The sequence below is a fragment of the Mytilus californianus genome, unplaced genomic scaffold (assembly GCF_021869535.1).
Source record: "Mytilus californianus isolate M0D057914Y unplaced genomic scaffold, xbMytCali1.0.p SCAF_72, whole genome shotgun sequence".
Classification (NCBI taxonomy): domain Eukaryota; kingdom Metazoa; phylum Mollusca; class Bivalvia; order Mytilida; family Mytilidae; genus Mytilus; species Mytilus californianus.
Window position 1 is genome coordinate 653,094 of NW_026262726.1, and position 72,089 is coordinate 725,182.

General features: G+C 32.9%; 2 protein-coding genes across 2 annotated transcripts; both read left to right on the forward strand.

The window, feature by feature from the left end:
- Positions 1 to 8,489: 8,489 nt before the first annotated feature.
- On the forward strand, positions 8,490 to 21,731 carry LOC127710342 (uncharacterized). Its single transcript, XM_052216139.1, has 4 exons — positions 8,490 to 8,568; positions 9,026 to 9,238; positions 20,587 to 20,670; positions 21,610 to 21,731. Exons 1-4 carry the CDS (start codon positions 8,490 to 8,492, stop codon positions 21,729 to 21,731), a joined length of 498 nt encoding a protein of 165 aa, XP_052072099.1.
- Positions 21,732 to 26,299: 4,568 nt separating this feature from the next.
- Positions 26,300 to 28,855, forward strand: LOC127710345 (ankyrin repeat domain-containing protein 17-like). The gene has a single exon (XM_052216144.1). The coding sequence runs from the start codon at positions 26,665 to 26,667 to the stop codon at positions 28,054 to 28,056; it is 1,392 nt and encodes a 463-aa protein (XP_052072104.1). The 5' UTR covers positions 26,300 to 26,664; the 3' UTR covers positions 28,057 to 28,855.
- The last annotated feature ends 43,234 nt before the right edge of the window (positions 28,856 to 72,089 follow it).

The window sequence follows — 72,089 nt, forward strand, 5'->3', positions numbered from 1 at the left end:
GAAATTCATCGATTATAATTCGATAGCTGTTATATAAGATTTCATCAACAACTTTTTTGCTCGATGCATATCAAATGAAAACAGTATTTCTATGTATGAATAAAATAAGATTCTTACTATACGTATATTTGATAATAGTCAAATGACTCGAAACAAATGAAAAAACATCTAGATTCCAACAAAGGCTCTTCCTAAATTGATGGGCCTTTTTATCGAAGCTGTCCAAGGATCTGTCCTAAGACTTCTCTTGAGAATAAAAGAGAGTCGAAAGATTCCAGAGGGACATTCAAATTCAAAAGTCGAAAATGAACTGACAACGACATGGCTAAAAAAGAACCATACAGACAAACAATAGTACACAAAACACAACATAGAAAACTAAGGACTAAGCAGCACGAACACCTGTCCTAATTGTTAGACTAATCGGATTTAAAAAAAATTAAATGTTTAAGAATGCATCGAATTTCACCAGTAGTAAATAATAATAGTATTACAAATTAGAAATATGATATTATTAGTGTTATTATAAAGATTATAAATAGTATGTTTCTATAATAATTGTACATTAAAACTTTATGAAAGAAGTGTTAGTTACAGAACAAAGGTAACAAAAAAAAACGGGATGGTAACAACCGTTGCCTTACAGTCTTTGTGCACGAGCAGTCAGGTCAATGGCTAATACGATAGCCGAAGAGCTTGACCTGAATATATAGTTTTTTTTTGCCCAGCCCATACTTTTGATTGTTGGGGAGTGGGAGGTTTCTCCCTTCCCTTACTCCCAGGCCTCTACATGTATATACCCTTCCACTTCAAGAAAAAAACCAAACGAACATATGCACAAACACGCAAAAACAAAACAAAGAAGCAAATAAACAATAAATATATAAATAACACATTTAAGATTTATAAAAAATCAACGACGTATGAAAATAAAATAAAATCAATAAAATGAAATCAGACAATCGTACATATACATTTGTAAATATGAAATAAAAAGAGCAAATAAATGAATAAATGAATAATGTTTTTTTAATGGAGAATAAAATGAAATGCAAAATAATAGATGTTGTCTCGTTTTGAAGTTTTGGATCCACATACTTTGGAAATCAAATTATTCTGTTTATTTCTTGTGCTCATTGGAGTAAAGGGATATTCCAGCTGACACAAGGATTGATCGCGTGGCACATTATGTTTACATTTAACATTCCAATTTCTAAAATGGTTGATATGTATATGAAATTGAAATTGTTTTTGCGCTATCACAATTTATGGAAGATGAAGAGAAAATAGGCAATCTTTCGTATAATTAAATTGATACAACTCTGATTTCAGTTTAACTACTATGCAAACCGAAGAGCTGTTTGTGAATGGAATTTTTATGGAACAGTTATTCTTACAGTCACAAGCGCTTGAGAATAATTTATTTTCACTTATTGAATGTGTCCTGCTCTTTTACACAAATACAGAGTTCATATATTATTTTATTACCATGATTACGGATCAGAGGCCCTTTTTCTGAATTTTAGTTTTTGTGTTTTAATTTTTTTTCAAAGTACATGTTCTTTAATAATTCAACCTATGTTCATTTATTGAATGTGATTTGTTTATATATGAATAGAAAAGCATTATATATAAACTACTGTTTTTTATCTTTTTGATAAGAGCAAGAACACATAAAATAAGTGAAAATAAGTTAAGATATTAAAATAAATATTTAAGAAATATATATAAGTAAAAATTAAAATACACCAAAACAATATTCAGAAAAAGGGGAATCATTCCATAAGCGCATGTGTTAGGGCCGTGATAATCTATACTTGGATACAATATCAATGCCACCCAAATAGTGGATTATTACAATTCGTAAGCAGTCTGTATTGCTACAAAAAAGTAAAATCACGAAAATACTGAACTCCGAGGAAAATTCAAAAAGGAAAGTCCCTAATCAAATGGCAAAATCAAAAGCTCAAACACATCAACCGAATGGATAACAATTAAGTTATAATGCGTCTTAAATAAACGTATATATATCATAAAGTTATGACCATCCTAGAACCATCTAACGACACCTGAATATGTGTCCCAAAGTTAGGACGATTCCTATGACTTTTTCTAAATTACAGTGTGTTTGATAAACCCACTTAGAACAACGATACGTCCTACGGTGATCTAAGATCATGTTCCAGTTTAAAAAGCGCACCGAAAATCAGGCCTTCAGATGTTTATAACAATATGTATATAAAATAAACAAAGACTCTTCTATCAATTCATAAAAAAATATTTTCCTAAAAAATGTATGCCAGATAACATTAACAATTTCTCCCATAAAGAAATTTTGATACTTGCACTTACCTTGATCGCTTTTCTCCGATTCAAAACCGCCACCCCGTGTCAAACATAGCCGACACCCCGCATGTGGCGTCCTATACGGTGGATAGGATCAACGATAAGGACTTAATTCTAGCTTCTCGTAGACTTTAATTTTGAAATTCTTAAAACTAATTTTTGTATATATTGGGGTAAACATGTCGCTTTTGAATCTAAATACCGACACATCGTATCGGTCATCAAATTCGCGATTGTGACGTAAAACTGATATAGTTTCGATTTCAGTCGTTCTTCCTCATAATTCTGTCGGAACAGTTTTAATTAATAAGGACACCTTTTAATGCAATATTAATTTGTATTGTTTAAACATGGACAATTGTAACGATTAACTGAGATATGTAAACGCAATACGATGAAGCAGAGGATATCACTCTGATATCTTTCGCTTCTCTTTTTCTTCAGAGAAATGGGAAGTTGCCAATTGGAAAACTGCAATCACTACGTTTGTCACAGATTATAGTTTGCACTCGTCTTTTCCAATGTCGAGTAAAATATATTTTTTGTATCGTTCATGATAATAAGATACAATCACACAATGATTGATAAAATCGTTGTCTTCCATCTACGGAATAAAGATGACAGAATACTCCATTTTACTTAGACAGTTACTACACCAATTTTACTGTACACAATTCGCATTTTGACAATTAATGTCTCTTAAGTTTTAACAAAGATAAAAATGTTTTAAAAAACAAAACAAAAAACAAACTATTCATACCTGATCAAACCAAAACGTACCTGACGTAATGACAAATTCGAAATCGAAAAGGAAATGAACGCTTTGTACGATGGAGATTTGTTTCTTCATCTAAATCTATTGCCAAAATTGTATAGCATCAACTTTCAATTAAACAATATATGAAATGCATGCCAATATAAAAGTATTGGCTGCTAGGCTACTTGTACCCGTAGGGACTATCAGTTCACTAGCAGATGTAACGATACAGTGGTATTTATCATGTTTTAGTACTAGCTGTACCACTTTTCTGCAAGGAATGTGTCTTCAGTGCAGCAAGAGGCGAAAATATAAAAAACCCAAATCCTATTACAAACGTTGTAGGCACTAATCAAGACAACGAATTAGTGCTTCGCCCGAGGGAAATATATTCTTACATGTTTATGAATCAAAAATTTTATAACAACTATGTTCAATCAAACAATATCCGCATTTTCATGCCAGTACAGAAGTACTGGCTATTTGGCTGGTGATACCCTAGGGGACTTATAGTCAACCAGCAGAGGGATCGACCTAGAGGAAGCATTTAAAAAAAAAACAACGATTCCAAATTTGCTGCACCTGATGCGAATTTCGGCTATTAATGTCTCCTCGTAAAGTTCAAGGTCAAAATAAGTTAAGAGACATAACGTTATTTCAAATGTTCTTAAGTCTTACTGATTTCATATGTAAAGAACTATATTTGAATTTGGTTCCAACATTTGACATACACTCTCAACCATGACAGATTCGTTGTCGAAAGCCAAAAATAAAGCAACAAACAATCAACAAAACAAAAAACAACAATAGAACAAAAAGGTCTCTCTGCACCATACAAATCTCGTCTAATCTCCCTAAGAAGATTAACCTCATGAATCTTCAAAACCTCATTTTTACTGAACAATTGGTTTTTTTTTGGAATACGTACCATTTAATTCTAAAAACAAATGAAGTCTCACTGAAGTATACCGTACATCTGCCTTTGGCTTTGATGATAAATTAAAAAGAAATTTATAAGTGTCATAGATACACTAACACTAAACAATTACAAATAGGAAATAAAATCTAATAATTGTTCAGAGAAGAATTGAAGGTCTTTCCACATTATATTTCTAGATAATTGATAAGAAGCTACTTTTGGTTTACTCAAAGTTACCATTGGTGTTCAATCATAGGTTTCTTCATACTGATTCAAAAAATATATGGTTTCTTTATACTTTTGACTTCAATACGGGAGATAAGTTGCTACATCCGAAAGTGTAATTTCTGGTCTCATATGATAGCTTTTTTTGCACTGATTAAAAATATATGGCATATATATACATTTGCCTCAAAAATTGGAGATAATTTGCTACTTCCGGTTAAGAAAATGTCATTTCCATCATCATAAGATAACTAACTTTCCACTGATTCCGAAAATGCAAGTTTTGTTAAGACTTTTCTCTAAAATAAAGGAGATAATTAGCTACTTCCGGTTTACAGAGAATGAATTTCTGTCATTAAAAGGTTTCCGTATGCTTACTCTAAAAATTTATAGTTTCTAAGTATTTGTTCCTAGAATTAGTGCAAACATAGGTACTTCCGGTTTGCACAAGGTCACTATCGAAGGTCACGTGTCATCCAACCCTTTGCAAATGACACTATAGGTTGCACTTTGTAAATACAGCTGTTTCTCAAACCACGCCTCTTTTGGGGAGATATATAAAATTCATAGATATGTTAATTTGTTAATGTACTGGTTCCCATTTATGATCTCTGTGTTTCATCTCATAGAGACATCACTTGGGAATGTAACCAGTATGGAAAAACATGGTAGCGCCTAAATTTTAATTCTTAGGAAGTCCAAATATGAAGGTAAGGGTAGAATAGAATTTTAGTATAAGTTTAAACTCTTAGAAGTTCAGGGCATATAAATGTTCAAAATATGCCGTACAGCCCTATATTTTGACCTTTGAATAAAATAGTAGTGCATATAAACTTTCCGTTCTGGGATATTATTTTTCACGAAACTTCATAGTAAAAGTGTCACAGTTTTAGCCGCAAAGGGAGTTCCTATGGGAAATTGCATTGTCTATATTTACAGAATTGCAACCTATATAGGGTTTAAAATAGAACATACAGAATTCCACAAAATCTGGTTTATCTCAGAGATTTTAAAGAATTTAACTCAAATATGAAGTTTTATAAATATTTCATGAAGATTGAGAAAATCCTGAGCCTTAACTATGATGACTCAGCATAAATTCACAGTTTACAGTATGCATGGTTTACTTAAAGCCCTGAATTCAAAATAAATTCATAATATATGCCTGTTTGTGATTTAAATTGTTTAGAAGTGCTTATATTTACTCTTCGCAGTCATTGCAACTCATTGATCCTTCCTAATAATTTTGTTGGGTTATTTTTGTCCTGTCGATAACCACAAAGTTAGCCGTAACACCTAAATGTGTTTTTTTGTGACCGCGGCATTCAAAAGTACAAGCTAGAATTACAAAAAGACCTCAATAAAACTTACAATAGTGTGTTCTATCCTAAATATATACTAAATACTCCACATTGCTAGAAACAGGGAAAATATTTAGGAAATGTGAGGCCCCAGGGGGCAAAAAACAGAAAAAAAAATGCATACCCTGGGTCATAAAACAGATAATTTAACTTGTAAATGCTATGATTTTATTATTTTCAAGGTCTTTTCTAAACAAAACAATAACTGTGCTGGAAAGTTATGCAAAAATAAGATGTAAGCAGTCATTTCTATCAAACTTTTAGTGAATTTATGCACCAGACTGATATCTTCTTAAATACAATTTTGCAAATATGGCTTTGTTTAGACACTTCTAGTTCATACATTAACTAACTTATGTTAGTTATATGGTTAGAGATGATACTGTTGTGACAAGAATTCTTAACTGACCATTTGAGACAGAAATTGTGAACTTTCATTGACAAATAGGCATACAGTAAGATGTGGACTGGAGACACAGGCAGGATTGGATACTTTGTATAATCTTGAATGTTGGAATGATTAACTACTTAACAATACATTTATAGTATTCTAAAATGCTTTCAATTTGTTATCAGAATAGCTTCAAACATGTTTTAGACATTTCATGTCAGAAAACATGCACATAGGGTAAGCTGGCAATGATTAAAGTCTTGTTTTCAAATTCTTTAAAAAACTGAAACAGGGGTAGGGGTATAAAATGTACTGTAAAAGGAAACTTAGAGTATATGCAGTGATTTCCTTAAGGCTATAATTCTGATAAATAAGTATTGCTGTGAGAAAAAGTGTTTTTAGAAGGTTTTCTATTTGAATAAATGTTTGTATAGGTTGCACTTTGTAAATACAGCTGTTTCTCAAACCACGCCTCTTTTGGGGAGATATATAATATTCATAGATATGTTAATTTGTTAATGTACTGGTTCCCATTTATGATCTCTGTGTTTCATCTCATAGAGACATCACTTGGGAATGTAACCAGTATAGAAAAACATGGTAGCGCCTAAATTTTAATTCTCAGGAAGTCCAAATATGAAGGTAAGGGTAGTATAGAATTGTAGTATAAGTTTAAACTCTTAGAAGTTCAGGGCATATAAATGTTGAAAATATGCCGCACAGCCCTATATTTTGACCTTTGAATAAAATAGTAGTGCATATAAACTTTCCGTTCTGGGATATTATTTTTCACGAAACTTCATAGTAAAAGTGTCACAGTTTTAGCCGCAAAGGGAGTTCCTATGGGAAATTGCATTGTCTATATTTACAGAATTGCAACCTATAGCTTTATCATGTACCAAAATGAAGTCATATTCGATTTACCTTAAATTTTCACATTTTTGGGGTAATAACTACTTTAAGATATCATCAGATCGCTTCGGACTGAATTTACAATTTCTTTGTCACAACAACACAAACAATTAACACCATTTCTTTTATATCTAACTTAAATTAGATAAGATGTACACACATGCAAGGGTAAAATTTAGAAAATGACCTTGATCTTTGACTTTGACACCATTTTCTTTTTGGTGGATCAAGGATTTCAAATCAAGATACCCTAGGTTTCTTACAGTTACGATTCATGAGTTACATTTATATATCACTTATGTCAAATACAAAAGGGCATATAACTCTCATATGGAGTCTCAGTATCGCTTCGGTTAAAACTAATCGAATCAAACTGAGGATTTAACGAGAAATTTGTAAAAATGAATTATCGTTTATTTTACGGTTGTGAAGGAGATGCGTACACAAGAAAAATAGTCTTTGGGGAGATAACTCTTACAATAAAACGTGTTCGGTTAAACAGTGCGAGTTTCAAACGCTCAATGACTGTTCGATATCATATGCACAAAATATAAGCAGAAAAGTGGAAAGACCCAATAGTATGTAAGAAAATCGATTGCAAACCAAATTAGGAAACATGTTTCTACAGGAAAATCAAAGACAATCTTCATAAAACAAAGGTAATCCTACAAGGGAAAAGAAGCTGCTAATCCGACAAAGTATAAATTCTAATTCGATTCGTTTGTAACGATGATTTTCATTGGACCTTTACACATATTTTTAAGGTTAAGATTTCACGTTCTACCAGTTCGTAACTAATGACCGGCTACCATTTTGAATTCCAAAGCCAAAATATTTACTAAATTTATTTTAATATGTGGCATTAGAATGGAGATAAATGTATTGTATACTAAGGATGGTCTTCGTAAAACTTGATTTTACTTCCTAATATCCGTTTACCGAGCTCCGGTACACGTCGCTAGATAAACTAAATTTGAGACAGTAAAATCTACGTTTTACAAAAGCCAAGATTAAAATTAATACAACACAGTTATCTCCGAAGTAAATCACATGCGTGCTACAGTACTGCATTGTTACATGTTATATAAAATATGGAGCTATATGGTAGATTGCCAATGAAACAACTATACAACATCAACCACAAGAGGCAAATTTAAACAACTATAGGTTACTATACGGCCTTTGTCAATAAACAAAACCAACGCAGAACGGGCATATTTTAAAGGCCCCGAGATGACAGAATGTGAATAAATTCAACTAAAATATAACAGCCTGATTTATGACAAAACAATAAACGAAACATAGATAGAGCAGACACGTATTATAGAAATACACATTGGATTTTTTTCTTTCTTTCTTAAAGGAAACACAAAAATTCGGATTCTAATTGTGGTTGGGAATGAGGCTGAGATGAATACGGCAGCACAACTCTTAAACAAAATGAAACACGAAATAAACCAAGGCTTGGTTGGTATAGAACTGAAGGAGGCATATACTGGAAGCGTTGTGCTAGATGTTCATATTGAAGTCAAATATTTGGAAACAGATACAAAGTTACAGTCCGTATTAAGTCGATTTATGGAAAGACTACTTCATTTGGGAATTCTAAAGCCGTATCAATCTACGTCTGTTGAAGCTGTGTTGATTCCTACTGAAGGTTTGTTAAAAATATGTACAAATCACATTAAATGTATCAATCTAATTAAATGTATAAATTACATAATATATATATTTTACAGCATCATATGCTCGTGTCGCTGATTTTTGTCTCGTCGTTGATATGCAAGGGCAAAACAGTTGAAATCATAAACCTAATAAAGCTGTTGAATATCTGATATACTAATCGAAAAGGAAATTAAAAGTATAGCAAAAACCGGACAATAAATGAGAGCCTCCTCATACCATTGTATTAATTCTGAATACATGTCATTCAAATAAGAAAGGAGCAGACTATACTAATTAATATAATCTCTAAGCAAAAAAAGGGATCCTTGACAAAATGTAAAAAGAATTGATCAAAACTATTTTTTTACAAAGAAAGGAGATTTGAGTTTTAATTATAGAACCCCAAAAAAATTATTAGTTCATTTGTGTATTATTTTCTTTAATTGAAGAATGCATCACAGACCTACTATCAAAAAAGAATGAAAGCCTATCAACAGAGTTAGATATTTCATTACTTAATCTTCGCTTTGAAGTAGACGCAAAACTGTTTGAAACAGATGAAAGTTTGCAATCAAATCTACTGGAAAGTGTAACAAATGTTTTAACAAAATCTAATTTGGAAGAAAAGCAAAAAGATGTCACTGCCACATTGTTATCTATAAGTAAGTTATTATTACCTTTTATCATATTTAAGCGTTAGCACAATCTCTATGAGAAAGGTACATTAATTACTTCTTTTGGTAACTTTATATAAATGAAAGTTCACCAAAGATCAAAGGCTTTTACTTTAAAACACCAGACGCGCGTTTCATACGAATAAGACAATTGAGTGATGCTTCAAATAAAAAAAGATTGAAGGCCAAATCAAGCACAGAGTTGAAGAGTATTTGAAAAATAAAACCAAAAAAGTAACATGAGTAATGAAATATACAACAGAGGTCAATTTCGCCTCCAGCTGGAAGATTATTAGTGTTTCGAATAATTCAACATTTTTCCAGCAGTTAATTAATAAAAATGACTGTATCAAAGATATTTCATGCCAACAATGAAGTGCTGACGACTTAGTTGGTGATACCTTCGGGGATGAAATGTCCACCAGCAGTGGCACCACTCTAAAAAAAACTTACTTAGTGTCTTTACTTATTTTAAATAAAATATTACTGATGAATTTCCTTACAGTTACCTACTACAACAGATTATTACTAACTACTCTTTTGAAATCATTTTAAATCATTAAACGGATATTTTTACAAACTTTCTTGAAAACTAAATGTCTAAGTTAAAAACAAATGTTTTAGATTTAATACAAAAACTTCGGTTTACTGAAATGAAGCAGCAAAGTTAGATACTACCATATGTAATTGAAACGGCATGGGAAAGACTAAAATGGATCTTTAACTTTCCTCATTTGAAATTCTTTTCATTTTTCCCCATGAGTTCGTATCTTCTTTCACTATTTAAGACATTTCATTGGAAACGAATGACCTGTAGATGTTCTATTGTTTGGTTACTTTCTCTCATTGACATTTGCCATACGTCTGCTTCTTTTTAATCGAATGTGCTCAGTCCTTAGGTTTGCTTGTATTGTTATGTTATTGTTGTTTGTACTTTCGTCGGTTTTATTTGAACCATTACTATGCCTTGGTGTCCCTAAACTTTTTACAATTATTTTCCTCTGAAACTACTCAAAAAAAAGTAAAATCACAAAAATACTGAACTTCGAGGAAAATTCAATCGGAAAGTCCCTAATCACATGGCAAAATCAAATGACAAAACACATCAAACGAATGGACAACAACTGTCATATTCCTGACTTGGTACAGGCATTTTCAAATGTAGAAAATGGTGGATTGAACCTGGTTTTATAGCGCTAAACCTCTCACTTGTACGACAGTCTTATCAAATTCCGTTATATTTACAAACCAATTTCAACCAAAACAAGTTTAAATGATCTTTACTATGTACATTTTCTGTTTGATACGAAATTGGAGTTATTGCTCTTAAATGGCTCTGTTTTGGCGTTTTGCTCATTATCTTGAAAACTATTATAGAATTGAGAATGAAAACGGGGAATGTGTCAGACACAACAACCCGACCAAAGAGCAGAAAACAGTCCAAGACCACCAATGGGCCTTCATCACAGCGAGAAAATTCCACAACGAAGGCGATCTTCAGCTGGCCTTTAATTAAAACTTGTGTATTAGTTCAGCGGAAATGAACCTCACACTAAACTTTGAAACATAAATGAACCAAAATTAATAAAAGCTACACAAGCCTAACAAAGACCTGCCTTGGGACAGAAAGAAAATATTTTAACTGTTTATTGAGAACTTTAAAGGAAACAAATATCAGTTAGAGAAGATTAACAAATAATTAAATTATGGATGTAACACGTCTTCTGATTGGCTAAAAGTGTTTTATCTATCAGCACATACATAATTTTGTCATATGACCGTGACGTCATCAACGTTTTTCATAATTATATGGTCATTTATATAATTAGTTATCAAAGGTACCAGGCCTGATATAAATTTCATGTTTACAAAAGTATGAATTTTTCGAAATACTAAGGATTTTCTTATCCTAGGCATATATTACCTTAGCCGTATTTGGCACAACCTTTTGGAATTTTGGGTCCTCAATGCTCTGCAACTTTGTACTTGTTTGGCTTTATAACTGTTTTGATCTGAGCGTCACTGATGAGTCTTATGGAGACGAAACGCGCGTCTGGCGTATTAAATTATAAGCCTGGTACCTTTGATAACTATTTTCATAATTTACTCTTTATAAATTAAATTTTTTAGTGTGCACTACGTTTTTTATGTTGTTTCTTCTTAGACAGAAAAAATATTACAGTCATTCCCTAAATAAAATATTTGTGAGCCTTTTATAGATGAATATGCGGTATTGGTTTTGCTGATTTTGGAAGGCTGTATGGTGACCTATAGTTGTTAACTAAAATGTGGTGGAGAGTTGTCTCATTGGCAATCATACCACATTTTCTTATTTTTATAACATGTTCGTAACGGTTAGTAGTCTACTTATATGAATAACTGCCCTTATAAGACTATTTTGCGTTTTTGCCATTATCTTGAAAATAATAATATATATAATAAAACTGTATGCAACGACCATTTTAATCAAGAAAAGACTATAAATATGTAAAGAATGACCAAAGTTAATATTTTTGGCAATTTTTCTTTTATCTTGAACACTATAGGTTGCACTTTGTATATACACAAACCGCGCCTCTTTTGAGGAGATATTATAAGTTATATGGTCACCTGCTGACCGGATCCATAGAGGGTTAGTAAAATCCATAGGGGTGAGGTCGAAGGCCGAATATCCTATGGATTTTACTCACCCTCTATGGTCCGTAGGGGGTCAGTAGTGAACCGTTTAACGAATTCATCGCACGCTGGACTTTCCTTGTGCGTTTTGTAGAAAAATAAACAATGAAATACAACATCAGTGGATGACGTCACCATTAGCAGTAGACGTGACGTCATGAACGACATATGAAATTAACTTACCCCATACGGATCCATAGGTGGTCACCGCGTGACTGCGTTAAACCAATCACAACCTCATAATTTACCCGCGGTGCGATAAATAATATTCATAGATATTTTGTTTTATATACCTACTGGTTCCCAGATATGATATCCTTGTTTCATCTCTTAGAGACATACTTAGAATGTTACCAGTAAATATACACATGCATACCTGTAAAGTTGAAATCTGTGGAAGACCCAAAGTGAAAGGAGGGGTAGTACATAATTTTAGTATAAGTTTACACTCTTAGAAGTTCGGGGCATATAAATGTTGAAGATAGGCCGCACAGTCCTATATTTTGACCTTTGAAAAAAATAGTAGTGCATATAAGCTTCCCATTCTAGGATATAATGTTTTACGAAACTTCATAGTAAAAGTGGTACAGTTTTAGTCGTAAAGGGAGTTCCTATGGGAAATTGCATTGTCTATATTTTCATAATGGCAACCTATAATAGACAGAGAAGAACTGTCGACAATAAATATGATCAAAAGGACAAGATCTACAAGAAAATCTAAATGACTGAAACGTCATTTGATCTCTGAAACATTTAAAAAGAGTTTGCTCCCGGTTCAGATTTTTTATTGCAATTGCCATTTTCCTGTCTTGCGTCTGTCACCGTTGGTCGTAAACTTTCTCTGAAACTTAAGAAATTCAAAGAGCCTACCAGGACAGGTCGAAATAACATTAAAACATTACATGAAATATCTTTTGATTTCTATTTTAAGAACAGGTGAAAGGAATTAAATAATAGCAAACCATGCAGCTGAAAATGATTTGAAAGAACTTACCTTGTGTTATATCATTGTTTCGATTTAAAGCCAACTTCTGCTATTTGGGAAAAAATGAATTCAGATGTTTGATTCAGGCTACTTGGAGTTTCAGCCTTGATCACATTAAATATTTAATATAAATAAATAAGATAATGCAAAGAACTACATCTGTTTTCACGCGTGATCGCTTTGCTTTTGTGAAACGTTATGAGCAACAACATACATTGACAACAGCTATTTATGTTTGACGTTCTAATTTGGTTAAAATACTATTGGTAACTATATACGGTTTCTGGTTCGGTTTATTGTTTTAAAGCAAATTTAAAGTAAAATGGGGAGAAAAATTGGCTCAGTAGTCAGTACTGACATGATGTTTAATAAAATTTACGTAAATTACCCGTTGGGACATTAAGAAATAATTACGAAACAAAGCTTTCAACTATTCTCTTTTTCTTACTTCCTTAATCCTGTTGCCCCTTGGTGGAGCATAGGCCACTAACGATATTTCTCCACTTTGTTCTGTTTTTTTGCTAGCCTCTCCAGATTATGCCACTTGTACCCTTCTTTCACCATCTCGACTACAACGTTTCTTCTCCACGTGTATCTTGGTCTGCCCTTACCACGCTTCCCTTGTTGGTTCCACTGTAAGGCTTGCCTTGTAATGCTGTTATTTGGCTTTATGACTTATATTCTAAAGAAATAATGAAGAACGTCTTCACATAACGAAATCTTTACCTAAACTACATAAGATCACAAATATCGTCGCTAAGTAGCGACGTCGAATATACTGTTACATAATTATCGCACTAAACGACGTTAAGACGTTTACCAATTATAAGAAAATGTCTTTAATAAAAGAAAGCAATTTACAACATGTTGGGGCCTCAAAATGAGTTTACTGTTCATATTTCAAGAGGGACTATTTTAACAATCGGCCGTGTAGTAATAAGTCCATTTGATGTGAGAATCTTTGCAGCACGAAAAAGTCCATCTAATCCTGTTATCACATCTTCTGTAACACCTAATTTCCACATTGTTCTTGGCGAAGTGTCCATGATAAGAACTACAGAGCCGATGTCCACATGTGTATAGATATGTCCTGTCACACGGTGATACGCTCTCAGTCCGGTATGGTATTCAATTCTCCACAGTTTACAAAAATGTTCTATGAAAGTTAGTTTTCGTGGTAATAGTTCCTTTGCTTCTGTTGATGCTATCATATTGTCCTCTGTGTTTATAAAGTTTTCCGGTGATATTCTCCTCCCTTGTAATACATGTGACGGTGTCAAAAGCTCTGGATATCGGATATCCTGCGAAATGTACGTTATTGGGCGATATTTAAAAACGCTTTCAATCTCCGTAAGATCTGTTCGTAACACATCTGCATTAACAGTGGGTAGTATGCAGTGAATACCGCTTGTCGTATTGTTTTCCGATGTCTTGATTTTCTCAATAAATTCACATTCTTCATGTCTGTGCGGGGTTAAAATGTTCATGATTGATGAACATGACGGAGTGTAATGTTCTGATAAATTTCGATGCATAGGCCCAGATAATAGGTAACCGACTTTCGATTTCACTGCGGTTGGTCCCGGTTCTCGAATTACTTTATCCTCTACAATATTCCAAAAATAATCAGCGCCGATTAAGATTGAAACATCAAAGTCCTCGTCATGTGATACAGGGTGCGCTAATTTGAATCCGTTTAAGTATGGAAAATTTGACTGGTTTCTTGCGTATGTTTGTATGGGGTGAGCAATCTTTGAAACGATAAGTACATTAGTTGGTATTAATTCTGTAGTCTGAGCTCGTAAATAAACAGTAGCCACTTGAAGATGTCTTACCTTCGTATTTGATTCACCAAATCCCGAGACTGTTATTACTTCATTTTTTACGGGTTTAAAGTTTAATTTATCTGCCATATCCTTGGTAATAAAAGAGGGACGAAAGATACCAGAAGGACAGTCAAACTCATAGATCGAAAACAAACTGACAACGCCATGGCCAAAAATAAAAAGCCAAACAGACAAATAATAGTACAGATGACACAACATAGAAAACCAAAGACTAAGCAACACGAACCCCACTAAAAACTGGGGGTGATCTCAGGTGCTCCGGATGGGTAAGCCGATCCTGCTCCACATGTGGCATCCGTCGTGTAAAATAAAACTGCGCTGTGCACCTTCGTCGAATATGATGTTTGCCTGACCAAAATGGTTTTCTTCGGACGAGACTGTAACTATTGCGGTTTTCAAAAGTACTTGAACTTTTACTGATGTCGTTAATGAGTGCATGCTTGCTACTGAGAGATTTCTGTATGGTTTTCCTGTACTATAATTTTCCGTTTTTGTTTTTGCTTCGTTTTGCATATATTGCTCATCCTTATTGCAAATACTTGTGTGATGTCGTTTTCTGCAATTTTTACATGTATTTATTGATTTGCAGTTTGCAATTCTGTGACTTCCCAAACAATTAAAACAAAACTGTTTTTTCTTAACTGTGCGCTTTCTGTCGTCAATATTTTTTTACTTTCATGCATGCATTTGGAGCGTGAATGTCGTTACAATATATACAGGGTTTGCTGGTTAAATTTCTGTTATTTAAATTGTAGTTTCGTTTTGCACTCGCTATAAATGCCGATGAAGGTGTATATTCTGATTCTAATTCGTAACAATTAAATGACTGACCTGCTTCTTGGATTGTAATTTCATGCTGAATTGCGTCTCGTAGCAACTGTAAATTCCATCTGTCATTTCCATGAACGCGTACCATATTTTGTCGGATGTTTCCGGGAATTTTATTTAAGATAATTGGTACCAGAAGGCACCCGTACGATTCATGTGTCTGTCCCATTCCCTCAAGACCTCGAATATAATTATCCATACTATCGTAAAAGTTCTTTAGCTCTCTAATATTTGCGGATGGACTGGATAGACTAATAAGGCCTTGCATAAAGGCATTCACAATTTTGTGGGGTTGACCAAATCTCTGTTTCAATACATGTAGGGCTTGAGCGTAATTTGTGTTTGTAATTTGTAATCCTGAGATGCACTAGCTTGCTTCTCCGTACAATTGAGACTTTAAATAGTTAAACTTCTGTACGTCGTTTAAGGAAAAATTTTCATGTACTGCTGCACAAAAGGAATCCAAAAAAGGCTGCCATTCCAATATATTTCCTCCGAACGTGGGTAGGGTAAGCTTTGGTAATTTATGGTACATACTGGAGTTTGAAAATGTAGATGCTGAATGATTTGCTGGCGTGAAACTTAATTGAGTCGGATTTGTTTGGTTGTTTGAAAGTGTAAATTCTGTGGCATGCGGGTTTAATTGTGGTTGTTTCGTAGATGTTGTGTTATCTGCTTCCCGGATTACTTTTGCTAATTTAGTTAAAGTAATTTGGATATCAAATTCATACCTGTCTGTTTCTTCTATCTCTTCTTGAATATCCTCTTCCGAAATTTCTTCCACAATTTTATCGTTGAGTTCCTAAATAACTGTTTCCTTCTTCCGTATCATTTCTCTGATTGACATAAGTTCATTCACATTGTATTCCTGTAATAAATCCTCGAAATTTCCACTCACTCGCTTTAGTAATTTCGTGACTGCACCACAATGTCCAGCTCGAATAGCTTTGAGTTTAGAACTCATCGTCCTTTTTGTCACGGCACCATTATGACTTATATTCTAAAGAAATAATGAAGAACGTCTTCACATAACGAAATCTTTATCTAAACTACATATGATCACAAATATCGTCGCTAAGTAGCGACGTCGAATATACTGTTACGCAATTACCGCGCTAAACGACGTTAAGACGTTTACCAGTTATAAGAAAATGTCTATAATTAAAGAAAGCAATTTACAACAGGCTTCCTGAGTGTGTGCCATATCCATCTCCACGTTCTCTTTTTTAACTCTTCATCGACTGGGGATCGGTTGGTCTTTTCCCAGAGATCTAGGTTTGATAACTTCACAGACCATCTGATACAAAGGATGCGTCTGAGACAGTTGTTGATGAAGACTTGAAGTTTTTGAAGCAGGTTTTTTTTGTTGTTTTCCAAGTCTCAGCTCCATATAAGAGTATGGTTTTTACATTGGAATTCAACAAGCGTATTTTGGTCTTCAGAGTGATGTTTTTCGCCTTCCAAATTGATCTCATCATATTAAATGTAGTTCTAGCTTTGCCAATTCTGATTTTTACGTCTTTATCTGAGACACCAAGATTGTCCACTACGCTTCCATGGTATGTAAAAGAATCCATGTCTTCTAAAGCTTGACTGTTAACCATCAGACTTGCTAGGGACCTTGTGTTTGACTATAACACTTTGGTCTTTTTGTGATTGATAGAAAGGCCTGTTTCTGCAGCTCTCTTTTCAACCTGTTCTATTTGTCCTGCATTTGTTGGTGGTTGTGGGACAGCAAGGCAATGTCATCGGCAAAGTAGAGGTCATCCAGCTGGGTGAACATGGTCCATTGGATGCCGTTTCTTCTGCCGTCTGTGGCTTGCTTTATGATCCAGTCGACCGCCAGGAGGAATAGCATAGGTGAAAAGATACCGCCTTGTCTTACTCCAGTTGTTATATCAAAGGCCTCTGTTAGCTGATCGTCATGGATGATCTTGCTCTGCGTTCCTGTATAGATGTTTCTGATGATTGTAATAAATTTGTCAGGAATGTATAGTCGACAAAACCAGAATAGAGTGAGGAATTGAACTCTAGTGATTGTTCGAGGATGATGCGTAAAGTAGCTATTTGATCTGCACATGATCTGTCCAGCTTGGTTGCGAAGCTTTGGAACTGATAGTAGCATTATTCCTCTATAGTTGTCACAAATGCTTAAATTGCCCTTCTTTGGAAGCTTTACCATGTGTCCTTCTTTCTATTCTCGAGGGACCTCTTCTCCTTCCCAGATCTTTCCAATCAATTCATATAGCATTTGAGTTGATGATTCAATATCTACTTTCAGTGCTTCTGCAGGTATATTGTCAGGACCTAGAGCTTTGTTATTCTTCAGCATTTATATGGCTTTCTTGATTTCTCCTTTACATGGTCTTTTACAGTCAACTGCTAAAAGCTCGAGGTGGAATGTCAGCTTCATTTACAGGTGGGTCTTGGTTTAGCACATTCTTGAAATGCTCAACCGGTCGTTTCATTTGCTCTTCATGTGTGTTAAGTATTTTCCCTTCTTTTCTTTTCATCCTTTCTGATATTTCCCAATTAGCAGTTTTATGTTGTCATACAGAGCTTTGTTGTTGTTTGCTCTGGCTGCTTCTTCTGCATTTGCTGTTAGTTTGTCTACAAAGGCCCTCTTATCTTTCCTTGTACTGTTTCTGACATCTTTGTTAGCTATATTGAACTCTCCTGAGGCTGTTTGTTTTGCTTATCTTTGTTTGCTGTAGTTTATGATATTTCTTATATTTTTCCTTTCTTCCACTTTTACAAGTGTTTCTGGCGATATCCATTTCTGGTGTTTCTATTTTTCAAACCAACTGATGTTTCGCAAGCTGTTGTGAAAACTTTTTTAATCTTTTGCCAGTGATCTACTATTGTAACTATTTCCTTTGTTGCATTCTGAAATGTTGAGAAGCAATTTTTTAACTCTATTTGGAATTCTGATTTCTTTGTTTTGTTGGCCAACATTGATATGTGAAATCAGTTTTACTTTTGCAAAAATAAGGTGATGGTCAGTGGCAGCGTCTGCTCCTCTTTTACCTCGGACATCCTGTAAACTTCTCTTAAACTTCTTGGAGATGCAGACATGATCTATTTGATTTCCAGTGTTCATGTCTGGAGATACCCATGTTTCAAGATGACATTTTTTGTGAGGGAAGACTGTTCCACCAATGACAAGATTGTGATTTGCACAGTGATTGGCAAAGAGCTCTCCATTTTCATTCATTTCTCCTAGTCTATGTCTCTCCATCACTTGTTCATAACCGGTGTTGTCACTTCCAACCTTAGCATTTAGGTCTCCCATTAAGATAATGATGTTTTTTTAGCTACATTTCCTGGTGGTTTCTTCTAGCATGTGATAGAATCCCTCCTAGATGTCGTTCTTTGCGCCATTTGTAGGAGCATAGCATTGGATGATGTTTAATGATATTCTTTTATGTGTGGTTTTAAATTTTGCCATGATGATTCTGGCACTTATTAATTCCCATCCAATTAATGTTTTTGAGTTTCTTTTGGTAGCATGATGGCAACTCTTTCAGAATGTGAGGCGTTCTCCTCCATGTGTCCAGAGTGTATAATCACTTTTGATTGTCCTGCATAATTCCATCTTCCTTCCGCTATTCCTAGTATACCTATTTCATATTTTTTCATCTCATTTGCGATGGTTTGTGCTTTTCCTAGAATATACATAGATCGCACATTCCATGTTCCTATCTTTGATGCGGATTTAGAGTTACGAAGTCTCAGTTGTGTAGCTTCCTTTCGGTTTTGGCCATCCAACGTCATTTTCCTTCTATTTAAAGGTCTTCCTTGAAGTTCTCTTTCATACAATGTTTGCAAATTTTCGTTTAGGGTTTCTGTAACCTCTAAGCGGGGGATTAGCCTACCTAAAGGTTCCAGGTAGTTTTGTAAAGGCATCTGGAATGCAGCCTTCCCCGCAAGGGCCACTAACTGTTGGGGCACTGTTTGCCCTCCTACGCCCTTTGCCATTGTAGCTTGACAGCTATCTTTCGCCGGGGCACTGATATCCCCACTATTTGTCCAATAGCTGGAGTGGTTGCCATGAAAGGACTAACGGTTACCACCAACCGTGATGAAATCAGAGTTTCCTTCTCCTAGACAGGCTGTCTTCCTAAGCTCACAAGACCAATCTTGCCCTCGCCCTTGTAGTTTTGCCTGAGGCCTTTCACTGAAAATTAAAGTTGCCCTCACCACAATACAATGTTGTCTAAATGATAATGCATGCGCTTTAAAAATACAAAACAGTTCATAAGTATAGCAGTATTTTTCAAAATATGAAAATATCTGAAATGAAAACTTGAGGTCCTAGGAGTACATTTGAACCCTTGTTGAATGTTTATTTTGAATAGAAAAATGTATGAAATTGAAATATAAGTACATCATTGGCCTGTGGGATGTGTTACCATAAGGCGACTATGGTATTGTATTGAAAAAAGGGAACAGAAGGTACACCTGACAAAGGTAAATGTAGATAACATTGTAATGTATCATTGAATAGATATGTTGCATGTTTAGTAATGAAGTAAATATGATTATAAAAAAAAATTTCAAACAAGTAGGTAGATTATTAATGAGTGGTTGTCTGGAAATTAGCATTCGTTCTTGTAGAGATGCAACAAATATATTTACATTATTTGTTTTGGACCAAATACTAACGATGTGTCCGTCAAAATTTAATCCATACTCAGTCAAAACGTCACCATAGAGAATATGACACAATTGTTAAGTTAACATATTCTGGTATTTTAATAATCCAAGACTGCACACAGGGACCCCATTATGTCAACCCGTTTGTTATTGTAAACACAAAACGTTTACCATTTCGATTTCAGTCATCATTCCTTATTAACCAGATTGAAAAATCAGGTCAGAGGAACACTCTTATAATGAAGTCCGCATCACGTGCCTATGCTTGTGCGTAACATATCAATTGAGATGTCATATAATGAGAGGTGGATGACTTTTGAAATTATTGTTTATGTATTTTGTAGACAACACAGAGATAGTTCATATGGAAACTAGCCTGCTGAGCCCAATAGATAAATCTGGTAAATTTGAAAAAGAGGAAAAAGAAGGTAAATCTGACATGGTTAAATTATTGAATTACACTTTAACCGGTTTAGTGATGTAACTTATAGAATTCAAACAACATTTTTAACAGAGGTAACATTACTAACGGCTAGTTTGTTGGATATATACCCTTGCAATGGGTTTTCGTTCTTATAAAATTATAAAAAGTTTTAGAGGTAAATATTGATGAAACGGGTATCAAATTTACAGGCATATCTTGATCGATTCATTATTTGCCTTTGGTCTTCGCGTTGTAATACATCTTTGGCTTTTATGTGTTTGAGTTTGAGCATTCCCAATGAAGCTCTATCCAGCAGCGAGTTGGACGCATCAAGATTATAAAAGATTATGAAATTTGTCGATACCACTGCTGAAGAACTGCTTGTTCGCGGTATATTTAGCTCAGTAACAAATGTTTCTATACGCTATAAACTGATATCATTATTTAAATGGATTCGTTTCTGATATCATGATTTTTACATATGCCCCATACTATTGGCATGTCTTGGTTTACATTATTTATTTTTAGTTTATTTTTTTCAAATCAAGATCTCTAATAATAAATTATGTTACTAAACTAATAAATCTTAATCGAGCAATTATTTGTCTTGTTAATTTGCAAAGTTATCACTATAAGAAGAAGTAATATTCGCATAAGCGTTTTCCAGCTGACTTGGATGTTCAGTCAACCGATAAACCTAATGTCAATAACAAAACAGATACAAGAAATGACAACAATGGTACCATGAATAGCAGGCTTACTTAATCTTTAGTTTATTACGTTTCCATATGATCAAATTGTTGTGTATGAGTATACGTTTTCTTGGAGTTTACATGTAGTGCGATTTCCGTTGTATATTTTACTATTATTGTTTGCCGGGGAAAAACATAAACGTTTTAACTAGCAATATTTATGTTTACCATACATTCATTATTTATTACAGAGGAATTCTTTATAAACGTTGAAGATATAAAATGTATGCTGAGGATTAAAGGACTTCCACAGAATTTAGAAGTATCAGATCAGAATGACGATCCACCTGAAACTAAAAGTAAATCAAATTAAGTTAAGTTTTTTACGGCTGGATGATATCAATACACAAAAACTATAACTATACACATAATCATACACAGAAATATTCAGATAACAATTAGATTATCAGTAAGCAACATGAAAATGTAGAATCGTTATGTAAATAAAACCGTATACATTAAAAAGTACAATGTCAAATTAATATTTCAAATTCAATAAATGTATTGGATTAAAAAAAAAAATCCACCTACTGTATCAGTTACTCTTTGTAATATGACAACTGATCGTTAGTAAATCATTTAAAAAAAAAGAAGATGTGGTATGATTGCCAATGAGACAACTCTCCACAAGAAATCAAATGACGTAGACGTAGATGTTAGCAGCTTTAGGTTATTATATGGACTTCAACAATGCGCAAATCCCATACCACATAACAAGCTATAAAACGCACCCGACATGACAGACGCTAAACAATTCAAAAGAGAAAATTAACAGCCTGATTTATGTGCAATAAATGGAACACAAATATCATACAGTAACAAACAAAGGCCTCGGTGACCGAGTAGTCGAACTACTGTATCACTATCCTGTCTGAAAGTGGCAATACTCCAATCAATCAATCAATCAATCAATCAATCAGTAACAAACGACAACCACTGAAGTGCATGCTTCAGACTAAGGACAGGCACATACAGACTGTGCCGGACTTATATCTGTTTATAGATGTCTAATCCTCATTTAACCTGGGACTGGGTGTATCTACACAACATAAGAATTAACTATAAAAATTAGTTAAGTAATATAGATACAATGAATAAGCGTTGATTCTTGAAAAAGAAACCATGAGCCCGGAGGGCGAATGGTTTGTTTTTCATGAATCAACGCTTATCCATTATATCTATAACTTAAACTATTTTCAAAATAAAAGCCTTTTCTTAATTAGAAGGTATTGTAAGTGAGTTTAAATAACCGTGGTATCATGTTCAATGATGCATTACTAAATATAAGATCACAACTAATTGGTTAGAAAAATACAAATATAACGCAACACGTCTGCCTTTAAATTATCAGGCATCTGAATATTATCTGTGTTTAGCTTAACTCATTGATACAAATCACCAAAAGGATTAAAAAACACTAAAGACACAAAGTCCAGATCTGAGATTATTCGCAGTTACTGGAATCTAATTCAAAGCCAATAACAACTAATAAATTCATGTATCTAAGATAAATTATCAATCAGTACACATCCAATGGAAATAGTGTAATTATATAAAACACAACGATCGATTCAAGTTTTGCAAGTTGAAGAGTAAAATATAGGAGTATGTTCAAGATGGGTTAAAAGTCAACATACAACCTTTAATAATCAGCTCACCCCAAATTTACAAACCAGTTGTAAAAGGTTTGATACATCACATCGGGTTTAAAAACAATTTACAAAAAGGAAATCAAAACAATATCCTGATTTAATGTAATCCGAAGGCACGTTTAAATGCCATTTTCGACTATTTATATTTGTTTACCCGCAAAAAAAATATCGGTATGTTCACCTCCAAAGGCAGTATGAGAAGAGCATAATCACGAGTATACCACAATATGAGATATGAGTGCCGACGGGATGTAGGGCCATAGGTGTTAATTACCGGACAGTCATAAAACATATGTATATAAAACAAAATTTTGAAATCACTTCAGTACTTTAGTAAACGGACCAACCAGTTATCATGGGCTTTGTTACGTTAGAATAAGTTACGAGGTCTTGTTTCAACATCACCGTAAAATTTTGATATAGCATACTGTAGTAATAAGATTTCCTCAGGTACAACCAAACTTCTAAATCAAATAATTTATACAATTTTGGCGTCCATATTTGATTTAAAGAAAGGGGCCTTTTTTCAAATAAACATTGCAGATTTGAGTAAGTGAAGTGCCATTTGATCGTCTTCTTTTGAATTTGCAATTTGCAACTCTGAATAAATTGGCTCATTTATGCAGATTTTTGTGATCGCATTTCAAATAAAAAAAGACTCATCAGTGACGTTCGGATCAAACAAGTTAAAACGTCAAATAAAGAACGAAGTTGAAGAGCATTGAGGGTCAAAAACTCCGAAAGGTTTTGCAAATTACAGCTTATCTAACCGATGCCTTGTGTAGAATAAAAAGTTTTATTCTGTTATTTCACAAAAAAAATGACAATAATGCTCCACTACGTCGGACGCTCTCATTTTAATATTTTTATTTCTCCTCGTGTAATAATTTGTTGCTGATTACATATATTTGGTAGCATTTTAAATTGTTTTCAATAAATATATGTGCTCAGTAGGGTTTGTTGGTTGCTGTTTCATTGACGTGGTATCCCACAACTACGATGTGTCCATAAAGTTTTCTTTTGAATAAGGACAATAGAATGTAACGCATTCTATTATCAAGAATAGTATTATTTTCAAAGAAACAGGACAGGATAACATGTTGAATTAAACTACAATACAATAACGTGTCAAATATCTATCTGTCAATCGAAGTGTGAATAACACACACAAACGTTTGCATCAAAACCACTCAGATCCCATCTTAATTGCATTGACACCTAAAATGATTGTTTTACAGGAAGAGGAAGTAGAAATGTTTTTATAGAGTTTAAACTGAAGTGTCCTACAACATGGGATGCACCTGCTGTAGTGTCCCATATGAAAAGCCACTTGTCGCAACTACATGGACATTTCCACGTTTATAATGCCTGCATTACTTCATATGGAACACTTTCTTTACAAACCTCGATTCAAGAGACTGTTATTACATCAATATCTCTAGAGTTGGCCTTCCAACAATTACTTACAAGAATGCTGAATGTTTGCAATCTACATTCTATCACAACTGAGGAATTATTTGCAACAGCTGACAGTATCTGGTCAAGAGGGTAAATATATAAATTTAAATGAAGGGTAGATAAGATAAGTTCAAAGAATACGGTTAATCTGTTCAAACACACGAAACCCCATAATGATATATAATAATAGAATTTCATACCGGAAGGGTAAATTGCTGAAATATAAAATGACATCAAGGATTTTCCATTGAAATTGCAATATGCGAAGTCACTTCATTTAAAGGGGATTTGCCCCTGATACAAAATTAAACTGCTCCAGTATGATGCATGCATGATGATGAGCAATGCGTTTGAAACAACCAGCAAACTAAATACGTTATATCTATATCATATAAACATGTATACTGCATTTTTACAAATATGGTAGTATAAAAATTCCACATAAAAACCAAAGTGCCGAAATTTCAATAACAAACGAAAATATCGATATATTGTAGAACCGTGAATGTGCACATGTATTTATATGTAACGATAATATTAGTTTGGTAATCATTTACTGATAACAAAATCAATTTTCATACCAATAAAAACAATATTCATAGATCTAATTACAGTGTTGAATAGGTAACCTTTTAGAATAAGTTTATCTAAAGGATCGATACGTTTACCCGGATCGTATCATAATTTCCAGGCTCGGTAAAACATATCTCCGTAAAAATTAGGATGCGTTATCTCGTTTGAAATAAGTGTACAACCAAACTTCAAAACAAAATATTTGTATATTTACAAATAATGTAAATGACAGGATTTTTAGTTAGGACGCAAGGAGGTATTTGAAATGGAATTATATTTACGCAATGCAGTAAAAAGAGTTTGTCTCTAGTGCTGTGTGGAGGCAGTAGAACGTTTTCCTGTGCTTGAGGTGTATGCTCTTATAATATTTACAGTTATGGTGTGCTTGTTCATGTGAGAATTTCTCATATTAATACACCGTCAAAATTTCATGTTTGGTTACATTTCGTCAAAATACTGGTCTGGTTATCTGTTTTGTATATTGCCCTTTCATACTATTTTAAACAGCTAGGTTTTCTTACATATATTTCGATGTGCCCCGTGCTGTCTATCATTTGTTGTTTAGCTTTATATGTATTGTCTATCATTAGTTGTTTCGAAGTTATTGGTCTTTTGTTGGGCAATGTATGACAAATATATGTTGAAAAACCTCGCCCGTAATTATAAATTATGTAAATCATTGACCGCTCCCGACATGTGTTACTTCAAGGCACATTTTAGCGGCGATCGATGTTTTTCAAAATTACTGCACTTTTCTTGTATCCCTGGTGCTTTCGACTGGAGAATCGTCGTACACAAGCATCGCACAAATTGGCACTCCGAGGCGGGTGGGGAGCAAGAAGGTGAACTGTGGTTTATTTTTATCAATAGTACCGCTTAAGTCGACGCTAGGGGCCGTCTTGACCTTGTTGTAGGGTATGAATGATTCGTTCATTGTTGAAGACCCTACATCAACTGTCAAGATGAAGAACAGGAATAAAAGTCCTGTTCATTGATAATTTTCTATGATTTCTATGTATTGTGTGCGATTTTGTCCAATGTACTTTTACTCCATTTTCTATTGAACTAATGCAGTTAATAGTTTCATCGTATTCAGACACAATGGAAAACAACTGTCATATTCCTGACTTTGTACAGGTTTTTACGAAAAAAAGACATTGTTTATATTCTGAAATTCTCTTTTTTTCAGAGAGAAAAATGAATAAAAAACCTTTGAAAACTATTTATGACGAAGAATATCAGTTTGACAAAGGAGCTTATCAAAGCAAAGCTGACGAGTGGAGACCTAGACTTCACACTTCTGCTTGTAGAAGCGAGAATTTGGAAAAGGTACAGCAATTGATAGAAAAAGGATCTCATGTTAACAAGGCCGATAAGGAGGGACATACAGCGCTAACAACTGCTTGTGAGAGAGGTAGTGAGAGCATAATACAGTTGCTGATAAACAAAGGTGCTAATGTCAACCAGGCTAATGGGCAGCGACAGACGCCTTTAGCAAATGCTTGTGAGAAAGGGAATGAAAAGATAGTTCAGCTTTTGATAGAAAACAAAGCTGATGTTAACATGACTGGTTGGCAGGGACAGGTACCTCTTGAAATTGCTTGTAAGAAAGGGAACGAGAAGATAGTAGAGTTACTGTTAGACAACAAAGCCGATGTAAACATGATTGATTGGAGTGAATGGACTACACTAACAAACGCGAAGATAATACAATTACTAAAACACAAAGGGGTTAATCTTCCAAAAGTTGTCCAGGAGGAAAACACATATCTAATAAATGCATGTAGGAATGCGACTGAAGAATACGCGAAGTCACTGATAAGGGCATGTGCTGATGTTAACCAGGCAGGTGGACAGGGACAAATACCTCTAACAGCTGCTTGTAAGAGAGGGAATAAGAAGCTAATACAGTTGCTGATAAATAAAGGAGCTTGTCTTGATATGGTTGATGGGGATGGAAACACACCTCTAACTGCTTGTAAGAATGGGGATGTAAACACAGTGGAGTTTCTGATAGAGAAAGGAGTTGATGTTAAACAGACAGATGAAATGGGGCAAACCCCTCTATCAATTGCTCGTGAGGGATGTTATGAAAAGATGATGAAGCTACTAATAGGAAGAGGGGCTGATGTTAACCAAGTTGATGAAAAGGGACAATCACATCTTACAGCTGCGTGTGAGAAAGGGGGTGCAAAGGTAGTGCATTTACTTATAGAATCAGGGGCTCAAATCAATAAGGCTGACATGAAGGGACAGACACCTCTTATAGTTGCTTGCAACGGGGGAAAGGAAAGGATAATACAACTTCTGAAGAAGAATGGAGCTGACGTTAACCAATTTGATAGACAAAGACATACGGCTTTGACAGTTTCGTGTATGAACCCAAATGAGAAGGTATTACGCTTACTATTAGAAAAAGTAGCTGACGTCAACAAGACTGATTGGGATGGTTTGACTCTTTTGACACGTGCTTGCATAAGCAGAAATGTCAATGTTATACTGTTATTGGCAGACATAGGAGCTGATCTTAACATGGCTGGTCAGAGATATACACCACTGACGGCTGCCTGTACAGGAGGAAGTAATCAGATAATACAGATATTAATAGATAAAGGAGCTGACGTTAATATAGCAGATAATGGAAGAGTAACACCACTGACAGCTGCTTGTATGGATGGGAATGAGAAGATAGTAAAATTACTTATCGATAAGGGAGCAAGTGTTACCAATGCTGATGAAATAGGCCAACCCCCTTTGGCCGCTGCTTGTAGTACAGGCAACACAAACATAGTACAGTTACTGTTAGAAAATGGTGCAAACGTTAACCGAGCTAATGACCGGAGAGAGACACCCCTGACCATTGCTTGTAATAAAGGGAATGATAAGATTGTACAGTTACTGAAAGACAACGGAGCTTGTGTTGACAAAACTGATGGCTATGATGGGGGAGAATGACAGTGTTTAAGTCCTTTGTATTTCCTTATATAGTATTTCTAAGATAAGCCTGAACTTTTGATGAGGAGTATTTAGACCAATTGATAAATATATACGATTTTTTAATGGATAATGAATCACAGAACTTTAAACTTTCAATATTACGCTATGACGATTACGATGGCGGATTAATAACGGTTAGTTTAAATACAAACACAGAACTTTAAAAAGGCAAGTAATTTACTAATCTTACAAAAAAATCTTGACAGCGTTTATTCAATACCAGGCAATAAAAAGGTTAATCAATATTTACATCGATATATGATTGAAGAACGGATAGAAAATGAAAATACTAACATCAACTATTCAAGAAAAAACAGATGTATCCGTCAAGACGTTTTTGGGGGAAAGCAATTAATCGAATTTCTAGAAAAAACAAAAATAAACACAAGACTGAATCGGTCAAATAGCTCCTATCGTGTTCAGGCAATTATTCGTCCGTGGATTAAACTTATTACGTATGAGCGTTCCTTATCAATTGCAAGAAAAGCGCGTTGGAGGTATAAAGTTTATTTTGTTATTTCCACTATATATCTACATCATAATTTAATGATCAATTTGCAGGAATAACCCCAAGAAAAACACTTGGATAGTTGATAGTTGAATTCCTAAAATAAAGAAAACTATACTAGTACTTAATGTACAAGACTTTTCGTAAAAACCTCATATATTAATAAATAATTATATCAAGAATAACTGCAATTATAAACTAGTAAAACATGATAAAGGAATGCTACTAGTAGTTAGTAATTTAAGTGAAACATGGTATTGATTTTTAGAAATGTACAAAATAAAGTTCTAGATATACTTAGATTTGTTTATATCTATTTGAAAGGTAATTAGCGAAAAATGCGTTAAAATAGAAGCACCTAAATTTTACCCCAAAAAGTTTTTATTGAAACAATGGAAAAGAGGACTCCATCTTTTACTGTTATAGACCAAGTAACTGCTAGTAGTCCTTTGTTAATTTATGTATCATTGTCAATTTGTTTAGTCTCTTTTCTTACCTATTCTGACATCGGGCTCGGACGTCTCTTAAACTGAGTTTTACTGTGAGTATTGCTGTGTGTTTGTTTTTTCTACATTGGCTAGAGGTATAGAGGGTGAGATCTCACAAAACATGTTTTACCCCACCGCATTTTTGTGCCTGTCCCAAGTCAGGAGCCTCTGTTTTTTGTTAGTCTTGTATGATTTTTAATTTTAGTTCATTTATATATTTCGGACTTTAGTATGACGTCAATTATCACTAAACGAGTACACATTTTTGTTTAGGGGCCAGCTGAAGCACGCCTCCGTGTGCGGGATTTTTCTCGCTGTGTTGAAGACCTAATGATGACCTTCGGTTGTGTTCTGCTCTTTGGTCGCGTTGTTGTCTCTTTGACAACTTCCACATTTCCATTCTCAATTTTATTGCTATAGTCCGGGTTTGTTATGGGCCGATTTATCCGGGAGATGCTATAGTATACATATTTATAAAACATTTAACTTAAATTTTATAAGCCCAAATTGAATTTAAAGTAGAAGGTGTACTAAGGTTTTCAGTAATTTATATATATATATTACAACAAAAACTCATCTTAAAAGTGACAGGTTTTTAAAGGAGATATTTGTAATGTTTACAATCCTCTGTAGTATTACAGGGCTAACTGATAACTGTTGTAAGAAATAGCAAATCGATATCCCTAGCAATATCAAATTAATATCGTTACTGATAGAACAATAGTCAATGTATACAAACGTGTTACTTAGGACTGGCTCAACAAATATCTGCCGATAAGGATTATATAATTACAAAAAACAGTGAAGCCAATCCATAATTTGACTCGATGCTTTTTTGAAAGGCATTCATTCTAACATGCGTGCACTTCTTCATTCTGAATTTTTAAATTGTATATAAAACCGTTTCAAAGACCCAACAGATATATGCGTATGTATTTTACTGTCTTCTTACCATAGGGCGAGAATATTGGACATTTGAAATATGCATTAAATATTCATCCCATCATAATCTTATTATGGCTGTTATGATGCATGTGAGAGGACGGATGAGAGAGAAGTGCAGTTACTGATTCAAAAAGGATGTAATCTAAACCAGGCTAGTGGACAGGGATAACCACCTCTAACACCTCCACCTCTAACAGCAAATAAAATATAGATTTTTAAAAATTAGAAAGATATGCTATATCAATTTAATTCTATTGGCTGGTGACGATTACCTTTCATGTCGGCAAAATATTTGTTTTAGTCTGATAATTACACAAAGATTTAGAACACTCAAGTAAAACTCTATATTTCTACTTTCCAACAGTTCACTCCAGTCCAGTCTTATGATGGTATGATACTAAACCCCTAACGGGAGGGATTGTACTTGATTTTCATATAATGAAGACATAATCTTTTAATCAGTTTAATTGAGGTCTAGAGATGGCATGTCAGTAACTGCTAGTTGTCCTTTGTTCATTTATGTATCATTGTCATTTTGCTTAGTTTCTTTTGTTACCTATTCTGACATCGGACTCGGACTTCTTTTAAACTGAGTTTTACTGTGCGTATTGCTATGTGTTTCTTTATTCTACATTGGCTAGAGGTATAGGTGGAGGGTTGACATCTCACAAAACATATTTAACCCCGCCGCATTTTTGCGCCTGTGTCAAGTCAGGAGCCTCTGGCCTTTGTTAGTCTAGTATGTTTTTTTTAATTTTAGTTCATCTATATGTTTTGGAGTTTAGTGTGACGTCCATTTTCACTGAACTAGCACACAATTTTATTTAAGGGCCAGCTGAGGACCACCTCCGGGTGCGGGATTTTCTCGCTGCATTGAAGACCCATTGGTGGCCTTTGGCTGTTGTCTGCTCTTTGGTCGGGTTGTTGTCTCCTTGACATATTCCCCATTTCCATTCTCAATTTTATTATATAATATTCCTTATTTTATTGTGTTTTTCGTTTATTAGGTTTTGTTTGTAGTTTGTATTACATGCATTCCTATTATTTTTTTCGCCATTATCTAATGTATTTTGTGTTTATAGTTATATAGGGAGAGGATTCACTAAAATTGTTATAACTATAGTGTCCAGTTCCTTTTGCTACTTTTGCAAACAAAATATGTTCTAACTTAGCTACTAGTAATTGAAATACGAAGATAATGCATGTACTGGTGGACATTACTGTATCGTTGCTTACTATTCACAAAAGACTTAAGAGGGAATGTTGATCAAGGGATAAGTGCATATATATTGTATCTGGTTTTAATTTTCCGGTTTAATCATGAACACAACTCATGTTATATGTTTGAGATATAGAAATATATATAGGGATATATAAACTGATTATATATCATTTCCGTGTGCAACTGTTTAATCAAATTATAATGTTATATTTGTTAATGCGATTGTCATGCTGCTCATAATAGTCCTTTATTCCAGTAATATACATACTTAATCTTTTTTTAAGTCAAATGTGGTTAAGTCCAGTAGTAGGTATTCCTATGGGCACTAACTGTGCCCCTTTAATAGCAGATTTTGCTATGAATGTCAGTTTATGACCAAACTCAGTAAAGACACGTCATTATTACATTTGGTTGATACATTCAACAATACCTACCGTTATCTTGATGATATTTTTTCGTTAAATAACCAGAGTTCTCTAAATATAATACCGAAATTTACCAGAAGGAACTTACTTTAACTAAATCTAACATCAGTAGTTGTCCTTTTAATGATTTAAACATTTCAATTTCTAAAGGGAAAATCCATACTAAAATTTACGACAAAAGAGACGCTTTTTCATTCCCTATTGTTAATTTTTTTCTTTTTTAGACGGCGATGTTCCTTTGGCTCGATCATACGGTGTTTATATATCCCAACTCGTTCGTTATGTCCGTGTGTGTAGTGATGTCATAGATTTTAACGAACGTAATCAATGCATCACTGGTAAATTATTAAGTCAGGGATTTCGTTAACATAAATTACTTAAGACTTTTACTAAATTCTTTCATAGATACAATATTTGATTAGTAAATTTGGCTGTACCTGTAGAAAACTTATAAAAAAGGTATTTCACATCCTACATTTTACGGTAATATTGTACTAAAAGCGCGGAAATCACTATGTGATCTGTGTAAACTCATCGAACTCTTAAACAAACTTATAAGTAAAGGTTATCTTACCAATGTTGTAATTAGATCTTTGAATATAGTTTACATTGGCACTAATATCGATTTTGTCATCAGCAAATTAAAACATAACTAAATTTGTATTCTTTTTAAATGGGATGTATAAATACACATCCACGTTCATGTTTTCTATATAGAGGTTAACTCTAAACTATCCTACTGCCTGTCGATACTTTTATTTTTGGCATTGCACAAGTAATGTCTTCTTTGACTGTCAATGACGTTAAAATACTAAATCCCTGGAATGTGTTTTAGTTGATTTTAGCTTCTGATGTATGATTTTTTTATTATTAATTGTTTTTGGCTTTTAACTAGTTTTCAGTAACTGCGAGTACTCTCAAATCATACTTTCTTGTTAATTTGACCTGTTGATACAATTTGTAATGTTTTTTTGTTATTTAATGTTTACTTATTTAAGGCTATATCTCGTCTCTCTATTTTTAATATATACCAGCTTTGATAAGTGTTTGGTATGACTATAAATTTTCACTTCTGTTCTCGTACTATGAACAACAAAATTATTTATTTTGTAAAAAATATTTCCGTTCTCCATTTATACTGTATACCTTACAACAGAATTATTTTCATTTACCTGTGTACATTAGTCTATTTGGCGGCATTTTGTTCAAGGTTATGGTTGTTTTTCTGAAATTGTTTAACATCTAACCCCTTTTTTGTTGATTTTGTATTTACATTGTGTCATAGATCAAATGTATGCGTTCAGTGTATGTTCACTTGTGTTAATATGTCTTTTGATTGAGTTAAGCCATTTCAATTGATATTTTACAGTGTGTAATTCTATGTTGTGATGTTACACTATTGTTACAGATAAGGGTGGAGGTTGGTACCTATGTAAACGTTTAAACCCGCTGCATTTGTTTGCACCTATCCTAAGTCAGTAATCTGATGTTCAGTAGTTGTCGTTTGTTGATGTGGTTCATAAGTGTTTCTCGTTTCTCGTTTTTTATATAGATTAGACCGTTGGTTTTCCCGTTTGAATGGTTTTACACTAGTCATTTTTGGGGCCCTTTATAGCTTGCTGTTCGGTGTGAGCCAAGGCTCTGTGTTGAAGACCGTACTTTGACCTATAATGGTTTATTTCTACAAATTGTGACTTGGATGGAGAGTTGTCTCATTGGCACTCATACCACATCTTCTTATATCTATCTAGCACTTGATCATTACCACTGCTATTGGATAGAAAAACCCCGAGGTCATCATCAGTAGTAAGTTCTACGCTCCTGCAAGATTTATATCATATTGTTTCTAAAATTCCCCGTTGTTACATTAAGAAATAAATAAGAAACTAAGGTTCCAACTCCCTTATGCAAAATTGACCCTAAATCAATTTTGTTATTTTTGTACTTCTCCTTCATATAGCTCTATAACACGCTTTCACATATTTACATGCCACTAAATTTCAATTTGCATGAGTTTGGACGTTCCTGGTGTAGGTAAATAAAAAAGTGCTCCGGACGTCCGAATTAAAAGTGTCATTTTTTTACGATTTCATGCCAAAATATGCCACAACCCATGTCCGCATGAAAGAACGCCAGAATTGTTCTGACGGTATATTTGGTTTGTTTTTCATTTTGTTTTACTTTTCTTTGCTGTTTTTGGAAAATTTTATATTTTGTGCAGGTTCTGTAATTTCTTTGGTCATTATCATGTCGATTTTCTGGATTGTATAACGCCTTATCACAGTCTAAAACTTAGCAGCCTTTAACATGAGCAACATGCACATCGGCTATCAATATGGATCAGCAACAGTTGACCTTTCTTGATCACATGTATTTAACATCTGGTTTTTGATTGTCGGATCGTCGTTTGAATTTTAGTATTGTTTTTTTCTCTTGGAAATAGTAGTGTCGGTCTTTTTGTACTTGTTTTTTTATGATTATTCCACTGGCTGTGCTATGTCATCCTCTATTCTTCTTTCACTACGGTTAAGTGCAATATGTTTATCTCGTCCTACAAGACATAAAAACGCTGAAACTTTCGTTCGAAATAACAGGGGTGTAAAATCAAACGTCTCGCGCAGTGGGATTCCAAAATCTCTACATGTAAAAATTAGTCCTTTAAACAACACATTAAGAGGTCCATAACGGCTAAATGTATGTCTCTATATTTATCCAACATACCATCTCTTTCCAGTGTCTGCTCTAATTAACCACCTTTTATATCGATCTGTTAGCATATTAAATAAAGGCAACAGTAGTATACCGATGTTCAAAAGTCATAAATCGATTGAGAGAAAGCAAATCTGGGTCACAAACTAAAACCGAGGGAAACCCATCAACTATAAGAGGAAAACAAAGGAACAACAGGACCACTGAAGTGCAACTAAATCAAACGCCAACATAGAGACGAATTAACATACCAAATGCAATATTCTTAATTTGCATTAACTGTAACTTGCTTACATTGGAAAAAAGCGGGAAGTGAAATTTTATTGTGATTATCTCCCTTTCCCCATAGTTCCTCCATCGCTCATGGGTAGTTCTTGATTTCGAAGACTTTTATTGGAAATATTATCTACGCAATTTATAAAAGAATCCCTTTTCTCTTTATGAGAAAAGGGGGTTCTATGGCAGATTAACAATTGGAACGGAATGACCAAATACTCGAATAATTGCATGAACATATAGAATAATGCTCAACCTTTTTATAAGCAAATATTAATGTGTCCTACCGAATACGAAATATAAACGGGTTTGTACTTACATGAGCAATAAGACGGTTACCACATGTGGAGTAGGATCTGCTTACCCTTCTAGCGCACATGACTCATCCCCTGTTTTCTTTGGGGTTCCTTTTTCTCAGTATTTAGTTTCCTATAAACTGTTGTTTGTCTTTTGATCGTTTTTCATTTTTTTCCATAGCATCGTCATTTCCTTGTAGCGACTTATGAGTTTCACTATCCCTTTTGTATCTTATGCCTCCCGCGTAATTAATTTCCAATACATTGAATTAATGTTAAGTGGAATCGTTCAAAAAATATAAATTAAAAGATAAGCGAATTCATTCCATATCATAAAACAATGTATTTTTTTTTTTTTTTTTTGCGTTTAATTACTTTTATTTCAATTTGATGTGTAAATCTGACATAACAACTGAACGAACAAAAAAATGAAAAGAAAACTACATGTCTGCAGGAGATGAGTGTCTATACAATACCAGTGTCTGATATCAACACCAAACCCGCAAAATAAAAAATTGGAACATTTTGAATTAAAATTATAGACATTCACAGCCTATGTTCTTGTTGTGCGACAGGCATGTGACGAGGATAAACTAGTGTTTGAGCGTTGGACTCTACATTTTACACTCAACTGCTACATAGAGTAACAGATGTTTAGCTTTATAGGGCCGCAATGATAGATTGATTTATTGACGTCCATTAGCAATTATTTCATGCATGTCCAGAACATAAACCATAAACAATCAATAAAATAGGTAGTTTATATAAAGAAGGCATATTTGGATGAAGGTCGGATTTAACGTTCCCACAGCCGGACATGGCTGTGTATTGATACATCCCTTACAGCCAAACGGACGCAACACTTTAGTAGGAGTTTAATGTTGGAACGGAAGACGTTTCGATGACCATAGTCTACCCTTTGGGTTTGTATTAATAGACAATAAAGAAAAAGTACAAGTGAGAAAAAAAAAGATAATTATAAAGACTTGAAGAAGTTTTCCAGTTATTGACAGCAAGCTCAAAGTAATGGGACTTGTCGATTCTCTGAATTGCATGACGCCTTATTCACTGACTATGACTTATCAGTCTTAAAATGAGCAAAAAGTAAAGTCATAAAAATACTGAACGTCGAGGAAAATTCAAAACGGAAAGTCATTTATCAAATAGCAAAATCAAAAGATCAAACACATCAAACGAATAGATAACAACTGGGATAGGCATTTTCTTATGTTTGTTTAGCAATATATGGATTACCAACAGTTGACCTTTCTTGATCACCCGAATTTAACCTCTGGCTTGTGTGTTTTTTTTTTTTTTTTTGTTATTGTCGTGTTAATTTAGTCTTTTTGTATCTTTGGGCAATGTTGTTGTCTTTTTTTGCTTCCGCTTGCTCTGCTGTGTCATCTTCTATACTTTTTTCACTAATAATAAGTGGAAATATGGTCGTCTCATCCGACAAGATATTAGAAACGATGAAACTTTTGATCAGAATGGGGGCTTAAAATTGATGTCTCGTGGTGTGAGATGCAACAATATCTGCATGTATGAAAAAAAAACTTGCAACAGCACGTTTAGAGGTTCACAATGGCTAAATTTATGTCCACATATTTTATCCACCATATCATCTTCTTTCAGTGGTTACTCACACTTATCTCCATTTACCCTGTTAACATAACCTATACTCAATGCAATATTCCATTCTTTGCGTGAACTGTATGCCTACATTGAATTAATGAGGGCAGGTAAACTTTACTGTGATAATATCTCTTTCATCATAGTTTCTTCCGCAAATCGAATCTTCGCTTATATGTAAACGAAATTTTGTGTGAGCCAAGGCTCCGTGTTGAAGACCGTACTTTGGCCTATAATGGTTTACTTTTACAAATTGTTACTTTGATGGAGAGTTATCTCATTGGCACTCGTACCACATCGTCTTATAACTTATTTAAATGATTGAGATAGTCCGCATGGAAAAAGTCACGTGGTTAAACATGCTCATTTGATCTCTGGTGGAGAGTGGTCTCGTTGTCAATCATACAACATCTTAGTTTTATATTGAGATCGCTCAACCATCCCCTTACTTTGTATAGTGGTAAATCAGTAGCAAAAAAAAGCGCAGACTGTAAAAATAATTTAAATGAAAATAACAAATTACATGAACTACCTAGCTCTGATCACATGCGGTTACTGGAAGCTATTGTTAACTACTGCTTCTCGGTCTACAGTATCCACCAGTTTATCTGTAAAGGTACAACCAGAAAAGTGCTTCGGGTACATAAAATTTATAATGCTTTTTTTTTACATTATTATGAAGTTTGTATTACTTCCTTGGTTTATCTGTCAGTATTTCATATTCAGGACGTATTAAGTAGATAAAATATTAAAACAAATATTTCCGTGATGTTTAGTTTAGTCGTAGTTTTAACCTAAGTTATCATTTATTCATACCATACATTTTGTTAATACCACTTAATTTTCATTACTTCCTTTCTTTATCTGTCATTGTTTGAAAAATATTCCGCATTTCTTTGTTATGGTGCCCTTTAACGGAAGATGACCACAAATTATCATTTATTCGTATCAGACTTTATGATTTGATATCATTAAGTATAAATTTCTTCGTTTTTATCGCACATTATTTTGAGGTGCCGGAAATTTAAACTAAGTAATAATTTTTAGAACAAAAATTCATCGTTGTTCTTTATTCAAGTAATTAGAATTAAAAATCGTATCGAGATTTTTTTTTTATATGAGAAACAGTTAGATACATTTGTCACGATACACCAGAATGCGGGATTGTCCTGAGTCTGACGACATTTCTTCAAGATTTCCTAGGCCTGAGGGACGCCAGAGCGCAATCTATATAGAAAACACAGAAATAGCCGACCCAGAATTTAGGCGTTCTCATGGAAAAGAATAAAACATTTAATTAAATTATTCACCTACGTATTCAGATATATTAATGATATCATGTGTCTCTTAGAAACTTTCAATTCACCGCGATCTTGTATCGCATACATATTGCAATAAGTGAAAGTTTAAATACATCTCGAAACAATAAGATCTGCTTCATATGAATATCCAGTTTTCCTTGAAATTGAGACAGATGGACAATGTCATAGTGGATGTTATTCAAACGAGACGATTTAAGTTTTCCAATTGTCAATTTCTTTTTTCGTAATAGTAACATACCATCTGTCCCAACATGCGACGGTAAAAAGCATGCTCATTTTATATGCTTAAAATCAAACAATAACCATCACGAATGGTTGGACCTATTTGATGTGTTTTTGTCTCCTCCCGCGGTCTTAGATTATAACATTTAACAATAAGTTGTGGTACCTTTAAATCTAGAAATGTTTTATATTTCCTATCGTAAAATAATTACGAACAAACGTTTTTACAACAATACCGAACTCCAATGTAAATGCAAAAAGACGGAAGTCTAAAACAAAACCCTCGACTATATCAATCACCAAAGGAGCGGAAATCAACTCCAATATTCCTGACTTTGAACAGACGTTTTCTGAAAAAAAAATTGTAGGTTAAACCTCGTTTTATAGCTAGCTAAAACTGCCTCTTTAACACTTGTAATAGATTTGGATAAATGAGGACTCACATTATGATTATGTCGCTAACGTTCTAGCGGTAAATTTCTTTTTTCTGTTTTTTTTTTTTTTTTAATCAACTGAAGAATAACATCAAATTAAGGCAACAGTAGTTTACTATGTTCAAATCGATCGAGAAAACAAATAATGGCCACAACCAAAAACTGAGGGATCGCTTATTAACTCGAAATTGACAAGACCGGGTGCGAATACAAGGTAATTGTCTCCTGCTATGCTTGCATCATTCACCATGCGAATCAAAGCTCAGTAAAAACCGCAAATTCGTCTGTAAAACCACCGATTAAACGCCTGTTCTAATCTGTTGAACAGCGGCATACTACTGTTGCCTTTATCTAGTATCTAAAGACGAAAGACACATGTCGCTAGTGAGTAGAAACACATACAAATTGTATCGGTCAACTAGTTCATGGTGGTGACCGTCAAACACATGAGGTGTCGATTTCTGTCGTTCTTCCTCATAACTCTGTTGAAAAGGTGTTTGTGTAAGGAGCACAAACAGACATTCAAATGAAGATAAAATATCTGAAACTATAACTACAAACAAAACGGTCAGTTTCATTGATCTCTTAGCTCAAATTCAGTCTGCCAGTAAAGGGAAATATAAAATTATCCTGGTTAACATCAAAAGAAATAACTTAAAGATTCCAAGGCCAAAGTAAAGAGAGCATTGTGCCCAAAAGAATAATAAAGAAAAAACATGAACAGACAGTAGGCCCAAGAACACAGTTATTTCGTAGTGTATTTCTTTTAGACAATAAATTAAAATTTAAAAAATTGCATCTGCTCTATCTCAGAAAGATTTTTACAGTGTAGTGTACTACTATTAGGACAAATAATATTAAAATTATAGAAAAGCCTACAAGCTCTAACTCAAAATATGAACAATTCTATGTTAAGGGGGTCTAAATTTCAGTTTGACAGTTTCAGACATACTAAATTGTGACCTTTTTTAACTAGACCAAATCACTACTTAACATAAAAATTCAAAAAATTGCAAGTTATACACTGTTTACACTAGGTACTATATTCGTAGACAATGAAAACCAAAGGACGATAACTGTGTCTTTGGACCAGTAAACAAGGAACGCCAAATACAAAGGAGACATTTTAATTTCATAAGTTGAAGAAGAAACTGACAACACCATGGCAAAAAACTACAAACGACGACGGGACGAAAAAGTCCACAAAATACTACATAAAAAATTAAGGACTGAGCAACACGAACCTCACCAAATCCGTGTATGAACTCAGGTGATCCGGAAGGGTAAGCAGTTCCTGCTTAACTTGTGGCACACGTCGTGTTGCTCAGGCAAGTACAAATCCAATGATGTCATAATCGAGGAAAAGATGACGGGATTGTGGTAACTTTATTGGAAAATAAACGTCGTCGTTCGTGACACAGATATTCCATAACGATGAACCAACTCGTGATGAAGACTTTAAAACTTTCAAAAGGATGACTTCAACTTCACCACTTGGATTCCTTGGTTTAATAGCTTCTTCATAAGCAGAAATTATCTATTAAGAAAATCTTGAAAGGAAACGCAACCTCTGGAATATCGTATCAAGTAGGAGTTATATTTATACTTCATATGCAGGCTCTGTTGGGATGTTACATGGGAATGGAATGTTCGCAATTGAGAAGCTATATAAAAGACGATAAATCAATAAATATAAAACTGCTGCAACTAATTTCACTCAAAGCAGGAGAGCTAGTCTAGCTACTATAGAAGCCTACTTAGACCTAAGTTTGAAAGTCCCTTTGGTATCTTACGTCTGTCTTTTTTAATCACTATCATGTTTTTTTTTCTACCCGAAGGCAAAGCCCGCATTTCGCAATACTTTACAAATTTAGGTTTTCGATGCTTTTTAACTAACTTCATCATGAAGTTGTCCTTTCAACTATTTTGCCTAAAGCGCTTATGTTCACTATGTTCAGGTAATGTGCGTCTGTTGTAAAAAATATAAGCATAGTATTAGTAATTATATGGTTACAGAACGTTTTTGGAAGAAGGAAAATACTGAAACTACAAATTTCTGCAATAAATAAAGTCAACAGTAGTATACCGTTGTTCAATAGTCATAATTTGATTAAGCAAAAACAAATCCGGGTAATAAACTAAACCCGAGGGAAACACATCAACTATAAGAGGAAAACAACGGAACAACAGAAACACTGAACTACAACAAAAGCAAACGCCAACATATATATAAATGGACTGTAGATAACAACTGCCATATTCCTGACTTGGTACTGGACATTTTAAGAAAAAATGGTCGGTTGAACCTGGTTTTATGGCTAGCCAAACCTCCCGCTTAAATAGCAAAGTTAAAAATACCGCTAAAATTACAGGAATACAGTACAAACAAACGCAAGAACACTCGGCACAGAGAAATACATACATAAATAATATAATAGTACATTACAACATGTAAACCGCAGAATAACAACGGACACCTCCCATGAATTTACGACAGCACACCAGGACATCACAAACGAAATATAAACTGCACGTCACATGAATGGACCAAGGTCATAAAAAGTGACGTATTTTTTGTGACGTTTATATTATCACAGGTAAATTTCTAAAAATAAAATAGATTTGTTTAATTTATAGACACGTACAAGAATATTAAATTGGGATTGAGTTTGTAATGGTGTTATTTTATGTATTTTCTAACTATGACAAGAATATTAAAATGGAATTGTGTTTATAATGGTGTTATTATTTGTATTTTCTAACCATGTCGGTTTTTCTTCTAAATAAAAGTTTTTGTAAGTTTGTTTAATAAAAGTTTACTTGTGATGCCCAGATGTTGGTTTTCTGTGTAGTGTGTGAAGACTGCGGTTTGTCTTTTTTTCTTTGTGGTGATTATGTTATCTGTTTTTCGTCGGCTTATTATTTTAATGTCTCTTTGGTATCTTCTGTCTATTTTTGGCTGCAACGATACAATACTGTATACTTTAAGAAGTATTAGTATAACGAATATTAAAAGAATAATTTTTTTAATTCAGTTGATGGTTATAATGACATATATATTCTAAATTTCTAAATCCAAATCCTGTTAAGAATTTGCATTTACATTCCTCTACTATCAATTGAAGGATACTTTTATTAATTTTATCTATTCAAGTTTTCTGTACATCATCAGCTGTCAGAAAAAACAAGGACGTATTGTCACCTGATTGATATCATATCACAAGGAAATTTTATATCTATAAATTTCAAAAAACACTTATCAATTAGAATAAAATTTAAAGATCACAATAAGACTGACGCGTTGTCTTCTTTGTCTATTAATTTTTCTCTCTCTTGGAAATATCAAACAGTTTCAAATGCTAACACAACTTTGGTAAATAAGCCATTTTAGACATTTATTTTGCTATTTGTGTTCGTTAAATATCAAATACCACTTTTTTTTTATCTTGAAAAGGGTCGTGAAAGATCCATTGTCGCAAAATTGTCATTGCAAAAGTCATTGAAAGCGTTCAAATCATCCGTAATTATATGAACATTTATCGTTGTAATTTGTACCGCAAAAGACTGGACTTCCGTGACACTTCTTGTCCACTTTATTTTTGGGAATAACAATGCTGAACTATGATTATTTGATGACATTTGATCATAAAAATTTATTTTCACAAGACCACGCCAACTTGTCCGCTGTTCCCTAAAGTAATTGCTGTCTGACTGTTCGCTGTATTACTAATGGAGATTGCCTCATATGATATCAATGTTTTATAAACAGTATTTATATCTTAAGAGGAAGATCTTTGTCAATGTTTTGTTTTAAAAAAAGGGGGAACAATTCGCAAAATTTGAAAATTTATCTTTTTAGGTAGGATAACACTCACTGAAAAATAGAATAAAGTATGCTATTCCAAATTGATTCTGGGGATTTCAAATTTGCAAAATTAAAAAAATAATGATTGTATATGTATGTGCTAGGATTTTAACTGGGACGTTTTACTGCGACGTCCGGCGGTTGCATTGGTAAAATGTATAGTAACGGAACTTTATTTAGTCTTTCCTGCATCTCGGTGAATGTGATGATATTTTCAACTCTTTTCCCTTGCGTAGATACATCATTATATATCAGGTACTCCTCTTGGTGTATTATATAGAAACTGTTTTCAACAAAGAAACTTAAAGGGAAGTATATTCGCTTCGCTTCCCCTTTTAGATATAGTCTTTGTCTCATTATGATAAATAAGATGTCATACACTTGTCATATTTTTACAGCGCTTTCAAATACGGTAAACCCAGCCACATTCTATACATACCTTTCCCTAATCATGAGCCTGTAATTTAGTGAATGTCGTCAGGTGGTGTCAGTGAAATTTTTTTCGTTTATTGTTTGTCATATATCAGGGTTTTTTTCGTTTGATTTGTTACACATTTTGTCATGTCGGGGCCTGTTATAGTCGATTATAAGTTAGAGGTCTGCTCATTGTTGAAGGCCGTACGGTGACCTGTAATTCCTTAAATCCGATTCGATTAGATTCTGAATAGGTGTCTTATTTACACATATTATTTTATATATTTTTATGTCAATTGAGAGGATGTTTCTCAGCTACAATCTCATCGAAGAGCGATATACTAGTACCTGAGATGAGATGTGTCCGAGAAACATCCGCGAGTTTGAAAGACCATTGATAATCTGTTTATTGCTATATTGCCGATGACATCGTTCATGTTTACATTGACAACGGCATGTGCTCTCTTAGTTTCTAGCGATAATTTTCTATCTATAGCATGCAGCATGATATGAAAGATTATCACAAAAAAAGAACAAATGAAAAATACACAAAAAGCGATAATAAAGTATAATGAACTGATCACAAGTGATTGTTGCGTAAGCTTACTTTATATGTATGCCTTAAACGTATTCAACCATGTCTTTTTAATGTTATCTCAAATTTATTTCAAGCTTAACCATCTTAATGCCCAAGCACATATTTCGTGTTAATGCCAGAGTGACATATATGTCGTTTTGGGGTTTTATGCCAATGTGACATATATATGTCGTTTCATCAATTATAATAAGTTAACATCAATAATAAATGCTTTATAACCATAATCTTAACCATCGGTCATCAAAATTTATTTTGAAGCAATGACGTTATATCCATGACGTTGGTTTTTATATTTGCATGCACGCACACGACACTTGTACTGAAGATTCAAAATTTTAAAGCGCTAGTAACCAAATATGATTAAAAAACAAGACTGTGCCTTTCGGTCATAAAACTCAGTACTCGGAGTGCAAGATGTGTGCTAAAAACATCAATTCCTGTTCTGAGTATGAGTACGATACTTGTACTCGAAATTTTTATGACCGCAAGGCCAGGTCGCCGCATTTTTGTATCGTAACTTATCATACTTACTTCATATAAACACTTTATTTACTGCATTTCCGATATATTCGTCAGACTGTGTGTTAAAAAAACAAAAATATAAAAATGCTTGGCTGTACCTGTAGAAAACTGATTAAAAACGGTATTTCACATCCTATATTTTACGGTAATATTGTACTTAAAGCGCGGAAATCACTATGTGATCCGTGTAAAGTCATCGAACCTTTAAACAAACTTATTAGTAAAGGTTATCTTACCAATGTTGTAATTAGATCTTTGAATATAGTTTACATTGGCACTAATATCGATTTTGTCATCAGCAAATTAAAACATAACTAAATTTGTATTCTTTTCAAACGGGATGTATAAAGACACACCCATGTTCATTTTGATCTATAAAGAGGTTAAACTCCTAACTATTCTACTGTCAGTCGATACATTTATTTTTGGCATTGCACAAGTCATATCTTCTTTGACTGTCCATAACGTTAAAATACTAAATCCCTGGGATGTGTTTTAGTTGATTTTAGTCTCTGATGCATGATTTTTTATTATTAATTTTTTTGGCTTTTAACTAGCTGTCAGTAACTGCGAGTACTCTCAAATCGTACTTTCTTGTTTATTTGACCTGTTGATACTAATTGTAATGCTTTTTTGTTATTTAATGTTATTCAGGGTTATATCTGTTCTATATACCAGCTGTGATAAGTGTTTGGTATTACTATAAATTTTCACTTCGTACTATGAACATCAAAATTATTTATTTTGTAAAAATATTTCCTTTCTCTATTGGAACTGTACACGTATACCTTACAACAAAATTATTTTCATTTACCTGTGTTTAAATTAATTGCAAATGGCTGATATTTTTGTTCGAGCATATTGTTTTTCTTAAATTGTTTAACATTTCATACCGGTATAACATTTTACTTTTATTATTCTTCCCTTAGTTTATTTATTTTGTATTTACTTTGTATCATAGGTCAAATTTATTTGGTCAGTGTATGTTCACTGGTGTTAATAAGACCTTTGATTGAGTTAAGCGTTTTCAGTTGATATTTTATAATGTGTCTTTCTATGTTGTGATGTTACACTATTGTTTCAGAAAAAGGGTGAAGGTTTGGTACCATTAAAACGTTAAAACCCGCTGCATTTGTTTGCACCTGTCCTAAGTCAGGAATCTGATGTTCAATAGTTGTCGTTTGTTGATGTGGTTCATAAGTGTTTCTCGTTTCTCGTTTTTTATATAGATTAGACCGTTGGTTTTCCCGTTTGAATGGTTTTACACTAGTAATTTTTGAGGCTCTTTATAGCTTACTGTTCGGTGTGAGCCAAGGCTCCGTGTTAAAGACCGTACTTTGACCTATAAAGGTTTACTTTTATAAATTTTGACTTGGATGGAGAGTTGTTTCATTGGCACTCATACCACATCTTCTTATATCTAATTAAGATTTCTGAACACTTCTTATGTTCGAATAGTGATTTTGTAAGCATTTACCCTCTTAGTCCAAAACGGGTGTTTCGATCCACCCACGAAAGAATCCCCAGAGGACACAACTATCCAATTAACAAAGTAAGAACTCGGCAAATACCAAGAGAAGGTATAAAATAAACGGTCAATTTAAACATGGAACACAACAAAAATTCCCCAATTTTTTTGATAAAATACACCCTAACAAGCCGTCATTTTATAATGCTTGATATACAAATAGTGTTTGATTGATAAGTGACAAACAAATGATTTTTATTTGATTAAAAAAAATCATATCATATACTACTTTCTATGTTTTGAAGTTTTCGTTTAAATTGCTAGCAGAGGTCCTGCCATGACGGAGAGAAGAAATAACTGCATAATTTACATACATATTTCTTGTAAACTAAGACTGTTTTATATGTGTGATCCCTATAGGATATATATATACACAATATAGAAGAATGACAATTAACTTTTAATTATTTAATGAACAAATGGGAATGACTTAATTTCAACCTTTAATGAGATGTTGCGGGTTCTTTATTTCTATTTCCAATATGGTTTCAAGGAGATTGTGTTGTGTTTAGCATCAGCTTAATTAGATTTTTCTATACACACTTTACAGATCCTTTTTTTTTACTTGCAGTATTCAGTATTTTTATCCATGCATGCAAAATCTGTGTCCTACTTGATCTTTAATATAAGGCATCCGTGTTTTGTATAGTTTTGTTATTTATACTGTGCTAAACGTTGAGCAGTGCATATGTAACAAAACTATAAATAGTGAACTGAAAAAAATTTAAAAAGATTCCCTGTGTGTTTGACATTCAGTTTGTCATTCAAGGGGTATAGTCGACAGTGTTATTTTCTACTTCTCTGTGCGATGGTTCCATTAAAAAATTCGAAATGAACACCCAATTTCTTTGCATTCGTATTATTCGAGAAGCGTTAGCAGAGAACAAGAAAATATCTAAGAGGATATACTCTCTACTGGCGCGAATCTATTTACAAAATTTCAGCAGGGGGTTATTAAGGCCTCTAAAATCTGGAACTACTATTTTAATCTTTTGCTTTGGTTTATGATGTAACATACACCATTTAAAAATAATAAACGGTTTGTTTCAGGTATAGAATACTAGGGGTATTGGTACTAAAATTATGCCCGATCATAAATAACGGTAATACTTTCTTTCAGACTGTTTATCATTTGTTATGTTTTTGAATTTTTCTACAGAAAGAAACATAAAAGGTAACTCGTGACGTTCAAAACCTCAAAGTAAAACAAAGGTGCCGAGTCTACATCAATGATCAATGAGACAGCCATCAAAAGACACAATAAAATAAAAAAATGACATACAGAGGTCAACAAACAATAGGCAAACATCTATATAAAATGTCATATAGTAAGTAGTCCCGAGTTCAAATGAATTTAAGTCAGACTACTGAAATTGTCTCTAAACGCTGATATGCAAGAACATAAAAATATCCCTGAACATGTATAAAAAAAATACTGCTCACCTGGTTCATGTCTTGAGACTTTGCAGTAAAATGCTGAGGGGATAACATATTCCTGACAATTCTCGCTCCCCTCCCACCTTTTTATTGGTCTTTGTTAGATTAAAATGTTACTGAGAATTTCTTAAACGTGGAAAGAATAAACCATTATAACTGACTTTCCATTTTACCCATTTAAAAGAAATTAGGTATACAACCCCTCTCGTACAACTTTTTACTATATATTTCATTTAAAACTACGTTTTTTAAATAAATTTTGTGAGGTCATTTCTAGTTGGATTGCAATCATCTTGGTACTAAAAGAAGCAAAATTGTCACGATTTATTTGTTTATTTGTTTTTATATTTCCGTAAAGAGTTCTCACTTCACTGATTATATAAACACAAGTCCTATAATTTGCTATATATGTCAACCAAATTAATATGTAGAATATTATTATACATGTTCACATCAGGAGAAAACAATACAACAGAAGATAGAATTATGACCAAATAAACAAAATATACTTCAGACAATTCTGTGTTTTTCAACACATGATTAGTTAAAATGCCCTAAAAATATTTCTTTTTTGAAAAAAAGTGTTATTATATGAAATATTTAGCCGACAATTGTAGGTGTCAAAAACTTATTGCATAATACTTTCTAATATTCTCCAACAGTTTTAAAAGGAACTTTTTGCAATTGGTCTTGCTTTTTGGCTTTGACATAATAAAAGATGGAAGACTAACCAGACGAAACGATAAAAGAATGAGTAAATTAGCAATAGGAATCTACATAATAAAGTAGTTTCATGATCCTCAAATAATTTTATTAGTGTCGTATCTTTGATGAGTTTTTGTATTTTGCAGTTTGTGTATTTTTTACTGACAAAACGTTCCTTTAGTTGCATCTGGTGACTTCACTTAGATTAGTTGTTATCTATATATTGTTTCCGTTTTTCGACGGTTATATCCTTACTATGAATTACTGCATATATGGAATAAAACTGATACATTTTTCATCAGCATGTAAGTAAATTTGAATAATCGTCATTACATGCATACATGTACACCATAGTTCATCTTTCAATATAAAAAAAGAAGATGTGGTATGATTGCCAAAGAGAAAACTCTCCACAAGAGACCAAATGACACAGAAATTAACAGCTATAGGTCACTGTACGGCGTTCAACAATGAGCAAAGCCCATACCGCATAGTCAGCATAACAGGCCCCGAAATCAATCATTTTTGAAAAACAATACAGGAGGAATAAGGTAAAATGTTTTCAATTTAGACACTTCTGTTTTAGACGGGTTTTCTACAGAGGAGAAACTTTATAAATATTACATAAAGCGTTATAGGAAAAGCTTCTCGATTTTTGCCATATTATCTAAATATTATCTAAATATGTTCACAATAACATGAACTAAATATTCTGTAAGTTTTATAAATTTATGCACACTGATAGAAAAATAATTAATATCTTTTATTAATTATTCCAGTGAGTTGTGATGTATTTTGACCACAGTAGCATGCCAGGAGTGAAATTAAAACCGTTAAATAAAGGCAACAGTAGTATACCGCTGTTCGAAACTCATAAATCGATAGAGATAAAAAGAAATCCGGGTGTCAAACTAAAACTGGGGGAAACGCATCAAATATAAGAGGAGAACAACGACACAACAAAAACACAACATTAAAATGTAACACACACAGAAACAAACTATAATATAACAATGGCCATTTTCCTGACTTGGTATAGGACATTTTTAGAAAAAAATGGTGGGTTGAACCTGGTTATGTGGCATGCCAAACCTCCCGCTTTTATGGCAATGTTAAATATAACATTAAAATGACAACATTACATGACAGGATTACAATACAAATAAATGCAATAACATATAGGACAAAGAAACACATGAATAATAGCTAACAAAAGGCACCAGGTTTAAAATCCAATACGCCAGACGTGCGTCTCGTCCACACAAGACTAACCAGTGACGCTCAGATGAAAAAAGTTTGAAAGCCAAAACAAGTACAAAGCTGAAGAGCACCGAGGACCAAAACTTCCAAAACGTTGCGCCCAACACGGCCAGGGTTTTCTACCTGGGACAAGAACATCCTTATTATTTAGAATAATTCATAATTTTGCAAACAGTAAATTTTATAAAATGACTATATAATAGATATACATGATAAGAAAAGTCTTGTTTACTATTTTGTTTTAACGTAAATTTAAAGCGCGCCGATGTTGTATTCTAAAGTAGTAACCATCAAATAATGAAAAATCAAAACGAACGGGCAAGCAACTTTTTTCTATTGTTTGTCCTATGGTAAAGACATGTATATCTTTCCGATATTTGGTATGTTGACAGTTTTTAAAGTAAATTGTTATGCATTTATCTTTTAAAAAATCCTAACAAGTGGTTAGTGGTTGCAGTGGTCTACCATACAATCCGATAGTTTTTGGTTATTTCTGTTATTCTTTGTATGTGTTATCGACTCATTAATCTAGTTTCAAAAGAAAAGGTATTGATTAAGTTGGTTTGTTCTTCTAGGTTCCTGTTTCTATCTTATACATGATGTTGATATGTTATACCAATAAATATAACAATAAAAGTGTTCTGGTATCTTTTCAAACATTGTTACTTATTATGAATACTTATTCGAGAAATTGTGCAATTGCTGTCCTTCAAAGACCGAGATTATTTTAAATATGACATAATTCATTTTTTTTTTCAAAATTGTTTGGGGACAAAATAAAAAATACCATGACAGTAAGAAAATGTTATGATATGATTTCCAAGATATACTTTATATTTCTGATACTAATTTAAACATTTTAACTGGATTAATAATAATACTTTGATAATTTTTGAGTGATATGCATATACATGCAGTTTAATTTCCATGTAAGGGAGATAACATACCAAGACTATAAAACTTATTTTTGTAATTCTTTTTTCAAGAGATAACAATTAATACCATGAATTTGAAACAGATTTATTCAAACAAAATCAAATATACGTTATTCACGTAGGAAACTTATTTGATATAGATTTAATATCTCATATACCATGTATACCGAGATAATTTTTAATTATTAAAAATAATATGGTGGCAGTCAGTTTATGTGGTAGGAAAGTGATAAAGTAAGGCATAAATGGATATATCTTTCTATCTATTTCTTTCCATACGTCGAAACCTTATTGAAAAGTTACGAATATGTTTTCTATATAATATATTAAATGAGAAAGTACATTTATTGCTTTGTATTGCTTTAATTTTGTAAAGAAATTAATTTGTCCCAAATATACTGGTTTGGAGTCACTGTAATTTTGAATGTTTAATTATATAAAATGCGATATCATTAAATAAGGAAACAGAAACATTTCAGTCGCTCTTTTGTTACGCGGCTCAGTATTGATGCGATAAAATGAACTGATAATTCTGAGAAAAAAAACATTTTACGCCTGAATACATAAAAATTGAAAGATAACTAGTGATTATAAAATTTATTGTTTACAATTATCTAAGAAATAAGAAAAATAAATTCAATTTTCAAAACATTATATAAATATATTAATAAATGACATATAATATGAAATATATATATTATATGTTCTACCAAAGTTCCTCGAAATCATTAGGTTTTGTGATGATTACCTTAACAGGCTTAATCAATTTAGTGTTTAAAGTCTTTTTTTATATTTTCTGCTTAATAAGCAACACTAAGAAACGCAGTTGAGCACTGACTGTCCAAAAAAATAAGCAACAGTAGTTCAAATCTCTTAGATCGGTTGAAAAGATACAAATCAAGATAAAAAATCTGAGTGAATCGCAGAAACTCAAATTGGAGCTTAACCGGTTGAGTTGACAAGGAAAACGTCCCCTGCTACGCATGCATCACAGATCTGTAAAATTACTCTATAATCCAAATATATACGAGTGCGAGAAACATATCGCTAGTGAGTTAAGATACAGGCGATGCTGATTTCAAATTGGAATGATATCGTTCAGATACATGTCCTCTACCGGTTTGTACATTGTGAATTACATTTGACTCACCCTGTTAGTCTAACCAAAAATAAGGCACATTCCTGACACTTTTAAATGTAAATGTTTATACAAAAATGTCAAACATTTTTAAAAATCTTAGTTGCAATAAACCAAAAATTAAACCATAGTACAATATAATGCGTTTAACAAGATTTGTGAAATGATCTGAACTTATCCCTGATACATAATATTTACCTCTGGACATGTCATCGTGCAGTGAATTTCTTGCCATAATGTCTTTTGAGAAATAAACTGTATGCTAGATATAAAAATGAGAAGATGTGATATAATTGCAATGAGTCAACTCTCCACAAGAGTTATTGACATAGAGCCTTTTTTTTACATTAATTCTGTATTTTCTATTTTATCTTCTTTATGTGAAAAATTCCCAATCACTATACGCCCGTTTACAAATTTAATATATGTCTATTCGGTAAATCAAGTTTGTTGCAACTTTCGTTATCCGAGCCTTATAGGTATAAAAACAACCCAATGCAACGTTGACAAATGTACTTACGCTTTTTTTCAGCCTTTGCAAAAATTAAATAAGAATTGATTAAAACTTATCAAGTATCATCTAATAAAGGCAACAGTAATATACCGCTGTTTAAAAGTCATTAATCGATTGAGAGAAAACAAATCCGGGTTGCAAACTGAAACCCAGGGAAACACATCAACTATAAGAGGATAACAACGGAACAACAGAAACACTGAAGTGCAACAAAACAAACGCCAAAAAATTTCTAAGTTCGATTTTACTTCTTATAGTTGCTCTTACTTGACCGAGTACCAGAATTTGTCGTACCACAAAGTAGGTAACCTGTCGAAAAATTATATACTCCTGAGTCAAATGTCGATTATGAAAATGGCCTATTGAACTCTTATATGAGTTTTTCCCCTTGAAGTTGATTTTTACTCATTTTTGCAGATACCATGATGCAAAAGTCTTGTTTTTCTCTGATTGTTAATGAAGTCTTAACACTAAATCCATTTGATGTTAAATGTGTACTGATTGATATTATAGTCTTGGATACACGATTTTATTTTTATTAGTTGTTTTTGGCATTGAACTAGCTATGTGTAACTGCGAGTACTCTCAGATTTATACTGTGTGTCTTTTTTGTTGTAATTGATGTATAAATACTTCGTAAATTGTTTTGTTTTAAATTAGACCGTTAGTTTTCTCAATTGTATAATTTCTAAATTTGTAATGGCTGGTTCTTTTAGTGCCGACTATACAGTATGGGCTTTTCACATTGTTGAAGGTCGTACGGTAGCCTTTATAATTGCTTACATCCACTTCATTTGAACTTTTGTGGATAATTGTCCTATTGCAATCATACTACAACTTTTTGTTTTATATAGATAAAGAGAAAATCTTTATAGCAAAAAAGTTCAGCCAAATATATAAGATCTACAAATAAATAAAAGAAACTATAATAGATATAGAGAAACTTTAAATAGACAAAATGTTAAGCAAAAAGGGATCTCTACAAATTAGTCAACATGACCGAAATGGTAAATTGACCCTCATAGGAGTTATTTTCCTAGCGTATTTAGATTTTTTTAGCCATTCTATGCATGTTTTACAGAAATTATTATAGAGAGAAATTGTAGATATCAAAAATGTTCAGCACAATTTTAATACAGATAAGTCAGCATGGCCGAAATTGTCAACTGACTTCTTATCTGAGTTAGTGCCCCTGAATAACCAGTGTTTACCTATTAATATATTTCTATGTAGAAACTATAATGACAGATGCAATAATTATATAGCAAGATGCTTAGCAAAATAAGATTTACAAATAAGTCACTTAACACGTGTGAAATTGTTTATTCAAACCTTGAAGGGATCATTGCCTTTGAAAGATGATCTACCGTTTTTTTTTTTATATTTTCCCAAGAACAAAAATAGCTAAACAGTAAATGGAAAAATGTTCAGAACAGTAAGAATTACAAATAACACAAGTCAAAATAACAAAAATTGTCAATAATTCGTTGTCAACTCCTTATAAGAGTTATTTTCAACGAATTATGATTTTAAACAACTTGTACTTTTGTAAAAAGAAAAGACTATACAAGATAAAGAGAAACTTTAAAAAACAAAATGTACATAGATCTACAAATAAGTTAACATGGCCATATTGTCAGTTTCCTTATTTTCTAAGGCATGTATTTTATATATCAAGCAAGCATATATTTCATCTTAAGCTAATTAATCTGCATCTATAAATGTTTTAAGTCAAATATGTTAATTGTACAATTTTCTACTGTTTAAATATAAGTAAAGTCCTGCCAATCGCTTATAATATATGTTTATTATTACCAATAAAATAAAACACTTAATTGATATCAATGTCGAAAATATTAATTTGTATAACTTCCCTTCCATGAGACAAAATTTCATGAAACTGTATCTATGAAATATTGTCTCAACATAAACGAAATACAACTTTGGATAACCTCCCTTTAACGAGACAAAATTTCATTACTATCAATTTAGGACAATAGTTTGCTTTACCTAGTGTTATCATTGCGTGTGTCCCTTCATGTGAACTTTGTACAACTGACTGATTGTCTCGTTTTGACTTATATCTATCTATCAATCAGACTATTAATCAAATGTCGAAACACTCTTTTGAACATTGAAGGCGTCAATCTTATAAAAAGGTAAATTTCAATATTTATATTACACACTATAGTAGAATGACCCTTGTAAAAAGTTGACTTGCTCATTTTGCACCGTTTGACACTATTAAGGGACAACCATTTATTAGGGGTAGGGCAGGAGGATTTTTGCACAGATTTGGAAATCATTTCAATCTGTTGCTACGCATGCGTATTTTTCCACGCTGCAGATTATTCATTTTCATCCTGTCATTTATTTTTCAGTTCTTACCAGGCCAGGATATTGATTTAAAAGAAAATCCCCTCTAACCCCATTTCAGAAAATAAAATTGCAGTCTCCTTTATCTATTTGAAAATTGAGTAAAAACGGCTCTTCCTGGTGTCCGCAACCCTTCTTTACTAAAACAAAACTCGACGGAATTGTCTTTACAAAGACTGAAAGTAACATAACTGAGTGATGTTATTATCTTCAATTGAAAAGTATCTTTCGTAACAAATTTTAAAGATAAAACTTTGACTATAATACATAATTGATATAATAGCCATTATATCTATGATTACACTATTAGCTAGACTTTCGGACCGGAAGCTTTATATTTCACATTTCTGATAACGAGATGAATTGCGTCAATAACGTGGTATTTTGACTATACTATACATAGAGTCGAACGTTAAAAGTAATTATCCTGCAATCGACCTTTCTATTGTACACACAGAGGTTGACAGATAACATGAAGCGATAAACGTAGTGTACATTCATAGTGTCCTGGTATCTTGCTTCTCTTGCGAGATAATGCTTAAGTTCAAATAACTGTGTTTTAGTCATGTCGATTTCATTTCAAAACAAATTCAACAATTTGGATGAAAAAAAACTATACGTTGAAGTTCAATATTAAATTACAAGATAACAACAATATTATTTCAGTGTAGGAAAATATAATATGAACCTGTACTCGCTACAAAACAGGAGAAAAGCTCGGCGAGCCTCGCTTTTTACTCTGTTTCTAATGCTCGTCAAATACATTATACATGTATATTTGCCTATACTGTACGCATATTTTATATTTGCATGTACCATAATTAAGTTTTCTCAGTAAAACCGGGCTTGTGAGACCCTCATGAGAAGTCGAGGTCGTTTAACACTCCCATGGTTGTACTCAGCATACATGGTATAAGCAAGTTACTTTGGTTCACTTCTTTTCAGAGCTAGGATCAGTCTTTTACTGTTTGTACATGATATCATAAGTATGTACTACTTTTCAGTATGTTCTTTTTTGACCGGGCCCGATTAGGTGGTGTTACATTTTACAAAGTCTATCCAAATTATTTTGCAAAGAATTCCGCTTAAGCCGGTGCTAGGGGCCGTCTTAAACTTGCAGTGAGGTGAGAGTTTTTTTTCTTCGTGTTTAATGCCTCATTTTGACTTTGAGATGAAGAACAGCAATAAAAGCGTTGTTCCTTTGCTTTTTGTGTGTGTTTTTTTTTTTTTTTGCTGTGCATGTAATGATTTTGTGTCATGGATAATTACCCAATATTCTTTTTTTTTTTATGTCAAATATGTTGACACTCGTAAAGTATTCAATAAGACTTAGTAATCAATTCACCATTATTAACCATTATAACCTAATCACATTGTGACATGTTTGGTTCGGACGAGAAATCAAAAGTTGTTGCAAAACCTTTAAAGAAAGGGGTGAAAAGAGGATGCTCATTTCCCAAATTTCGTTATTGTTTGGAATTTTCCCACTTCCACTCCCCCACCCTGTTTTCCAGATCCCATTTTTATACCCCCTATATCCTACACTCCCACTTTTTCACCTTTATAATCCACATCCCAAAAGCATGTCATCCCCTCTGTAAAACCTTTTTGATTCAATAGCAACCATATTATACCATGAATTACTGGTAAATTATTGAGCTAATGATTTTGTTACTACGAATAAATTATAACATTTATTTAATTCTTCAATAGATACAATGATTTGGTAAGGAAGTTTGGCTGTACCAGTAGAAAACTTATTGCACACGGGAAATAACGTCCTAATACGAAGATCGATGTTGTTTACCAAGCCCGTTAATTTTGATGCGATCCAAACAAACTTATCGATCATTTAGATTAACTTATCCTAAAAGGTTGCCAAAACACTGTAATTAGATCTTTAAATATTGTTTTAATCGGTAAAGATATTGATTTTGTTATCAGTAAATTAAATTATTAATACATAGCTTTGAAGACTGCCTTAAGAGTTTATAACACGAAACTTTTGTTCATGTATTATTATTCATCAATCGGATAATTTTCTTCAGAGTACCCCATAAGAGTTACAAAATTATGAAGATACAGATAGCGTCAAGAGTTATCTGTGGATTTTGTTCTTTATTGATAGTAAATTGACCGACGTGATATAAAACCAAAATACGTTAAATTTCGGAAAAGAGGAACGAAAGATACCAGAGGGACATTCAAACTCATATGTCGAAAATAAAAAGACAAAAAGACAACGCCATGGCTAAAAAAGAAAAGACCAATAGACAAACAAAAGTACACAAAACACAACATAGAAAACTAAAGAATGAGCAACACGAACCCCATCAAAAACTGGGGGTGATATCAGGTGCTCCGGAAGCGTAAGCAGATCCTGCTCCACATGTGGCACCGTCGTGTTGCTCATGATATTACAAACCTGGTAATAAGTCTAATTCGGTAGGTCTCATTCGGGAAAAGGGTACGGGATTGTAGTTACGACATAAGGAACATATTCGTTATCATCTGTCAAACGGATAAACCATAACGGTCAAACAACTCGTGATGGAGTCCGTAAAACTTATGAAGGGATGACTTCAACTTCACCACTTGTAACTTTTGGTTTAATAGCTTCTTGTGAGCAGCAACCATTTATCACGGAAACTATAATAGGAAATACAAGTCCTGGAATATCAACTGGGAGATATATACTCCGTATGCAGGCGCTGCTGTAATGTTGCTACATAGAAATGGAAAGTGTACAATTGGGAAGCTGAAATCATCTCTTTTGTCGTAAAGTTTTGTTTTCACCTGACCCTCATTGTCAATGTCTAGATGTAAGTCAAGATATGAGGCAGACTTAACTATATCTGTTGTATTCTTTATCTATAGTTCGATGGGATAGATTCGTTCAACATAATCACCAAATTTTGAATTATTTAGTGAGAGAACATCATCTTTATAGTGGAAGGTAAAGTTAAAGGATACTGCTAACTTCTTTTCGTTCTTCCTAAGAAGTTCTTGTATAAAGTCAGCCTCATATGAATAAAGGAACAAGTCTACAAGAAGAGAGGCACAGTTTGTTTCCAGTGGAATGCCGATTATTTGTTTAAAAACATGTCCTCCAAACGCAACAAATATGTTGTCAATTAAGAAATCAAGCATCTTGATAATATCAGTTTCAGAAAATTTGTTGTTAGAATCAGAGTGAATTTTTACAAAGTAGGATTTTTCCTCCCTAACAAAGTCTCTCCTTTTTAAGGACAAGAATGAATGTATGTTTTTATTTCGTCCTCTCTTTAATATTTACTAGTGTTATACTATCATGGCTATTAGCTTTGATAGATTTTCGTTGCTTGATTGTTAAAGAGGTACATGTATTTGCAATTTGTTTGTTTATGCTGTCTCGATCGTTTCCAAAGTATCGGTAATACAGCATCACAAGATGCAATGGGAACTTGATTTTACATGTTCGTATATTTGCATTTTCCTCACGGAGTTTATATACAAGTGTTTGGTAATATCATTGAGTGTAAAACACACCAAAAAAAATCACACCAAAGAGAGTTATTGGCTTTGTATAACACGTGGTCGCGATGTTGAAGCGAAGAAAAAAACGACAAGGTATATATACATATATATATATTTTATCTTTGAACATACCTTCTGAACCGAGTATGAACATGTGTATTCACAAATTAATAAGAAATGATAACCATTCAAATTATGAGTTGCAATTCTCGGAATATTCATTAACAGAGGAGCATTGTTACAAATTGGGAATTGCAAACTTAGAATTTCGAAATAACGGAGTTACATACTTACAACTTCGATTCCGCATTGTTGCAGTTTTGACTATTTTGGTTTCCAATAAACAATAGTCTAGCCAAATATTAAAAGAAAGATTAAATGAATAAGTGTGATGTATATTAAATAGAAAACAGAAAAACTGAAGAATTAGAGTCCAGCACATAATCAAATATCCCAAGATGAAGTCAAGATTATAGCAGTTGTTTTTCACTTGTTCCGTTGATTTATAGCGTTTGATTTTGCAAGTTTTTATGGACTTCCTCTTTTTTAATTTGCCTTGTAGTTCGGTATTTATGTTATACTCTTTTGTTGTTGCGTAAGCATTTCCTGTATTACTAGCGATACCGTTGTGTACAATCTGAAAGATCAGTTGCACAGTAAAATGTTTTTCATTTGGATAACCAGGACGGGGGTGTGACCGTTAATGACGAGACGTATTTTCATTGTGCAAAAAATGTTTCATCATAAAAAAATATTGTTCTAGCAGTTATCTGTTCGCTCCGAAAAGTATAAACAAAACCATATTTAGTAACCTAAATTATACTCAGTGCTTTTAAAACTGGTTGATTAACATGTTTGCAAAAATTACTTATGGTTAAGGTAACGTGATCAGTTTCTAAAAGAAAAAAACCAGACATTATGCTTATCACACAAAACATACTTATGCCAGTTTTATCGTGATTTGTTTTAATATAAAAACAAATATTAAGAATAGAGTTTTCTATACAATCTTCATATTTGTTTAATCACTGAGAAAAGGGAACAATAAAATATAATATTTGCCGAAAGACAAATGATCAAACATGAATCCATCAATGATACCAGCTTATGAATAAAAATGCAAGACCCACATTTCTTCAAAAGAAGACAAAAATAACAGAGGTATTCATACAGGACCTAATTAAATACGAAAAAAAATATGGAATTCCCGAAATTCAAAAAATGTTCCGACAAATAAAGCTTAGGCTATTTAAGCCTAGGACAGAAGACCTTTGTGTCTTAAATTCTGGTAGCGTTTTGTTAACAGTACATTCATAGACAATGATCATACAAATGATACTTCAAGTCGGATTGCCTAATGAGCTATGGTCACTGCGCAGTGATACCCTCAGAAACGAAACGTTCGTCAGCAATGGCGGCGCCTCAGTGGTTGTAAAAAGATGTCAAGCTAGTTTCTTAACCACGCCAGACGTGTTTCGTCTACATTTAACTCAGCAGTGGCTATCCACATATCTAAAGTTAAAATCAATAAAGAGGTTAAAATAAAAGGAAAGAAAAAGAAAGATTAAAGAAAATACTTAAACTGGCCATGGCCATCTTAGCCTAAACCTTAGTGTTTTAAAGGATTTTGACGTTTATCAAGGAAGACACCAATTATTTCAAGTCAGCACATTATAATTGACTACTGGTCTGGTGATTCTCTCTTGGACGAAACGCCCACCAAAAGTGGCATCCAGTCAGTGGTTGTAAAACCTCATCATATGTGCAAGGCATATGTGCGTTACTTCTACATGAATATAGAACATTGAGCTAAGCTTTGATCTATTTGGCTAAACGTATACTCATTTACCTCTATGTCTTGTTTGCTGTGGGTGAGATTACTATAACACAAATTTTACTCTGAATGTTGTCTTTGATCATACAAAAATTATGTCCATGATTCATAAAATTTCAAGAATATTTGACAAAGTTATTGGTGTCTTGAAACTACTTTAACAATGACTTAAACTTAATATTGATGCTCCCAACGACGGAAATTATGTAGGATCGCTATGTCTTGCTTACGCATCTAAATGTTGCAGGTGCTGCAAAAATGATGAGATGAGGCATGATTGCTGATGAAACAACTATCCACAACAGACCAAAGGACGTAGATGTAAGCAACTATAGCCAGGTCACTGATATAAATTTATTGAAATTAATAGCAGGAAGAAAAAAACATATATCGTTATTAAATCTTTTTTTTAAATTTGTTTAGGCGTAATTATTTACTGATTGTATAAACATAAGAAAACATAATAATGTTGTTTGTGACCTTTTTTATATATTTTTGTCGTTTTAATCTTTTGACAATACCTGCTCTTTTAAAGTTAGACATGATGGTTTTCATTGCAAACCTCGTATCTCTTTTTACTTTATTACTTTGATTCGTTCTATTATCTATGTAAAGCTAGTTTTGTATATTTTTGTTCTTTTTATTTGTCCCTTTCTATTTGGTTGTTTTAAATACGTACTTAGAGTTATATAAAACACATGCAAGTCATTTAAAATGCACTGTTCAAATATACCTTGTGTTAAAATTGTTACGCTTACAACAGATGGAATGTTCATTTCTGTTAAATTGGTGAATGTTTTGCCATTACTAATTAATATCATAAGCCGATTGTTGAAGACCTGGTGATAACTTTAATCTAAAGAACAGCACAAGAAGCTCTTCTTCGTTGATATGTTGGGTTTTCGTTGTATTTAAAAACACCTTTTGCCTGATGCATATACCAAGACTCATAAAAATTAACCCATGTTAGTTTTGTCCGATTTGTGTCCGTGATTTTTTTAATTCAAATTTTCGATCTTTCTTGCCATGTGGAAACGAAATCTTTACCAACAAAAACGTTTTCCTAGTTTTTAAAGACAATTGTTCATGAACAATGCAAATTGCTGTTTTTAAACAGATAATGTTTTTATCAAAGACAAACTATCGCATAACTGAGCTTTGACTTTTTGTCCTGTGAATTTTTATCCATGACTTTTTTAAATTCAAATTTTCTATCTTTCTTACCTTGTTGAAAATAAGCATATATATATAACATATATAAAGGCTGGAACGTTGTTTTCAATTAAGACTTATTTATAATATATATAAACTATACTGTTATTATTAAATCGCATTGATAAGAGTTCGAAGATTTTTGTTAAAGGGGCACTTACTGTCAAATTCATGTTCACTGATTTTACTCAAATTCTCATATTTGATTTGTAACATATTAAAACATTTATTCAAATTATAAAAAGTCTAAAATAAACAATTTACAAGGCATGGGCTCGATAATATGTCTCATCGTTTCGTGTGTATTTTAGTCTAGACGCCATCTAATATACTATCGAGTTGAACTCCGAATACTGCCAATGGTCATATAAGCGATATAAACATAAATATAGATATAAATAGATAGCGTACTCGTGCAATTGGATTCTTCTAGGTATGTTAAATTTCATATTATAGGTTAAAAATATATTTTAATCATCGTTTGTACCTGTATAACAATGAGTTTTTGTGGATCGAATCAGTCAATCAAATGATTAACCTTTGTTTCACTTTCAATGTTGACATTCTCTTCCTTCCAATAACTGAACACGCACAATTCGTGCGTTATTCATCTCTAACTAAGGGGTTAAATTGAAGCTCGCATGGATACGGATTCAATGAGGTCGAATTATTCACTTGCAAGTGAATAATTCATCATCGATGTTTCTTAGCTTATTTTGACAAAATTGAACCATACTAGCTGCTAAAAGCGAATTATTATTTCACTATTTCACCTTCATTAATGATTGAACAAAACAAATTCATATTTTAATTTTTTTATATATCTCGTAGCTAGTGCCCTTTTAAGTGAAAATAAGTTGAAATATGAAAGAATACAATGTAGTTTCAAATAAAAATTATACACACCCAAAACGGGGGTCCACTCCACAAGCGCATGTGTCTTAACTGGCTTCATGATGACAAATTATATCTTTTGTATAATTTAAACCAGAGACTGATGGAGCCCGTCTTTCTTATGGAGCTACTTATATAATTAAATGCGTTTAATTTAAACAAGTCAAACTCCGAACGTTGCCTTGTTGGCATCCCCCTTTTCAAAAATTTTGTTCCGTGTCTTATTTCAATTTGATAAATCTTCATTTGTCACTATCAAAGGAAAATATATTTAACTGTGAAGTGAATTATTCTTAAATTGTTTAAAATAATTTATTGATTATTTTTTTTGTCTGCTTACCGAACTGAAGATGGTCATGGAATTGCAAAGCAAGTCTTACTATACAAATCCTAGATCAAACATATAAGAAATTGAAAAAATCAAGCTTGTTAAATATTTCTTAAGCATATATAGTATCATTTTGAAGTAAATTAATTATTTCAAAGCATAAATGAATGAATGCAAATGAATGTAAATGAATGAATATATAGATAGATAGATTATTAAAGTAAAATATGCCTATTGTCAGAAAGCTAGACAAACTTTTGTATTTTGGTGTTTTAATTTTATACGGAACGCAGCTTGTAAATCATGCCATTTTTATTTTCGAAATAAAACCAAATAATTAAATATATTATTTTCGTTACCAATGGTGATTATACTGCAATAAACTACAGCAGAGACATATATCCATGTGTATATATGTCTCTGGCTACAGGTTGGTACCAAATTCGTCGTCTCTATTACATAATGATAAATGAAAATATTAAAGTCCATGGTAATTTTTTTAAGATCTATGAATATCAAACCGAGATCTGTGTGACTGTCACCACGTAGTCTCCAGTCAGTTTACGATATTACTTCCAGTCATAAAATCAAAACAGAGGCTTCGTAAGCACATGAGACACGTTTTATGAATGTTTGATAAAAGAAACGTCATTCAAATAATAATTTAACAAAATGATAGTTTTTTTTTAAAAATCGATCTTTTCAACTCTTCCTTCGTTCATTGATTTATAATCTCGACGCTGTTTCACTCTTAATAGCATAGTCCTTTTATCGACCACTAACTTAGTATTTTAATTTGTAACATGAAGATGGTAATTTATTGTTATTAACAAGATAAGTAATTGCAACGACATCTATCGGTAGGAGGTAAGAGTTATCGTTAATTACCTACTGTTCAATATAAATAGTTTGGGTATCTCGCTTGTAAATTTCACATATTTTTGCACATGAACTCCATAGGAACAGATGATACAGATTGTCTAACAAGTCGAACTTTATGAACATATTGATGGTTTTATTGGCATGTTTCTGATTTGGATCATGAACACACAAACAATAGTTGCTATTATTATAGGTATTTTTTTTAAATCTGTGGTCCGTTATTCATTGTTCTATTGACACAATAGAAGGACTGGCGATACACATAACCAAGGATCAAGTTATATAAAGTTTGAGTTCTGCAACAATACGTATGCCTTTCGTAAAGATGTCAAGCGATGTCATCATATTATAATTAGGTTTATGAAAGATAATAACAAAAATACCACATCCCAACAAAAAACAAAAATTTTCACTAGATGTTAAAGAAAAATACGAGTACTCAAGTACTCGCGAGTATCATGACCGAGTACTCGAGTATTGAATTTCAGATCTTTTCACATCCCTAGTTACAATAAATCGAATCATATAATAAATTCGTACTTTTTTGTCGAACTGTAAAATTGTAGCATCTAGTTGCGAAATTACTGTCATCACTTAGTTGTTAAATCTACCTGTTTTAACAGGTATAATAGTTGTGTATTAGCTACAATAAACCGAGACATTATGAAAAATTCACATGACTTTCTTTTTTTTTTCATTGAACTGTCACATTTTTGTTGTTATTTAATTATATCAGTCTCGATGTGGTGTTTGTAAATGAAGTAAACGAAACGAATATACACCAAATATAATTACATAAAAAAAGAAAATTATTTGTTCTTTTGTTATTCTCATTTAAATACTGTTATCAATAATAATATCTGGCAATGATTAGTTTCTCGTTAGTTCGCATTCGTCGTCTGCTACGGATAAATACAAAACTGAAGTATCTAGCTTTACAGATCTTGACAAGTCACGGTTTTGATACAAGTGCAAAAGAAATTATCAATTTCGTGCAAAAAAATTAATTAATGTCATCAAATGTCTCTTATAACATACTATTTATTTGGGTTTTGATTGTCCTGTCCCGCTGTGTTTTGTTTTTAAGTTGCAATAACATTGTCCTCGTGTATACCAGTATGTGTCTGAGGTGATGCATTACATTTTGAATCTTGATACGATATTGCGAGTGAATAATCTCTATGTTATAGTAATTGCAAATGCTTCGGTATCGGCGTGAACGAAATTATCATTTTATTAAATAAATTTCCAGTTAATAAATAAAATTATTATGCTAAGAATACAGTTGTAACTCACTCATAAAAACTTTTAATTAGAGAGTTTCGACTGTTCTGTTTTGGCCCTCTTGGCTTATATGCTCTTAAACATTTATAATGTGTTGCTTTGTTCCAATGTTCTTTAAAAGCATAAAACTGTATAATAATGTTATATTATAATTTTTCGACTTTGAGAAACACAAAGGTTACGTTTATGATATAAAAATTCCTTCACCTATACAACAGCTAGCTTGGTTGCAATAAAAGTAAATAACTAGTGGGACAAGACAATCTTACGAGCTTCTCTTTTTGTTATAAACTTTTGTCAGTAAAAGTTATTTGTTTAATTTCAGTAAAAAGGCAGTTTGTATAAAAGACTGAAATATGACCGACGAGTATTCTTATTCTTACAAAAGACATGCAGAACTAGGCAATATTGTCATCAGACTTTTCCCCAAAATTATGCAAATTATACTGAGGGAGCACATACCTCCACGAGTTCTAAAGACTAAGCATAGATGTAAAAACCTTCACCTAGCTCTGACCGACGCAGAAATAGCCTTAATGGAACAGCTTCCAAATTCAGACAATTTTACTGTTAATCTATGCTACAACATACTGCGATTTGAACACCTTGTAGATGACCCAAAATGTGATTGAAAAAATGAACCGCATGCTACCGAAATTGAGATTGCGAACTACTTGATAAAACAACTAATGATATAACAGAGAACGACGAAATTGAGTGAAATTGTGAGGAGAATTGATGAATATCTTGATCAAGATACTTGTCACACACTATACCAGGAAATGTTGAGCAATATGAAAAACATTGATATTCCTTCATGTTTGCAGGACTTAGTAAATATACAACCCATTGGAGGTAAGCAAATGAATGCGATCTTATTACTAATGAAATGATTTATTTTTTTGGCTTGCTTAACATCCAGTTGTAAATATGTAAAGCATTTTTAGGACGTAAACACATTAGCAATTCATACGATAGATAGTCTATATACATCAAGTTGATATTGATGAAGGGCGGATAGGGGTAAAAACTTGCAACACGACATCTACGGACCTGAAACATATCTTTCTCAGGATTTTTATTATTGTGTTATGTTAATCAATTTTAAGTCTTTGTTTTTATTTTGAAGAATTCAATATATATTTAGTTGGATGCTAAACTATTGAAATTAGTTATTATATGGATCATAACAAGCACTCATTTGTAAAAGCAACAAAAAGAAGACGAACAAAGACTTTGAAAATGTACTGTTTACTTCATACGAGAATTCGATCTATAATAACGAGATCTTCCAAAAACACCCTTGCAACTTACGTTTTGGCAATGAGCGTTCTTAATGAAGGTAAATCCAGAAAAGTGTTTCAAATGAAACAAATATATAATTGTATTCTCATCTTTTATTTAACCGAAAAACATATCTGAAAATAAACTCATCATTATAGATACCAGAATGAATGAGAATTTCTCAAATGGGAGCATTTTTTTTATTATAGTGATTGCCTCACAAAATCTAGTGGTACATATGTTTATAAGTTTTACAAAGCCATAAAATAAATGAAAGAGGTATTTAAAACATTATATGCAAATTTTCGATACTCAAAGAAGAAAAAATAAATTAAGAAATGTTTCTAAAAAGTTTTTAATTCTTCGAGATGTTTGCTTCAGTATAACATTAACACTTCATAAATTGTATGCCACCAAAGCTCTTTATAACCTTCATCGGGGAAACATGTTCACAGCTTTTTTTTTATCAAGAATGGAGCTAAAATGATACCCAACCATTTTAGATAAACTTTCCTCGAGGGAGTTGGAAACTTATTTCTTATTCCAGTATTACAAATAACATAAAAATTGGATAAACAAAACGTAAAAAACATAGATGAAAAATCTATACTACATTTTTTTTTAAATCAACTTAAAATAAATTCATAATGTTTATATTTTAGATAATATGATAAGTTCAACGGTAGATGAGAGCGAGGAGGAGTGTAGACGAAGAGATCGCGTGTCAAGAACTGCATGTGTAATAATTGATAAATTCCCTCACTTCCTTAATAAACAGAATTCACCCAGTCAAATATATAAGCTTGTTGCGCCTCATCTAAAGATGTTTCGTCCAGATCAACAAATCAACTTGCAGGACATGTCCTCTTTAGGTACATTTGATTCCTTGGACATAACATTGCTATGTCAACTTTTACGAGAATATACAACCATACAACCTCCAACGAAGGGATGGGGAGCGCAATCAGTTTCGTCGTCGGATTTGACTATAGGTGATGACATTGAAAGAAAACGTATATTAAGAAATAAATTTGCACATCGAAGTGATATAAAGATGCAGCAGAAAACGTTTGAAAATTATTTTTCTCAGTTTATCGACATTAGTCATAGAATAGATGTTCATCTTGGAAATAACATGAATCCAAGTTGTGAACAAGAAGTTATTAATTGCAAGACGTATCACATGGACGCCGATTTGCAGAATAAATACGAAAATGCACTGAAAAGTTTGGAGAACGTCAAATGTAAGTGATAGCAATACCAAATTAATTTTGTAACGAATTCATTGATAACTAAATCAATAAAACCGATTGATTGAAGGATTGTTTTTTTTACGCCGAGTGGCAAATATTTCATGTATATCAAACCAAAATCAAATAAACATTAATACAATAGGTTATTCATATGCTTAGCATAACTATGATAGTTTTTGCATATGTGTAACGAGCGGAAGTTAACTAGCCATAAATACACACCCGTGCTGATGTCCAGTATCAGTGACCTCTCTTGCAAGTTACTTCCTGTATTAACGGTGTCGTCTGTTTACAAATAATATCGGACTCACAAAGACATGACAGAGTGGGATCGGTTTATTACTATTGCATCTGTGCTGTTTCAGCAGTCAAATTACATTGACCGTTTATTTAAATGTGATATACAGTCACTGGCCGTATATCGCTTTAATTCTTTATGACGCTGACAATGCGTTTCAGCAGAGTTATTTATGATGTCAATACAGAATACAGGTTCATGGAATTTTTACCTTGTCCACATCAAATTAAATTATTGATGGGTTTTGCCCCAAATAATCATTTTGAAAATTTGTAAGAGCTGCAACTATACATGTATCGCCTGTCCCAAGTCAGGAGCCTTTGGCCTTTGTTAATCTTGTGTTATTTTTTAATTTAATTTAGTTTCTTTTATATATTTCGGAGTTTATTATGACGTCCATTATCACTGAACTAGTATACATTTTTGTTTAGGGGCCACCTGAAGCACGCCTCCGGGTGCGAGATTTTCTCCCTGTATTGGAGACCCATTGGTTGACTTCGGCTGTTTTCTCCTCTTTGGTCGGGTTGTTGTCTCTTTGACACATTCCCCATTTCCATTCTCAATTTTCTTGTCTCGAAATATATAATTTTATGCATACTCGGCTCAAAAGAGATTTATATATCAGTGGCATTTGCCACATGTAAAAATGATTTGTTAGAAGCCTATGATGAAAATATAAATACATGTCATTTCCATATTAGCCCGGGTGTCATCTCTCAACCTATATAAGCCCTCGATTAACGTCGGAATGATAAGGGAATTCCGGGATGATTCCCGAGCCGAAATGGAAAATGCCATATATAAATGTCTATATAATCCATAAGACAGGACAAGAATCAACTGGATAAAAGGGTTTGAAGAACAAGAAGATATTTTGATACGTTGTTGTTGCTCATTAGCATGATAAGGGACAACTAATGGTATTATTATTTTTGAAAAAAAATAAAAAGTCATAAATATAAAAAGATCTATATAATAACAATATTATTGACTATAAAATTGCAAAAATTATAATATTCTTAAAACGTTTATAAAATTATGATATTTTCATTAAACTAGAGGCTCTAAAGAGACTGTGTCGCTGACCTTGGTCTATGTGCATATCAAACAAATGACACTCTCCGAAATGTTAGACGAGAATAGACTTCATAACAAAAATCTCTATTTTGTTGATCTTGTATAACTAATCTGTAATTTTGTTTAATTTCTCGCTATCTTCTTCATTTTTTGCTCAAATCACAAAAGAGGGTAAAATAAAATCCTCATTTAAGGACTATCACTCCTATGAAGAGCGACAGTCTACTAACTATATCGGCAAAATTTGACTTTTTAATAGATCTTGTCTTGCTTATCATTTTTGTGATTTAAAGTGTTTATTTATCTATTAAAATTCAAATAATTTAAGACTTAACGGAAAACAATGTTTCTCTCCAAATATCATAGTTTTCACGATAAAAGGAAAAAATGAAGAAAAAAAACCCGGTAGAATTTGTCACTTATGGGCACTGACTCCTATAAGAATTTGTCTAACAGTTTTAACGTGTATGGACTATTGGTAGAGCTCATTATTCTGAACATTTTTGCTCCTTTCAGATTTTCTCTGTTTATAACGGTTACAAAAATGATAGACAAAAATGCATTTTACCCCTATGTTCTATTCTTAGCCATGTCGGTCATGTTGGTTGACAGGCGGGATCATCGGACAACTATTTTTAAACTAGATACCCTAATCATGATTGTGGCCAAGTTTTCCCTAATTTATCTTAGTAGTTTTAGAGGAGAAAATTATTGTAAAATATTGTAAAAGATTACAAAAAATTACAAAAAAATGTTATAAATTGACTTTAAAGGTCAATAACTCCTTAAGGGGTCAATAGACCATTTTGGTCATGTTGACTTATTTGTAGATCTTACTTTGCTGTCTATTAACGCTGTTAATAGTTTATCTCTAACTATAAAAATATTGACGAAAATCACCAAAAACTGCAAAATTTCTTTAAAATTACCAATTCAGGGACAGCAACCCAACTACGTGTTGTCTGATTTATCCCAGAATTTCAGGGTTGATAGATCTTTACCTGATGAACATTTTTACAACGTGTCAGATTTGCTCTAAATGCTTTGGTCTCAGAGATATAAGCCAAAATCAGCATTTTATCTCTATGTTCTATTTTTAGCTATGTCGGACATCTTGGTTGGCAGTCAGAATCACCGAACTATTTTTCTTACTAAATACCCTAATGATGATTGTGAATAAGATTGAATTAAATTTGTTGAAGTAGTTTCAGAGGAGAAGATTTTTGTAGAAGATAACAAAAATTTACCCAAAATTGTTAAAAATTTACTATCAAGGACAATAACTCCTTAAAGGGGTCAATAAACCATTTTGGTAATGTTGACTTATTTGTAGATCTTACTCTTCATTTATCGTGTTTCACTCCGCTGATTATCCATGGATATAAGCAGCTGATCCAACTTATTTACTTATAAAAATAATATGAAAAGATGTACAATTGCCCGATACAGATACTAATTAATGCTTAAATTCTTTTTGATTGACAATAACATTGGACATCTGGATTTATATCTATTTGTGTCTACTCTTTTGTTAAATTCATTTTTTTAAATACTAAAGACATCAACAATTTTTGCTCTCTGCTGTAATACATAATATGACTTATAATTAGAAAAACTAAGTACTGTTATTAGATAATTCAAAAAGTAATATTTACTATCTGTGATTTTATATCCAAATATAAGATGTTGCAATTTAATAACAAAACTATTTTACTACTTTTAAAGAGGTCATAGATTTTTTTCCAAAATCTAGTCAAAAATGTACAATTCAGAAAATAGTGAGCATAATCTTCTTCTTGGAGACAAAAATTACACTTATCTGTCTAAGTTAATTTCTACTGCAATAACAGTTTTTCGTTGGAACAATATGTTATAATAATTTCCAAACCCAGTAAATAGTCTAATTCGGTAGGTCACATTCGTGGAAAGGGAAAGGATTGTATTTACGACATTAGGAACATCTACGATATCTCTTGATATAAATTTCTGGGCAGAGAGATCTTGGCCTGACGAACATTTTTACCCCATGTCAGATTTGCTCTAAATGCTTTGGTTTCAGAGATATAAACCAAAATCTACATTATACCCCTATTTTCTATTTTTGGCCATGGTCGCCATCTTGGTTGGCTGGCTCGGTCATCGGACACATTAGTTTAAACAAGATACACCAATGATGATTGTGTCCAAGTTTGGTTAAATTTTGACATAGAGAAGATTTTTGTTAACAGAAAACGATGGACGGCGGACGACGGACGCCAAGTGATGAGAAAGGCTCTATTGGCCCTTTTGGCCATGTGATTTAAAAAAAAATAAACAATAAAATGATAATTCCGGTAACTTCAGTTCGTTGTGTATCTATTTGCACATAGTTTTGTGTAGTTAATAAGATTTTAGAATGAACAAAACCCGAAAAAATTATCGCCCCTAGTTTTGTTTTTAGGGGTTCGTGTTGATCTGGTTGTAGTTTTTTAGTGTTAGTTATTGTGCCTTTCATTGTGTCAAAGTATGTGTTGTTTTACTGGTAACAGTTTGGACTGCTCTTTGGTCGGGTTGCTGTCTCTTTGACACAATCCCCATTTCCATTCTATATTCTATTGTCTATCCTTTCAATCTCAAAATTTCACACTCAGTCAGGTTTCTGAGTATAAATAATTTTGTAAAAAAGGAGATATAGCTTATCAGTTGGTTTTCGATTTCTGAGTTTTAAAATATCGTTGATATCTTTTGCCTCTCTCAGGCCTGGGGCCATTACATTGCAATGTAATGCATTACATTACAATTACTTTGTGATTCTTCCATTACAATCACAATTACATTTTTCTCACATGTAATGCATTACATTGCAATCACTTTGCCTGTGTAATGCATTTAATTACACATTACTGTTTCAATATAGAAACTAAAAACAATTCAAAAACAGATTTTTATAAGAAATTTATAAATATTACCAGGGATATAATAAGTATGTCATTTAAGGATTATCTTGTTAAATGCTTAAAGGCTCTGTGAGAACAAACATAAGTTGAGAAGATTTGATTTCAATAAAAACATTTTGATATTAATTAGCTGAAATAACAACGCAGACAGTACCCAAACCACAGTTTGGTGTAAAAATGTTGATTGACATATTCAATCTTTCATTGAAATACATGTAAGGTGTGTATAGAATTATGAAAATTTCATCTTCATATTTTTTCCATTCATTTCAAGGGCAAACTATCTATAATGATTTTATACAGTAATTAACTGTGACAATAATTTTATTCAATACTGACTGTTTATGACGTCTTTACACTAAATCCAATGGATGTTGGATGTGTACTGATTAACAATTTAGTCTTAGATGCATGAATTTTTTTATAAGTTGTTAGTGGCTTTGAACTAGCTGTCAGTAACTGCTAGTACTCTTAGATCAGTACTTAGTGTCAAGTACCCTCCCACGTCCACCCTAAGTTTTTGTTAGATGTATTTCTATTTGTATCCATCTGATGAGTTAAGCCATTTTTAACTGATTTTTATAGTTCGTTCTTATGTTGTACTGTTACACCACTGTCCCAGGTTAGGGGGAGGGTTGGGATCCCGCTAACACGTTTAACCCCGCCACATTCTTTATGTATATGCCTGTCCCAAGTCAGGAACCTGTACCTGTAATTCAGTGGTTGTCGTTTGTTGATCTGTTACATATTTGTTTTTCGTTCATTTTTTGTACATAAATAAGGCCGTTAGTTTTCTCGTTTGAATTGTAATACATTTGTCATTTCGGGGCCTCTTAAAGCTGACTATGCGGTATGGGCTTTGCTCATTGTTGAAGGCCGTACGGTGACCTATAGTTGTTAATTTCTGTGTCATTTGGTCTTTTGTGGACAGTTGTCTCATATGCAATCATACCACATCTTCTTTTTTATATTTTTTTTTGTTTTTGTTTATATTTTATTTTTATATTACTATATTCTTCAATTTTATGTATTTGACAAATTTGTAATGAAAAATAATGTACAGTAATGGAGGCATTACATTGATTTTTTACTTAAGGTAATCATAACATTACATGTAATTGTAATGCAGAAAATGTGCATTACAAATTACTTTGCATTTCATAAAAAAATATAATATTACAATGCATTACAATTACAAATTACCATTACACCAGGCCTGGCCTCTCTATTAAACGTATTTTATGTTTGCAGTGCGATTTGAAGAAAGACCGATCAAGTTCTATTACGGCGACTCTTTTGAAAGAAGTCTAAATAACCTTCGATGTTTGTTAAAAGAAGAACAAATGGAAGGTAAAACGTCATTGTTTACACGATATTTTCACTTAAGTAATATATGCACATATATTTATTAATTTCCAAAAT

What these genes read in the sequence shown, in the direction of transcription:
- LOC127710342 (XM_052216139.1), top strand. Translation starts at nt 8,490, where the DNA reads ATGGAAAGACTACTTCATTTGGGAATTCTAAAGCCGTATCAATCTACG. An exon ending in TGTGTTGATTCCTACTGAAG is followed by an intron (nt 8,569 to 9,025) that starts GTTTGTTAAAAA and finishes CTTTAATTGAAG; the next exon opens with AATGCATCACAGACCTACTA. An exon ending in TGCCACATTGTTATCTATAA is followed by an intron (nt 9,239 to 20,586) that starts GTAAGTTATTAT and finishes TGTATTTTGTAG; the next exon opens with ACAACACAGAGATAGTTCAT.
- LOC127710345 (XM_052216144.1), top strand. Translation starts at nt 26,665, where the DNA reads ATGACTGGTTGGCAGGGACAGGTACCTCTTGAAATTGCTTGTAAGAAA.